At 44.6% G+C, this 67,541-nt stretch overlaps 2 protein-coding genes across 2 annotated transcripts; both read right to left on the reverse strand.

Annotated features, from left to right (window-relative positions):
• Positions 1 to 3,714: 3,714 nt before the first annotated feature.
• CAPN1 (calpain 1) lies at positions 3,715 to 39,981 on the reverse strand. Its single transcript, XM_075281429.1, has 22 exons — positions 39,848 to 39,981; positions 36,871 to 37,167; positions 30,595 to 30,664; positions 23,072 to 23,190; positions 19,271 to 19,404; positions 18,659 to 18,827; positions 17,692 to 17,775; positions 17,030 to 17,115; positions 16,864 to 16,938; positions 14,301 to 14,461; positions 13,745 to 13,917; positions 13,076 to 13,087; positions 12,103 to 12,314; positions 11,163 to 11,202; positions 9,896 to 9,961; positions 8,489 to 8,546; positions 8,247 to 8,311; positions 6,344 to 6,412; positions 6,173 to 6,251; positions 5,970 to 6,086; positions 5,112 to 5,170; positions 3,715 to 4,336 (listed from the first exon to the last, which is right to left on the reverse strand). The coding sequence occupies exons 2-22, from the start codon at positions 37,135 to 37,137 to the stop codon at positions 4,310 to 4,312; spliced, it is 2,142 nt and encodes a 713-aa protein (XP_075137530.1). The 5' UTR covers positions 37,138 to 37,167; positions 39,848 to 39,981; the 3' UTR covers positions 3,715 to 4,309.
• An 8,944-nt stretch (positions 39,982 to 48,925) lies between these two features.
• On the reverse strand, positions 48,926 to 53,407 carry SPDYC (speedy/RINGO cell cycle regulator family member C). Its single transcript, XM_075280509.1, has 6 exons — positions 53,200 to 53,407; positions 52,369 to 52,427; positions 50,733 to 50,818; positions 49,946 to 50,117; positions 49,574 to 49,874; positions 48,926 to 49,021 (listed from the first exon to the last, which is right to left on the reverse strand). Exons 1-6 carry the CDS (start codon positions 53,405 to 53,407, stop codon positions 48,960 to 48,962), a joined length of 888 nt encoding a protein of 295 aa, XP_075136610.1. The 3' UTR covers positions 48,926 to 48,959.
• Positions 53,408 to 67,541: the final 14,134 nt, after the last annotated feature.

The raw sequence follows: 67,541 nt of genomic DNA on the forward strand, positions 1-67,541 counted from the left end.
AGAGGATTGTCCCAGGCCGTTTTAAGAACACTGGCCCACTCTAGAGCGGACTCAACCAATCGTAGTTACCAGAGGATCGCCCAAGTATTTAACGATTGGGGAGCCAGGAGGCAGTGCGATACAACATCCATCGAATCAGTCCTGGAGTTTTTACAAGAAGGGTTGGACAAGGGATTGTCCCCAGCCACCTTGAGAGTACATGTCTCGGCGTTATCCGCTCTATTGGGGACTAGACTGTCTCAGAATCCTCTTATAAGGCAATTCCAGAAAGGGGCCTCCAGGCTCCGACCCCCGGTTCGGCCCCCGGCTCCCCAATGGGACTTAGCTGCGGTCCTGCAAGGGCTATGTGGCCCTCCATTTGAACCTTTAGCTGAAGTGGACTTCAAGTACCTCTCTTGGAAGGTGACCTTTTTGCTGGCAATCACATCTGCCAAGCGAGTGGGTGAGCTCCAGGCCTTGGCGGCATCAGAGCCATACACAGTCTTTTTTCCAGACAGAGTCCAGCTTAGGTTTGTTCAAGGTTTTCTGCCCAAGGTTCCGTCAGTGGAAAATATAAACCAGACTATAACCTTGCCCACCTTTTTCCCCTCTCCTTCCTCGGAGTGGGAGGAGAAGATGCACAGTCTGGATCTTGTGCGAACATTGCAAATATACCTGGACCGAACAGGCCCATTCCGTAAGTCAGAAAACCTGCTCATCAATTTTTTTGGTCACAACAGAGGGGTTAAGGCGTCCAAACCTACTCTGTCAAGGTGGATCAGAGAAGCCATCTCAGTGGCCTTGCAGACACAAGGGCTGCAGGTTCCGGAATTTTTGCGAGCCCACGCTACCAGGTCGGTGGCTGCATCATGGGCAGAGAGGCAGTCCCTCTCAGTAGACCAAATCTGTGCGGCTGCATCTTGGTCTTCCCACTTGACGTTCGCCAGACACTATAGGTTAGACTGGCATGTTTCCAAGGCAAAATCTTTTGGTTATTCTATCCTGACCTCTGCTTGTCAGGATCGCCCTCCCTAGAAGGGGTATTACTTGTTAAATCCCCATCTTGTGCTGCTGTTTGGGCGTAGGGGGAATGGAAGATTATGTAGATAATCTGTTTTCCCTTAGCCCAAACAGCAGCACAAAGCTCCCTCCCTTTCTTGTTAAAGGATAAATTATTATAGTCGGTATGGTACTTGGAGACTAACACAGGGAGGGGGAGGTCTCCTGGGCCTTTTATGGGAGGGTAACTAGTTAGTTTATTAAAAGTTCCACCTGTCCTAACAGTACACAGGGGCAGGAATACCCCATCTTGTGCTGCTGTTTGGGCTAAGGGAAAACAGATTATCTACATAATCTTCCATTCTGGATTTGTTTTCTCATTTTGTCTCTCGTAGTTGAGGTCTACCAATGATGTAAATTACAGACGCCTCTCATCTTTTTAAGTGGTGGAACTTGCACTATTGGTGACTGACTAAATACTTTTTTGCCCCACTGTATCTTCTCCTTTAAGCAGTATAATAAGAAAAATATTTCACTTTAGATTTCTTTCCCATGCTGCAGATATGAGTAAGTTGACAAATATTATGTAGATTTCCCACATAGAAACTCAAGTGCAGAACTCCATCTATTTACATCCTTAAATAGACGCCTCTCCCCTGATTCTGGCACAGCTGGAAATTTTTCAACTAGCCCCCACCGTTCCTGAGCAATCAAGCAATATAGGTTTGTCAAATCCTTCTGTCTCTTCACGTCATCCCAGACAGACTGTACGATGGTATGATCAGGGCGGTGTGTGGGCTGTATCATCACTTCCAGGACTCTTCCTCTAAAGGGCAAAGGTCACATCAAATACAGTAGTTATGGGATTTACATGCGCCCCATCTTCTATGTATATTAGACCTGTCTCATCCTCTATAGAACAGTCTGATATGACTCTGCCCCAGAAACTACTAGTTGTTCTTGCTAGCACCACCTACCATATTATGGGGTGTAGACAGGCGTCTTTAGTACCCCTCATACCACCGTCATGTTATTGGTCCGCTGTTGCAGGGTGATGTGATGCAAAGCTTTTGCAGCATCCCAGAGAGCTACTGCCTTAAGTGTTTGTCCATTGTGCCTCTGGGTTAGGTCGGTATGTTCCGTCCTTTATGTTATATGTCATTGTCTGCAGCTGTTCTCTTGTTGTTTGCCCTTTCACTGTTCAAACCAACTGGAAGTGCCCTGGGGGGAATACTACTACTACTACTATATACCAACCTTAGGTAGAACTGCAGGACCCCCTTCAATTGTGTCTGGCCCTGGAGTGAGAATGAGGTGCATGTGGAGTGTGCTCGGCCTAGCAGGTGGCACAGCATCTGCCACTACAACTCCCATCCTCCGGTCTCCTCCTCTGGGTTGCGGTACGTCGGCTACAGAAGAACATAGAAACCTGTTTCAAGTTAAGACCCCACGTAGCGAGCCACAGCGGAAAAAGCACTGGGGAAAAAACACCATAGAAACACATTGTGGTTTTTCCCACAGGGCTTATTGCAGAAAGTCCGCAGAGTTTGATACCTACGCGGAAAACGCTCACGTTTCTACAGGTGTAATTGACACTGCGATTAACAAAATTGCTACGGAGGCCTCATTGTGAATCTGTCAACAATTATCAGGCTCAGACTGGCCATAGGTGAAAGGGTGAATATCCCAATGGACCCCTGAGCCACATGGGTCCTTAGCTTACCCTGGCACAGTACACTCATTGTACTTCATACAGATAAAGATATCTCAACCAGGTTGTGTGTCTGTATCATATACTAGGTAGATTATTAAAGAGTCTACCCAGTATTATATACTGTAATATATGACATCTAGGTGTAGACGCATGCCGGTAGTCAGCATCTTTCCTCACTGGGCCCCTTCTTCTCAATGACACTGCAAGGGCCCCAATCACTAGCCATCTTGCTCCTGTCTGAGGTCGGCTGCTGTGTGGACATATCCCAGGCTCTCATAGCTAAGAGGGCCCAAGTTCAAGGCAAAAGCCAGGCAGCAGCTACTGATCGCACCCCTAGACCAAAATATCAGAGACGAGGACTACTGTAGAGCTAATTAGTATTAGGTAATATTTGCATGTAGCTATATAGTGGACCCCCAGAATGAATAGTACTGGTGGCCCTAGACATCCTAGTCTCACACTGACGATTCTACCAATGTGAACAAGGAACCAGCAATGGCTGTGTGCATTTGTATTTGGTCATGTGTATCCAGAACAAGCTCTTGATTTTCAGTTATAAGAGCTGATGATCCATTGGAAGTTCCTGGGCACCAAAGTAAAATCTGAAACAGCTTCCTTCCCAATATTATAATATATATATATATATATATATATATATATATATATATATCCACTGTTACACTGGTCTCCTTATTTGGGGCAGAGAACTTTTTAGGCCAGGATCCAGGGTCTGAGAGTGACCACAGAAGTTCCTCCAATACTGGGGGTTTTCATGGCCCTATCTATATCAGGGGTCAGCAGCCTTCAGCACTACAACTCCCAATATGCTTCATTCACTTCCATGGGAGTTCCAGGAACAGCAGATCAAGTATGCATCCTGGGAGTTGTAGTATTGCAACAGTTGGAGTGCCGAAGGTTGCCTATCATTGATCTATATAATGACTACCTATAGTGATATTTGTGCGGTTATATCACAGTCATCGTAATGTTAGATAAAAACTTCTGAGGCCTTGTATTTGGTGATATAAAAGTCTGTATTGTATAAGCAATGCCATATTCTATATACAGTTCATGAGTATTGCTATCTTCTTACAGAATTGTCATCTTTATTTTGGCTTTTAAAACCAGTACAAAACAAGAGAGGGCAAATAGTGTAACATAAGACGTCTGAACGCAGGCAAGACCCACAGATATTCCCCCGACATCCCCACACACATGCACCCTCGGCCTAACCAGTCAGGTTCAATGTGTGTGGTCAGCGTAAGACCGTGGCCCTTGCCCCACATCTCTCCAGCTATTCTAAAACTACAACTCCCAGCATGCCCTGACAGTAATATGCCGAGAGTTGGGATTTTGAAACATCTGGAGAGCCAGGGCCGGAGACCACCACTCTTATAGATCTCTCGTAAACTGAAGGAAGAGGATGTAGGAGATATACGGAGAATGGATGCATAGGATAGGAGAGAACACGCAGGGACATATGCAGGAGGGAGACGGCAGAGAGGCATTGTCTTCACTGTATTACTTTGGCACAGGGGCAGCGAGTGAAAAGGCACTTCAGCGCGGATACAGGACAGGGGCGTTCAGGGATCCGGCCCATGCAGGAGGAGGATTTCATTAGGCGAACATAGTCATCTGGAGCCACTGCAATGATGGAATACATACCAGTCAGTATAAATAGACATATCACCTGGGCCCAATGCAAAATATGTAATAGGGCCCCCACTTACAATGTACTATCTATAATACTGGTGTCCTATATTTTGTACAGAGGCCTTTGGGCCCTGTAGTGAATGCTAACTCTGCACCCCCTATAGCTATACCCCTGACTATACATGTAGATATCAAGACACAGACGGCCTCCGTCAGATCAATATCAAGATAGGTGGTCACAGTTGCCCACGTATACGTAAGTGGTTTGCTAGAACAGATATACTTCTCATGTTAAATGGCTTTGTCCCACCATAAACACTTATTCCCTATCCTGGGGATACGGGGTAAGTGTCTGAATGCTAAGGAACCGGTGATCACAAGAATGAGGACCCTTAAGTTGCCATGAGTGCTCAATGTGGATGGAGCGGTGGTGTGTGTATACATCGCCACCACTATAGTAAAGGGTTAAAAAGATTGGCGGACTGGGGATAGCTCATTAATACCAGATTGGAGGTGGTCCTCCACCTCTATCAATCAGCAGTAGATACAAAGAGAATGGAGCAGGAAGCAGACAGCGCCTTCCCTTTGTAGTGGTCGAACTGAGTTACTGCAGATTAGGTCCCATTGAAGTAAATGGGGAATGATTTGCAGTACCTGGTCTGGCCACTACACCAAAGGAGATGGGGCTTTGGTACAAGGGGGTTTGGCTATTTGAAAATACTCATGGCGGGTTCTCGCAGAGGCCTTGTTGACTGGTATAGCTTACCGTGAGGAGATTGAAGTTGACGACACCATCTTTATCTGTGTCCATTCCCTGGAAGAATCCTAAGAGAGAAGAAATGAGTATTAAGATGTGAGAAAATGAAGACGGAATACATATAGCAAGTATGGGTCAGATCCAGATACATATAAATCTGTATAGTCTCCATAGATGCTCTGCTCATAAGGTGGATACAGAAGTCAATGGAGTAATGTTAGTGTATTGGTCATGTAGGGTATTTACTTTGTCATTTTCCCACTGGCCTGATATGGGGTTTAATTTAGATAACCCAAGAACGTAATGATCTAGGCTCAGTTTGCTAGAACCATGGGATACCATGGGATGGGGTAAGGTGCTATTAAAAAAAATACCGCCATATTACACCACTGTCAAGTCAGCTACGAATGGATCTAGACAAACCAGAAAGTGCAGAGGAACACAACAGTAGACCTAATGTTACAACTGTAAATATACAATACTGGAGACCCGGTTAGCGCCGGCTGTGATGTTAATGATCTGTGATTATGTAAGGAACTTTTATTTAGCTTTTCCTTCTGCCATCCAAGCAGTGAAACAATGCAAGAAGTAGGATATGTGTTTCTGTATGATGTGTCTCTGTAGGATATGTGTTTCTGTAGGATGTGTTTCTGTAGGATGTGTCTCTGTAGGATATGTGTTTCCGCCATATTCACTGGAGGAAGGTTCAGTCCCAATATGATGAAAGTGTAAACTAAGATCCAGATTTAATATCCGCACCATTAACCCAGTAATATTTTTTTTCTATGAGATTTAGTAAAATTCCACAGCGGAAAATCCACAGTGTATCTGCCATGTGAACATATCCTATCTCCGGATGCCACTTACTAAACATGGTCTCCAGCCGGATTAGACAACACACAAAGCTATCGAAATCCACGGCCAGATCGGGCTCGGAATATCGGGTGATGATGAGCTGGTGCAGGGTATTGCTGAGCTTGAAACCTATAGGATAAGGGGTAGATGGTTATAGGACAGCAGTGTATTTAATGCATCATAGTGGGAATTGCGAGTGCCGACATGACACCAACCTGCAAACTCCACCGCCAGGCGCATCTCGTGGGCGTTCATGCTCCCGGACTTATCCATGTCATACTTTCTGAAGACAGTCTAATACACAAAGCAAAAGAAAAGCTGAGTAGTATCTACAGTCCGCCATACCGGCTCTACCATCATGCAACCTCTAACCCCTGAGATCTTACCAAATAATGCTTGATCTTATTCCACAGGACATTGAACTCCACCATTCCTAGTTTTCCATTTCCGTCTTTCTGTGACATTCGAGTTAAGAACAATGTCTACAATTCTTCATATACCTTATTAATGGGGACCGAAGACTGAAAGTCAACACGTCGCTAATGGTGGATCTAATCTAGGTATTCTGAAATACTACGTGTTTAGGCTACTTTTTCCATCTGCGATATGAGAATCTGGATTTATACTGTACTGTAAGGCATTATTCACACATCAGTGAAAAAAGGCTTTGCGACAGCCATTTTTGGAATGGTCACACAGCCATTTGTACATCCATGACTTTCTATGGGCCTATTCACATGCCATGGCCATCAAAAACATTGACATGCTCTATCTTTGGCCATTTTGGTAGACGTAGATAGAGCCATGTGAATAGACCCCTAGACAGTCATGGATGTGTGAAAGAAAAAAATTCTGCGAAAAACACTTCTGTTATGTATATAGGGAAAGGATGTGCGTTAAAAAATGTAAGAACATTAAAAATAGAATGATAATGTGAACAAAGCCTAACCTGAAACCAAACTCAACGTACAATACATGGCTGGAGGTTACAATACATAACCATGATCATTTCACTGGTAAATTTCCCTGTATTAGTGAGGTTCATGCCCTGACTGGCTGACTAGTAGCGCCTCTCTGTATCATAGTGCAGTACTACATGTTCTGTATTTCTCTGTGCCAAGTGTCTCTATGTAACTTTTTGGATACGTAGTGTACACTTTTCAGGACCTTATTATGTTATGTGTTTATTTCATTGGCATAACTCAAGTCTTGTGGGCCCCGGTGCAAACTTTTGTCCAGGGCCCCCTACCCCCTCCCTACAGCAAATTTTTGATAGTGACGAGGCCCCACACAGTATAATATGCTCGACAGTGGCCCCCACACTGTATTATATGCTCCACAGTGGCCCCCACACTGTATTATATGCTCCACAGTGGCCCCCACACTGTATTATATGCTCCACAGTGGCCCCCACACAACATTATATGCTCCACAGTGGATCCCACACAGCATTATATGCTCCATAGTGGCCCCCATACAGTATTATATGCTCCACAGTGGCCCCCACACAGCATTACATGCTCCACAGTGACCTCCATACAGCATTATATGATCCACTGTGCTCCTCCCCCACACAGTATAATATGCTACACAGTGGCAGCGCACGCTATATAATATGCTCCCCACAGTGGGCCTCACCCATTATTATATGCTCTACAGTGGCCCCCACACAGTATAATATGCTCCACAGTGGCCCCCACACATTATTATATACTCCCAAAAGCACCCCTCCACTTTGGTGCTATATAGTATAATCATCGGAGGCCCTGTGACTGGGCCTCAGCGGTTACATGGGGCGCATTGACATCATTACACTACTGCGCCCCATTTGACCAATGGGCCTAATCACAGGCCTCAGTCACATCATGGAAGAGCACTATAGAAGACACTGGGCTCAGGAGAGGTGAGTATATGTTTATTATTATTTTCAGTCACCTCCCCTAGGTTTCCATCTATTGGACAGGGGCTTGGCGATATGCCAGAGCCCCTTTCCAATAACCATATGTATAGCGGTCAGGGAACCAGGCTTTCCTTGACCACTGTCATAGTGGTCCGGTGTCCCGGTCATATCCAGCTGGCTGCAGGCCCCGTACCCCGCAGGCCCAGACACGGTTGTACCCCCTGAAACCATGATCGTTACGCCACTGGTTTATTTTTCCTTAATTGTAATTTTTTTGTATTTTTGTCACATTTTGGGGTCTTCGGAGCCAATTATTATTTTTCAATAGATGTATGACAGGTAATAAGTAATATTAGAACTATCATCAACAGAATCACAGTAAAAGATACGTCCATAAGGTTCACCATACTGCGACAAGACTCCAGGCTGAACCCTTTAGTGCGAAGGTCTTTATCTGCAATTGAACAAGATAAAAGTAAAATGAGCACATTTGGTGCAAGGACATGAGGACGTGTCTAGCAGCAAATATGCGTCATATTATATTAACGCCATATTAAACTGGCGTAAATGTGTTTATGAATTCCCCCAACTATTTGTTCCCCTATTTTTATGCACCGGAGCTTATACTTACGTTTGCCCATGATTTTGTTTAGTATGGACTGTAGCTCCTGTACACTTATTTCCATATCCTGTATATAACAGAGAAATATGTATCAGTAATACCCCCAATAAATATTACAGGATATATAGTCCTCAATGTACGACTGCATAATAACATGGAGGAGACACAAAGACAGATTATGTAACTACAAGAGGTCGTGGTGTGAGATGGTCCTGGCGCTGAAATGAGTCTCCTGCCATCTAACACATGGTAGGAGTCTTTGCCTGCAGCCACCTCTAGGGGGAGCTCACCGATGAGAGATTTTTGCAGCAGACATTGAGTTCATGGTAGTGGTTTATAGCTGCTTCTATATATATATATCCATATACTAAGGGAAAAATTACTTGTAAGGGGGCGTTCACACTTGCGCCTGGTGCCCGCCCTGTGCCTCTCCGCTGGGTTTCCGTCCTCTGCCCCGAGAAACTGAACAGGGGACGGATTCTTGGTGGTCACCTTTTGAGAAGCCGTCCCCTGTCCATTTTCTCTTGGCTGAGGACAGAGACCCGGCAGAGAGGCACAGGGTAGACATCGGGGGCAAGTGTGAATGCCCCCCTACTTGTTTCATGGTCACAAAAAATACAGTTATTAGACATGACTTGTCTGTAGATGTAGTCTATATACATAGACACTTAGCTCCCCCTAGTGGTGGCTTCAGCAAGCTAGAATTTTATCCTTTACTGTGTCAGGGGAAGCGGGGGATTCGTTTCGCGGTTCATATTCCCTATAAAGTTGTGTTACAAAGTAAACATTAACATAATGGTGCTGTTCACATATTGGAAAGTGAAGAGGGATCTGAAGAAGTCTTCTGCCTCAGGTTCTTTACAACTTTCCAGCCCTGAGCATCCCACACCGAAAAATTGAAGCTTTCCAACCCGAATTTCCTCTCTGATTGGTCTCAGAAACAGCAGGGGCTAACCAACTGTAGTCTCATAAGGCTGAATCAATTGAGGAATCTGTGGCGGGATCAGGCAGAACGCTTCATCTATCAGTGTCCTGAGAAATGAAGCGTCCACCACTGCCTCCCACTGAAAACAAGAGGATTTAGAATACACCTCAAAATCAGTTCCAAATTCCTCTGTGTGAACATACCCTTATTTTATCCAAACTTTCAGTCCTGCTGTGGTTTTCTTTCAATGCTGTGTACACTCCATATACCTACAGTGTCAGACTGAGGTTCCTTGGGCTTACCAGATGAAGTCATTCTGGGCCCACCCTTCAGCATCCCCTAGGAAATGGAGTATAGTACCTTTCAAATTTGGGAACCTTTTGCAGAGTCATTACTTTGTTAGAATCGGGGCCCACCGGGGGATTCTCTAGTACTCGGGTGGGCCCGCCTGACACTGCCTATAGATGGTATATAAATCATTATGGTCATACCGCTCCAGCAAGCTGTCGGAATAGGTTCTTGAATCCATCATCGAGCTGATCTTCAGATAAGGCTTCCTTTAAGACAGAATAGTCAAGAAACATTTGAACTAGGAAAATACACCAATGATAATATTCACATTTAAGTAATGCAGACCCTCCATGTGCTCATTAAAGGGGAGGCTTATGGGGGGGGGGGGATACAAAATACAACGATTGACCCTGCATTTTTTTAGGATTCGTAACATATAATGAAATCTCTATAAAAGATCACTCATTTGGGCTTATCCAGCTTGTAGCATCCTTAATAAAATATTTAACCCTTCATTGCGCGATCATGAAAAAATTGTAAAGAAGATTTCAATGTTCATACCGATATGTGTTTCGCTGTCTTTTATTATATCGGACTGTGTGATTTACTAATCATGGAGAAAGTCTGCCCCCTTGTGTCCAATGCAAGAAAATAACAACTAAACCAGTTTTGCCTAGTGTACGACCTCAGGATAGTAAACCTGCACTAGGCATAAGGGTACACGGGACTTCAGAGGCAGCGTAGAGGTGACCATTGAGGCATCGTGTGTGCTCACCCTAGAGGTTTATGGTTTTGCCTGCAACGTTTCCCTTAAAGGGATATGGTCACAATGAAAATGCAGTCTAATCTGCCAGCACCAAGTAAAAGCAAGAGATGCTGGAATAGATTTTGCTGCGGACTTCACCCTCTGCATGGTAAAGGAAGAGAACGGTGTTGAAAAGCCGCAGACATTTCAATTTCTTCTCATCATGTGGATGAGATTTGGAAAATCTACCTACAAGTCTGGATTGAATATCCGCAGTATATATGATACGTGTGAACCCCTGGTTCACATCTGCGTTTGGTAATCCGATTAGGGAGTCCGCATGGGGACCCCCTGAACGGACTACCAAATGCACTGGAAAGTGGTTTGCAGTGAAAGCACATGGACCCCATAGACTATAATGGGGTCCATGAGCTTTCTGTGTGCTGCTCGTATGAATCATGCGGACATGAAAGTAGATTACGTATGTTCCGTGCGGATACCGTGCAGAAAGCACATGGACCCAATTACAGTCTATGGGGTCCGTGTGCTTTCACTGCACACTGCTTGGCAATGTGTTTTGTATTCCATTCGGGGGGACTCCCCGAATGGAATACCGAACGCAGATGTGAACGAGGGTTTAGGATGACATTTAAGAAGCAACACTATAAAACCTAGGATCGGGCATATCAGGGTTAGAGGTATATTCAGCACTTATTACTCACCTCAGTAGGTAAATTGGCAGTGATTGGATCATCCATTTCCCTAAAAAAGAAAAAATATTTCCAAACATGAGGCAAGTTGATAAATCAGGCGCTATGTGTTACGGTGGCGATTTAGGTGTGTCACAACCCCCTAGGCAGCTGCGGTACCCAAAATATCGGACCCTTTATCTTTACCTACGTGACCCACTTGCCACCCACCTGTTGGATGAGCCTTCAGTGTTAACGTGGCTTGTTTTTGCCACATTAACACTGGGTCGAACAATTTACAAAAGGTTTTCAGTTAATAAAGGGGTCCTCCAGCCCAGGATCTTGACCTCTTGACAGCGGTTAGAAAGATTTGGCCTTGAGGACCTGTCCTGTCCTTTACTATACAGATAACCTATTGATTTGAATGGACACTGTGTAATGCTTCACTTGCCCAGTGGGGGCACTACAGGGAATTTTAACACCTACTACAGATTCCTGCTGAACATTGGGGGCCAAGAAAGAGGGCACTGAGTGATCAAGTCATAGAGAATCGTAGTTCATAGAGTAGAGGTCGTACATAGAGAACCTTTTTTCAAACAGGACCTTGCAGATCAGCGGTATTATATATTTGCCCGTTTGCATCCTGACGCCAGATATATTAATGCCATTAGTTTCAGCACAGATATCCCTCTACTGTCAGAAGGACGGGCCTTACAGATCAGTGCCATCGAAAGGCTTTGAGGAACACCCCCTTGACTATACTCTCTCATACCCTTGTATGTCGGGGGGGGGCATTCCTTACCACCTGCTTTCTAACAATATCTAATACCTCTAATGGTCCTCAGCATCTCAATCCTACAAAGTCTTAGCTATACAAAGCTATATGAAGTTCTTGACGCCATCTTTGTAGTATTATGTCTCTTTTAGCCAAGTTTACATCAAGAAATTGCTCATTTTGCTCACTAAGACTTACACTGTTCCATGGCGATTTTCTGAAAAGAATCTCAATACAAAATCTCCTTCAGTATTGGGCTCGAAGGTAGAAGGCACCACTATGTATTCTCCTGGCGGGAGCTTGTGTCGAGTGCTGACCTCTCGAAGGTTAATGAACTGCTCGGAGCGCGCACGTGATGAGTTTGTTAGGAAAAAGTCACGTTTAAGGTGCACGGCCGACTGTCCCACAAACTGGTGAAGTATAAGGAATACGTTACTATCAAGATGTCAAAAAGAACAGATATACACAAATACAATACGAGATATGGACTGCAATAAAACAAACAGGGGAAAGAGAGGAGGCCTTATAATACACACAAGAATTGGGACCGTAAGTGAGCGTAGTAAACAGCGCATGCGCATGTCTATTAACTTCCATGTGCGTCTGCGAGTAGACCCACATTCTCAAATTAAAGGATGGGACTCTCATCTTTTGAAATTTATGGAATATCTAGTTTATATACCATAAATGTCCCAGAGGGGAAGCTGGCCCTACAAATTAGAAAAAAGGTTTACCAAACCCACTAGCCATCTAGTTTAAGTGGACCTCACAATTCTTCCCCTATGGCAGATGTCAGAGATGATAAAGATTAACAGGTTCGACATTAAAGAAGGCTTCCAACCTGTACGTGTGCTGCAAACCCTTCAAGAGTTCTGGGAGTCGGATCCCCTCCGATCTCTCATTGATGACCTACCCTGAGGATAGGACATCAATAAAAAGGAGTTGGGAAATCCTTGTAGTCACAGGGAGATAAGTCACTGCCAATGGAGTCTGCTAGCTCCCCTCTTCCTACTGAGAACACATGTATGCTTGATCGAGCCAAGCAAGGAAGTGTATGGAGAATGGGGGGTCAGGAGAAATATTACTAGAAACGTAGAATAGATTAACTCCGTTAATCTGAACAATAGCAAGTTAAATGTCAAGACAGACATACAAATATAATACTACATACCTCCCGGGGAACCTGCCGAAAAAGAGGAAAAAAAGAAAATCAGTTTATTCACAGATTTATACATGTACCCTAATCTGAAATAAAAGGGTGGATGATACAATACATTTTTTTTTCTTTTGGGGGGGATTGTTAATTGGATGCGGTTATACCTATTAGGGTAAGCTCACACAGGTTTTTTGGTCAGGATTTTGAGGCCATATTCACTTCAAAATCCTAACCAAAAACACGGCTCCCATTGAAATCAATGGGAACCGTTCAGGTGTTTTTTCCGAAAGTAACGAGATGCTCATTCTTCAGGCCGTTTCGCCTCGCGATTCGGCCTGAAGACACTCCCTCCTCCTGACTAGGTCCATTCATTGGGCCTTATCTGGAGTGGAGCGCGCAATCGGATGCTGGTGTAGTGCACTGGTATTCAGTCGCGGCTACCCGTATTTTGGATCGGAACCTAAGGCAGCCTCCGCCTCAGGTTCCGATCCCAAAAACCGGTGTGAACTTACCCTTATTCTTCTATAGACCAAGTAAGGATTTTTATGTTATCACACAAGACGTTTGTCCTGATTATTACAGAGAAATTTTTATAATCTGATGTTTGTTAATCTAGAAATAATGTCTAATAATCCAGCAAAAATAACATGTACCATCCAAGCGATTGCTTAACAAGTGACGCACCTCATAAACAGCAAAGCCAATGGTCTCCATGTCCTTCCCGAATCGCCTCTCCTTCCTCCGGTTCTTCTGCATCAGGGCTAGTAGGAAGGTGCACCCTCTTTCTGAGCCGTAGTCATCATTGTCGTCTTCTTCTTCCAGCTTGATTTTGAACTGAGGATTGATCCAGAAGGTCGCTGACAAGAAAAAGTGGATGGAATTATCCCAGTAATCCGCCATGGTGCTGGTTCTGGGATTTTTACGTGGCATAGTCTGAGGCAGGATCAGTCTTATCATTCAGTACATATGACTCCATGCACAATAACATGGTAAGTAAGGCCTTCAAAGCAGCATTTCTTGTAATCTTATTAAAAAGCTAATTCCCGTTTACATAATTGCCTAAAATATAGTTTAGATCAATTCCAAAAATTTTCATGGACTGCAAAGAAATCTGTCTGGCAACAAAAGAGGTTTGGATAAATTGCAAAATCAGAATAATAATGTATCTTCCCATTTATAATAGCTAGGACATATATACATACAAATGATAGTATATCCCAGAATAGAAGATCATATTTACCAGGGTAGTTCCTGCACCCGCCAGCAGTGCTCCCTTTCCGCCAGTTTCCACTGTAAACGGTTGTGTTCCACTTGCGGAATCTGCGCGCAGTTAAGGCATCGGGGGTGAGGTTACAGATTTCAAGGCGAGAATATTCACGAAGGAAATCTTGGAAAGACATCCTACAGGGAAGACATCCAGAAATAAGTTCAGAATTCAACATAATTGAGTTTATGAGCTCCCATGACAGCAGAGGGAAGAGCTAAAGACTGGGCTGTCATAGGAGGTCACTGACACATTTCGCTGAGAATGGCACCGAGCAGCCTGCAATGTAGGAAAAATACGAAAGCAGCAGACAAGTGGCTAAAAATCTTTCATTAAAACCTGTGTTTTGCCCAAACTGTGAACATTGCAATAAAATGGTCTGTATCCTAACTAATGTGTATGTTACCGCTTCGATATCTATGTACATTTTTGGTGGACGACGGACGAGAGGAGGAGGCCCAGGACTGCGGGGTGGGGGTGGGTTGACGCGGGGTTGGAGATTGTTCCTCACGCCCACCCCCTCAGGCTGGGGCCCAGGAGTTATGGGAGGAGGCGGTTACCACCCCCCCCCCATGTGGAGCAGTGAGTGATAGGTGCCACCGCTATATACTGTATAAGTAGCGGTGGCTCCTACTCTTGGCCTCTCTCCGGCGCCTTCACAGATGGCTCCCTTATGTTTCTATCACTGTTTATATTGATTTTTTTTTTTAAAAAAAGGGAAAAGGTGGTGATGTGGTGATGATCCTGGTTGATATTTTGTGCATTTTTCGGCTAACATGGAATCTGTTTTCTTTCACTGCATCCTCGTGTTATGTCGGCAAGTCACAGCTAGAGGGCGGTGCTGCACAGGAGATAGGGTGGACGCGGCGCTGTCTGGCCCTCGAGATGACGGTGCAGGGCCATCTGCTCCCCATACAGGGTATAAAGTTGTTTCTGCTATTGGGAGCCATGGCAATGCGGTTACCTTGGCAGCAAATTTATCAGACTACCGTTTTCAAGGATTTACAAATAAAGCTGTGGCCGACCTCTGCCCAGACAAACGGAAATCACGATGTCTGCCATCATTTCAGCCTTGACGGGGGGGGGGGGGGGAGAGAATCAAAGGGATTACAGTAATGCATCCAGGCAGTCGTAGCAAACCTAGGATGCAAAATCATTGCCACTAGGTTTTACATTACAACGGCCATCTTACTGGTATATGGGAAATCAATATCGATTTTGTAGTCTTTGTGCCAGCTAGAAAAAACCTTTATATGCTGACTACTCCGAATAGAAGAGATGCAGCAAAATTGTCAACTAGTCATGAATAAATGAGCGGCCTTCTTCTCTGCGGCTTCCAAATGCTGATAGAAACTATTATTGGATCCTTTATTTGCCATAAGCCATTTCCTTGGAAGACAGAATTTGTAAAGCAAACCGCTGTGCCCGTACGCAGCCTCTCCATGAGGAAACCATTTTTTTTTTAGACGGATACAAAGTCCTGCATGTCCGACTTTGTGTCCATGCAATATAAAAAACGGTTTCCCTGCGGAGAGGCTGCATACAGACACTGGCGTTTTGCTTTAAAAAACCCCTTCAAATGAATGGGTTTTAAAACTGGCTGCACGCAAGCCGTCCCTTATACAGTTTCTCCGGGGATTAGGATGGAAACCCCTGGGCGGACAGCAGGCACTAGTGTGAACGCCCCCTCATTCAACCTCTGGTTGCCATATGTCAGACAGAGGAGATATAGGAGATGGTTTGGTAGGTATGGCGTGTCTGTTTGATGATGACAAAAGTGTGTAAGGGGGCGTTCACACTTGCGCTTGGTGTCTGCCCTGTGCCATTCCGCCGGGTTTTCATCCTCAGCCCCAAGAAAATGCATAGGGGACGGAAACCCAGCGGCCAGCTTTACAACCCATTCATATAAATAGGTTTTTAAAGGTGTTTGCTGGTGACCACCTGCGGCCTTTCTGCAGGGAAACAGTTTTTTCAGCCAGACACAAAGTCCTGCATGTCCACAGGCAGACACCGGCGGTCAGCTTTAAAAACCATTCAACCGAATGGGTTTTAAAACAGACCGCCGAGTTGCCGACCCCGGTCCAGTTTCTTGGGGCTGAGGACAGAAACCCAGTGGAATGGCTCAGAGTGGACACCAGACGCAAGTGTGAACGCCCCCTTAGAGACTTGATACACTTGGAGAGGTTTGTAATGTGGAAATAGATCTAACTTTACTGAAGAAGCAGATGGCTCCGTACATTGTATAGTAGCCAAGACATGCGACTACAGCCAAACAGAGCTACAATAATGCTGCATGACCACTATACAATATATGGAGGCATCATCTTCCTGCTCCGTACACTGTATAGTATTGTTCAAGGTCACAGTCCCAAACAGTTGTTTGGTGAAGTGGGGAGGCTATCAGCACCCCCACCGATCAGACATTGATGGGCTATCCCAACAGATTCCAGGAAACCCCTATAGCAGTAACACTATGTCAGGATCAGTCACTTCAGATGGAGTTATTCCTGTAGACCAAAATGTTTCTTTCCTTACTCACCAAAATTCCCCATCCTCCATTTTATTTCTCAGTTGATCTCTCTCTGAAGGATCCACATAATTCCACTCATTAGAGCTAGAAGAAGAAGAAAAGATATTTGCTGTGATGTAGCTTGTTAAAAAGCTATTTTATTATCTGTAATATACAGATGTATGGTGTTTCTTACTTGTCACTCCATGCTCCAGTCCATTCCACCTCTCCCCATGGGTTCCTCATCCGAATCAGCTTTGTGTTCTGTCCTCTATAGTTGACCTAAATCATAAGGAAAGGGTAGACTTATCTTATCGATTATTATCTTACCATACCCAAAGAGAAAAGTTCTCTGAACCTTCAGTTTTTGTAGGGCCCTCTATCATGTGTATACAGGGCCCTCCTGCCTTTCCCCAAACAAAGATGTCAACGCACGAAAAGTCCTACATGCTACATTTTGTCAAGTTCAATTCTTTGTTTCCCTAGAAAATGAGCAACCACCCGCAGCTTCTCCAAACCGAGCATGCATGTATGTGGGGTAGTCAGCTTCCTAGTATTCAGTGCAGGACCTCAAGGACCCAGCAGCTCATACAAGTTCCCAGGAATCACTTGACCACCAAACTTACGATCTCTTGCAGCTGGTAACGCAAGGCAAGGATGTATAGGATTTATTGCCGACGTCCAGGACATATATCATCAATGGGTCAGCAAGTTGTTAATGGGGATATTTCCTTGAATAGACATGTCATGACCCTCTTTAACAAAACCTAAAGCAAGGTATGAAATATTCGAAACGCCTTCACAGCCATTACTATGCTAAACATACATTTTCTGTACATTACTTATATACGTATTTACCTCTTTGGCTCCTGTAACAGAATAGGCATGGCCTTTGACCAGTTTCTTGAATGTTATGGCCTCCATATCAGTTGCACTAGTGATCTATGAAGAAGTAAAATCAGTACAATTCCAATGAGATGTAACTTAAGAAAATGGTAATAAGGAAGAAAGGTCACGTCAGGCGGCGCTCGGCAGATACACAGCAAGCCTGAAGACCGGCAAGTGTTATCCCCAAGGACAGTAGACAACCGCTCATGTATGAACATCATCCTTCTCTATCCTATCCATAGATACATTAGGCTTAAGGTAGCTTCACAGTGAGTGGAGGGAGGAAGGTCTGATTTCTCTTCACACAGTCCATGGAGAGGGAAGGGCTGATTTTCCTCACTGCCTCTACATTCTGCAAACAGCTGTATTCTGTATTCTTACAGTATTATGTACTTGTATCTAGTTCTAGCGACTTGTGTTATTGCTGATGGGATGTTAGTAGCGAAAACAGTTTTCCTGTGTCAGGGATCTTTTTTGCTGCATTATACCCTGTGTTTGCAGTCCCTGGATCTCCCTATATCATGTTCCCTTGGTTTTTTTTTTAGCCGTTTGTCTTATGTTTAACAGTTACTCCTGGCAGAAATACATGTAAGGAAGTTAATAGTACTAATAATGGATGGCAGATTGCTACTTATTGTACTCCTTATGTGCTTCAGCCATAACGGCAGCCTGAGGGTCAGGGGGAGGCAGGGGCACAGCTACCCTACTAAATGCACAAGACTCAAAGTTATGTTGAAATACTGCAACGTTCACTGAAATGGAAAACATCTAAGGCTCTAGACTAAGTGATAGGGTAGTATTAGTCTTACAGAGTATATATCCCCACAGGGAAACAGTACAGTCAAATGACTTCACAGGGCAGGTGAGTATAGCATCTCAGACATTATGAGGCAGGTGTGGTAAAAAAAAATTAAAAAAAATCTTGATGTTCACTTACATCAATAGAGCATCCCATAAGGGAACCCCTCTCTATAGCCTTTACGATAATTCCATAAAGATCCGCAGGAGGCTTCTTCAGTTCATACCACTCAGTAACTCCCCCTGTAAAGTCTTCAAAGCCTTCAGAAGTGCTGCCGCCAGACAGAGCTTCATAACAGCCATTAACCCTGTAAGAAATGCAATAGGTTATATGTACACGATATTTCTATTACAGAATGACTACAAGAATAATCCATGTCATATACCAATTATCAATGGGCACCTTCAGGCCAGCAGCACATGGAGATTCACAATCCAGAAAATATGGTCCTTATATCAGTAGTATTACCTGGACCGCTCTCTGTATGGGGACTCGGACTCTAGGATGCTATGAAACTATGAACTTGGGTCTGGAAAATATGCCAATATACATACCACAGGGGCGTAACATGAGGCTCCTTGGTCCCACTGCAAAATTTGTACCATCTGCTTATTGGAAAAGATGCTTTATGGGCCCCCCTAAGGTACCTGGGCCCAGGTCCACCTGCACCTCCTCATGTTACACCCCTGTGTGAAAGCCTGTATACTGCTGGCCTTGTATGCATTACATTACATTAGTAGGCACTCATACTTAGCATAGGCCTTCTCCAGCAGCGCGCTCCAGAATTCATTCCCTTCAGCTGAGTGTACGAAGACAAGTTTTCCGTCCTTAACCGGGAGATAGTCATCCACCACGACATCGACCCATTCACCAAACTGCCATAGCTGTGAGTTCACAAGGAGATTGTCACTGTATATGTACCAGTTTGTATACGCACCAGTTTGTATACGCATGGTGCATTTCTTAATTTAATAGTGAGATTTTGCAGATTTTGGTTTAGTGCCATGAGGAATAATAGAGAGTTTTGGCGTGAAAAGTAAGTCAGGAACACAACAGCCACCTAGGATAAGTCTTGTTTTACGACTGCTGTAAAGAACCAAATGCCATCAGCACTAAAAGTGCACTTGTCCAGCTATTCCCATCTTGGCCATGGTTTGCCAAAATGAGAACACCCCTCTTTATAAGGCCGATATACAGATAAAACATGTCCACTGATCTCATATTTAACCAGCTGCAAACCTTCCCTCCAGGACAATGCTCTGGTCTCTGCTTGACTTGGCTTCTAAACGTCACTTGAGCCTTTTATTATTCCCATTAATCCCTTCCTCATTGCTGAAATCTTAAGGCTATAATAGCAGTGGTAGTTAAAGTGCAATTCCCTTTTTTTGCTATTATGTTGGGAGGTATTTAGTGAACAATTTTGTAGTATACTTTATTGGCCTATCTAACTTCCTTTTAATAGAAAACAGGTTATAAAGCTCACACTAGTAATGCTCTAACTAAGCACTGCAAAGGGAGAGCCCGGCATGGAAACACACGGGACGGACCCCATTATAGGCAACAGGTAGCCACTATTTTAGCAGGCCGACTCTCCATCGTACGGGTCCCCCAACGGACCCGAACAACGCAGATGTGAAGCAAGCCAGCTATAAAAACCCCCCAAAAAACTAGGGGGTATCACTGGTTAAAAACACAGTTATGAATGTGATATGAATGAAAATTTCTCGGTGATATAAAGCTGGACATTTAAACAGGCCATTCCCCCTTCGGCGAATACTACAGCTTTACATACTGGGAATACAGAGGTGTTCAGATTATCCCTGGCAATGGCTCAGTTAGATGATTACTAGGTATTTTTTTAGCCTGTTTTCTACTGAAAGGAAGTTAGAAAGGTTACAAAAGTACATTACAAAAATGTACGGTAAACGACCCCTGACATAATAGCAAATAAAATAAAAAATTCACGGGGTTACGCTTAAAGCATTTACATTTTCTGATAATCCACTGTTAGTCGCCTATCCAACAGAATCAGGCTGGGTTCACAACAGCCCTTCGTCCCCGAATCCACTTGAAAAATGCTAATTTTTCAGGCAGAAACCAAGTGGAAACTCGTCGGATCCCATTTTTAAGCAGAATGGGTGTCTTTTCTTCACGTCCCCATAAACGGAAACACCAAAGCAGATGTGAACCTATGGTCAGTTCACATTCATGCTCAACATTGCTGTTAGTCGTGGACAGGTGTACAGCTCCTTCATGTTTGACATGTGTGCGACCTTTTTTGCACTTCTCTATCCATTCATGCATTCTTCTTCTTTGGTGCGAATCACAAGTGGGGCAGCCATTTTTCCATTGTACATATTTGTGAGGATAGGAAGTGTATAAAGTCTATACAGTATACATCTATATACAGAAACACAAGGAATAAACTGCACTGACAATAGGCAAAAACACAACACCATGGAGTTAAATCACACCGACAGTCAGAGAGTTCCCTCCCGCTGTCAGGAAAGTGATTCATCCAAGTGTACACGCCATCATGTGAAAGGGAGGACGGCGGCCATACCAGCCCTTCCTGTGCTGACAGCAAAGTTTGTATCAGGCTCTGGGACTTTACTACTGTGTGATTACTTGCTTATGCATTTATTCAGTAGGCCATCTTATATAGACATATAACATCAGTTCCTTTAGCAAAGTTACATGAAGACGAGACTAAGTATACGAAGAAGGATTTGCTGTCACATAAGTCTCCCTCCCCCAGGCCTCAAACAAACAAAGCCAAAGGAGCACATAACATCAAACATACCAGTTCCCATTTCCAGCCTACACTGGTGTATTACCAGAATAGTATACATGTTATTAGTAGAACGTAACATGAATCATTTGCTTTGTTCTATTTACATGTCAACTATGACTTACATATGGCTACTCAGGCGTTTAGTGACTAGTCGGAGATTCCGACCCCCATTCTGCTTGAAAAATGCGAATAAAAAAGTCCTGCAAGCAGTTGATAGGAGAAGACCTTCCACCAACTGCAGTCCTTAGCATCCTTTAATAGGTACTGTAACGCCAATTCCAGCACAGTTGGATTTTTTTCTCTAGCCCCCACCATCCCTGATCAATCAATGACATTAGTTACAGCACCAAATATGCTGAATAGGCTCTGTAATATAAATTGGTCAGTCCCTGTCTATCTGCTCTAGTCCAATGACCGCTCACTTGACAGTAGAGAGCATAACGGCATATCGGGTGCTGAAACCCACAGAGGTTATTGCTCAGGAACAGTTGGGGCTAGAGAAGAAATTCCAACTGTGCTGGAATCAGTGGGGCAGAGACTATGAACAGATGCAAAAAGTTGTTAAACCACTCCATTCTAGTCTCAAGCGAGCGCCGGGACGCCGTGGTATAATAGTTTCAGTTCTGGTTCTATCTGAATAAGTTTGGACGGAACTGAACTGGGGAAATCACTTCATCAGGACACATGACCAAACAAATCTCCAGAGATTCGCCTATCTAGTACCAAGGACTTACAATGTAGCACATACTGAATTTTTATTTTTTTACTTTTGTTTGAAATTCCATACTAAGGTGGAGTTAAAGGGATTGAAAAGACTGCGATACTAACAATAATGGGTGTGACCCTAAAGTATAACCCTCAGCACTTCTCAGGAGTTCTCGTGTCCTCTATATACAGGCTGTATACAGAATTGTATATTAGAGAACAATCATTCGGACAAGTATTATCCATTGCTCACAACCTACTGAAAAATATACAAGGGAGTGGTATATATTACACCCCTGCTGACCTTATTGCTGACAGGTGCACTGGAAACATACAGTGCTGTGCAAAGGCTTTAGGCAGGTATGAAACACATGCTGCAAAATAAGAATAGCTTATAAGTTAATAGTTTATTTTTGTCAACGAAATGAAGTGAAAAAGAAATGTTAATCCCATCAATACTTGGTGGGACCTTTGCCCTTTGGAGGAGGAGCTTGGAAGTGATGATACGGCCCCCGCAGAGCTCAACATCATCCAGTCTGTCTGGGATGACATAAAGAGATAGAAGGATTGGAGCAAGCCTAGATCTGGGCTTAGTTCTCCAAGATCCAAAAACTGTCTGCAAGTACCGAGAATGGAATGAATGGGATGAAAGGCAGAGGGCAAAGGTCACACCAAATATTATTAATACGGGATTAAGAGTTTCTCTTCTGCTCATGCTCTTCATTTCGTTACGCTAGGCTCACCTCTCCGTTGTTCTGGCCTTACTTCACAGTATATCCCCACACCTGCCAAAAGCTTTTGCACAACACTATATAAGACCGTCTTCTTCATTCTGATCTTGCTCAAACATCATAACTAAGTCACACAATGCCTCCATCTTTCTCTCTGTTGTTTGTAATGTAGAAATAGAGAGTATGCCAGTACAGGACACACTTACCTTTGGGAAGGTAACACTATGGAACAAGGGACCGGGCCCACCTACATGTCAGTACCCCGATTCCAGAATATTTCTTTAGCAATGAAATACTTCTAAAATGAACACCCCTCCTTACCTGGAAATGGAAGGCTCCGGAATAATTCTGCTGAAAGCTCTGACCATGAGGAACCACGCGGTGGAGGAGAGTGTCGTTTAATGTCAAGGACGCAATGGCGGCGAGAAGCCAGCAGTCACCTGGGGAGAAGGAGAAAAATTATTCCTATTCATTTAGCAAAATCCCAAGGAAAATTAGCATTACATTCCTATTATCTGGCAGCACAGAAACCCAAGAGATGCCAAATTATCCTATAGTCATGGATGATCCTACAGAAATAAAATTGGAGAACCCTAAGCAAGCCGGCCCAAAATAAAATATCAAAATACGCGACTACATGAATCGTTTTCTGCGGTTTTAGGCCGCACATGGATTAAGAGTGCGTTCACGCTGCTTTGTCAAGCTGCAAAAAACAGTCTATGGCTTAGGCAGGGTTCACACTACCATTGGATTCCATTCTGAAGGTGTCTGTTTAAAAACAAAAAACAAAACAAAAAAAACAACAACAAAAAATGGACACCTATTATCATAATGGACACAAACGGATAGTAACTGATGGGTATCATAGACCTCAATGTTAAAAAAAAAAAAAAAAATAAAAAAAATGGACACATGCTGTCCTTTTTTTTCAAACGGACAGAAAAGTCGTGCATGTGGGATTTTTTTGTCCGCTTGTAAAAACGGACATGGTTGTAAACGGATACGGATAACAGATAAAATCCCATTGAAAAGAATGGAAATTGTAAATGGGCCAGGTAGTGTCGGTTGCTAAAATTTTGTACGGGCAATAGCCATGGACACCAATGGTAGTGTGAACACCCCCTAAGGCCCCACATTGAGTCCCGTGGCAAAAAAGTACTAGAGGAAAAACTACGCCAGCAACTCAACACGGTTCTTCCCACAGGGCTTTAGACAGAAAGTTTGCAGAGGTTTCTGCTGCAGATTTTCTGTTTCTATTATAGCTATGGGGAAACCACCGGCGTTTCCGTAGATATAATTGACATGCTGCAATTTCCAAAACTGCGCTGGTTTTCGAAATCGTGCCGTGTCCGCACCATGGTTTTTACCGCAAAGTGGGCTAGAATCCTGTCCACTGTGCCCTGACTGTAACACACCGTGGGCAAATCGTGGCGTTTATGCCACATGGGGCTGAGGCCCCACGTTACAAAAACGCAGCATTTTTTTGGTTGCAGTTTTTTTTTAGCCAAAGCCAAGAGTGGCTACAAAAGGAATGGGAAATATATAGGAAGTTCTTCTATGTCTCCCTTTAACTTAATCCAATCCTGGTTTTGGCTCAAAAAACTGCAGCAAAATCTGCAACAACAAAAAAAAGCTGCATTTCTGCAACATGGGGGCTTCAGCCTTAAGAAACAGTTCTGTTTTTATTAAGCATTTTTTTTTCATTCAAAGCATTTTTGGCATATTTTTGAGACATGTCATTGATTTCAATAGGATTTGGAGCGTTTTTTTCTTCCTGAAGATAGGATAGGACGCTTCTTTTTCAGCAGATTTCCAGTGAAATGGGAGATTTCTGGTGATTTTGGTGCTATAGATGAGGCAGAAAAGCCTAAAAAAACATCATCTCCAAAAGAAGCAGTGTGAACACACTAACTTTGGGTGCATTCACATGATGTAACGTTGCGCATGACCTGGCACGTATACACGTGCAGGCAGATGACGTGCTCAAAATGCTCCCATTCATTTCAATGGGAATTAGGAGCGTATACGCCGCGTTATTTTGCGCCCGTGATTTTGCAGCCGCCAAATCGGGTGCCAGATCACGCTCAACGTTACATTGTGTGAATGCACCCGTATGGAGAATAGAACTGGATTAAAGGTCTGTGTACTGGAGCATAGGACTTTTCCAGTATAGGTCTATCTTCTTAACAAGATATGTCGGCTCATGAATACAGTATATACCCCAAACCATTAACAATACCCAGTAAACCCATTCATGGTGCACAAAGACAGAACTGTATTTACACATGACGTAGTAAGAGCCCTGTGGCAAGATGTGGGCATCATCAAAGAAGCAGCTACATCAGGATGAGGAGATGGGACTGTGATCATATACACGCAGGCATATGGCGGTCATTGGGCACATCACATGACCCCGGATATCAATGTCTTAGCGGCCAATGTGGTTATTAACTCCTTAGTGCCCTGATTCAACATACTTTACAGAGGCAGAAGCCTGAAATACAGGCCCGGGAGGTAGGGAGGAAGAATGTAGTAGTCATGAAACTGGAGACGACTGCAGAGGGATATTAGCAAACAGTCAGATACGGAAAAAATGTGACTCAGCAACGACAACGAGGTGAAAACATGGAGCTAAAAAAAATGGAGAAAGAACAGATTGTTGATCCAAATGTGCATCAATAAAACAGCAAACTATGATATAAGCACCCACTTACATATATGTATAATGTTACAAGGGGGCACAGCACACACAATATGCAGTACATGGTTACACGGCATTGTGTAAATGCATATCCACAAATACAGACACGCCTGAGCCAAAGAGCCGTGACTCACAGAAGAGAAATGTCAGGCAGGAGGGGGGGATGATGCCTGAGGGAATCCCTGTGTCACACGCCCAAAATAAAACCACAACCTACACGCCCTCCAACGCCCACACACCATACCCTGCAGCGCCCCCATCTAGGTACAGCACTCCGCTCCAAACATCTGATGTTACTAGAAAACACCATTCTCTAAGCAGAGGATCTAGACTACAGAATATGTGGAAATAACTGGAGACCAGCACATATGTGAAGTATATAAATGTATTGTGCAAGGCGGTCATTACCGTAGGGGAACCCTAAAAAATGTTTAACTCCAGGGAACCTGTACTTCCACGTTACATAGGAGAAGATAAAGCATTATATAATACACTAGAGAAAGTACCCGGAGTAAAAATCTTGAAGACTGCGCCAGTCTTCCAAGATTTTCTACTGGTATAATACAGGCCATGTTTGTGACAATATTATGGCTACAAATCCGGTGGTTTAATGACCTGAAGTAATTATATTTGGATATATATCCTCTAGATATAATCCTCAGATAAAGACTGATAACAGAGAACAACAGTGAGTAAGTGCTGCAGTCCTCCTATAAAGGTGCATGTCAGTGATGCTATTAAGACTAAAGGACCTGAAAACTTATATTGGCTAATATAGGTTACATGAGTACTGTCCTCTAATAAAGACTGATAACAGAGAAAAATAGTGAGTAAGTGCTGCAGTCCTTCTATAAAGGTGTATGTCAGTGATGCTATTAAGACTCAAGGACCTGCAAGCTTATATTGGTTAAGATAAGTTACGTGAGTACTGTCCTTTAAAAAAGACTGATAACAGAGAATAATAGTGAGTAAGTTCTGCAGTTCTTTAGTAAAGGTGTATGTCAGTGATGCTATTAAGACTAAAGTACCTGCAAGCTTATGTTGGCTAATATAGGTTACATGAGTACTGTCCTCTGATAATGGCTGATAACATAGAACAATAGCGAGCAAGTGGTGCAGTGGCGATAATGATGTATGTCAGCGAGGCTATTAAGAATCAAGGACCTGCAAAGTTCTATTAGCGAATACAGGTCATGTGATGTGATACAGAGGAAGGTACTTGATGCAGAAGGTAATGGTCTTATTCACGCCAATGGAGATATTCATGCTAATATGGAAGTCAATGACCTGGTCGCCCTGGTAGAGAATCACTGCTCTAAAGCATTATCTGTCTACATAGTTTTTAAGCACATTTTGGGTTAGGTTGCAATCTCTGTATATCGGTCAGGTATCTCTCTGACATCTTTCTCAAGTCCTTATGATATAACTTACAATAGTCATTTCAGGAGTTCTGCTATAATTTTGTCACATATTCCCCCAGACTACATAGAATTACACAGCCTCTCCCTATACTCTCTGGCTCCCCAGGGCTTATGTGGAATTATATGGAACTACAGCAGATCTTGCTAGATGAAGGAGCTTTCACTAAGTCTAATCCTTTATTTCCACAGCAGATACCTGGTATTATTTCTCGATCCTCATAAACACTTGGTTGACTGTCTCAGTGGGACGTTGCATAGTAGCATGAATAGCGTCCAAGTGTCCAGTCAATCGCACCTCATGTTATGTGGTGACTCAGTAGGTTTTTGGATACCAATGTGGTCATAAAACTCTTGGCAGTTTTTATCAATGCCATATATTTATAACAGGGACTTGCACAGGTTGTACACCAGCCTATGTATTACTTGCCTGTAGAATTTTTAACCAAAAATCCATGTACATGGCCATAGGGATTTAGAGGTAGATGGGCAGCCCCGTTATAGAGATACTGCAGGTTACACCTCTCCAAGAAGTAACAGAATCCTCCCAGACACATGAGATAGTTGGTCGGTCCTACTGAAATTGGAGAATTTTTGGCTTTTGTAGATGGAGGACTCAAAGTGGTTCTTAATATACATCTCCCCACTTTTTACACCTTCCATGAACTGATTCCAAAACCTTTTTCAGGTTTTGAAAGCCCCCACGATTCCCCGGCTCTCCCGCCCTACACAGATCTGGTTATAGCCCGCAAAGAACTTTTGGCACAAACACTGAACTCCATCTCTCGTGAATCCTTGCATTGGCTCAGTACGGGCTCATGGTACATGGCAGATGGGCACCCAGTTATACATTTTTAGGGCCCAGGAACTGAAGGTAATACCTATGGTGTTTCCTATTCTCCTAGACGTAACAGAAAAATCCTCCCAGACTCTGGTAAGTGTCGGCTATTCTCCCGCATAGAGGCAGCGAGCCTAGGAGGTCAGCGCTACACATTTTGCAGCGCCTATGTATGCCTATGACTATTCTCTAGGGTATGGAACAGTCTTGGTGCTGTGATGTTGTGTCTTAGGCTTTGTGCCATAAAGACATAACTTTTGAAGGAGTTGGTGCACTACCAGAGGCGTCACTATTGGGACTGCAGTAATAGTACATGCACCCAGTCCCTGTTGACACCATTGCAAAGGGTCAATATCGGGACACTGATCACTATGGTTTGGTACATTGCCCAGCATTGCACTCATCTGTTTATAGGAAGTATCACATAGTGCCCAGATTTTGTTACTGCCTTGCCATACATGCAAGAGTTCAGCTTAAAGTTGAAATGCCAGGCATACCGCATAAGTCTGAATTTTCCTGGCTGGAAGCCTCACAGTCTAACATGTAAAAGCTGAATGTAGAGTGAACATAGAACAGGTTTTCTGCTTCATATTGTTGCTCATAATACTATTAGCTCATTGGTTCCTATGGTTTGGTCATACTGGAGAATTGCACGTCCATGCACATTACTCTAGGCTCACACTATCGTCGCCTCTCCATCGGAGCACCAGAACAATCCAGAGGCAGACCGCTAAAACACATTCAGTATTTGAGAGACCCATTGACTATGATGGCGTCCATTGGGTGTCCATTATTTTAAAACTGAATGTGGCAGATACTCCAGCGTAGATGTGAATGTAGACTTAGACATGGAAGTACTAAAACAATCGACTTGTACAGTCCCATTTTTGTACTGTGAAATGATAGTCTGCAGGTTCTTCCAGCACCCATACACATTGGGGCAGATTTACGATAGTTTGTTCTCACGTTTACGAAGGAACGGGCCAAAGGTGTTCAAAATTCAGGACTTAAGATGTGACAAAGTGCACCAGAATTGCACCAAAATTCTCTTTTACAAATTTCATCCATTACATTTTTGACATGTTTTAAAAGGGAGTCTACCAACACTAAAATCTCTTCTAAACCACTTACATGCGGTTGTGGGGCCGGTTAGCAACATAGTACACATTCCTTTTATTGTGTGCGAAAGTGCAATGCTGCTGGCAAGAAAATCAACTTTTAATCCGTATGCAAAGATGATGTTTGGTGCACCCGGGGTGAGGGTGCGTCTGCCGGAGCAACCATTTATGCCTGTAGTAACTACACAAAGGAACCTGTCAACCTTTATATCTGTATAGACTGACAAAACCGGTGCCCTGTGTACATATGGTTGTGTCTACCGTATCAGATCACCCAATATTCCATTCTCATATGGATTTATAGTTCATTTTCCCAGCCACAAGCTTGCATTTTGACGCAGCCATCTTTTCAGTGACATGTAAGCAGTTTAGAAGAGAGATTTTGTTGGTGGTAGACTCCCTTTAACCCTGTCTAGCCTAGGTTTACACAATCTAAAAATTATACAGAATTAGTAAATCCCATTAGACCTACCACCTTGTTGGCTCTAGCAGAACATCATAGACTTAAAGAGGAGCTTTCATGTCCTTGGGCACATGCGGTTTTATATACCGCTAGAAAGGCGTCAATGCACCGAATTCAGCACACTGTGCCCTGGGGAAGAGATATCTGTGCAATTACCTATATCTCTTCACCGTCAGAAGGAAGTCTCTGACAGTCTAGCTGGGAACGCCCCTCCTGACAGTACTGTCCATAGCGCTATACTGTGAGGGGGCGTTCCTTACTGTCCAGCCATGATGCTGAGCGGTGAGGAACGCCTCCCCTACTCCTGATGCCTGGGGGAGCTTCTCAAGGTGCCACGCCGGGGTTATGGGTGGTCCCGGCTACTATCCAGAGTCCTGGGGTAGCTTCTCAAGTTGCCACGCTGGGGTTATGGGTGGTCCCGGCTACTATCCAGAGTCCTGGGAGAGCATCTCAAGGTGCCACCCCGGGGTTATGGGTGGTCCCGGCTACTATCCAGAGTATATTTATGTCTTTGTTTTAAGATTTATCAACACTTGAGAAAGGGCATTCAGGCCCGGAACGCGTCGTGCTTAATAAAGTCTATTATTGTGTATGGGCGAGCGCTGGTCCTTGGCTATTCCTTTGAAGGCTGGTCCTTTTCTTCCATCCCCTACTCCTGATGGTACTCGTCCATAGACTAGTATTGGGGAGCATTCCTCACCGCTTAGCATCATCACTGAGTGGTAAGGAACGCCTCTCATAATATAGTGCTATGGACAGTACTGTCAGGAGGGGCATTCCCAGCTAGACTGTCAGGAACGCCCTTCTAACAGTGCAGAGCTGTCGGTAACGGCACTGATAGCTCTTCCTCCGGGGCACATAACAGGAAAGTCGACAGTGCGCTGAATTTAGAGCACTGTTGGCTCTCTACGGTATATAAAACTATTATATAGTATATGTTACTATGGACACAGCCAACAAACACCACGGTATCCAACCAATAAAACAGCATAAATCTGTAAAAATGATCAAAACACAAAATTATGGGAAATAATGATTAACCCAGTCATAACGGAGAACAAAGTCTAACGTAACATCAGGCCTGACTGCAATTTACTTTCTATCCTTCTGATAGTAAGAGATATTGAGTCTTCCTCTAGTCTTATCTGAGCTTATGACTATCTAAGGCCACTGATCTATGTGTCGATTAGTTAAGGCGTGGGAAAGCTGGGTGTAACAGATATAACACGAGATGCTGAGATGGGCCATACACTTGGTTTGGTTTGCGAATCTTGTCCCCCTCCCAACAACCCTTACTCTGACTTACCAAGTGCTCCTTGGCAGATGTCTGTTCTTGTGGCACCGTCCACGATAAACTGGGGGTTTGAGGTAAGTTGCTGAATATCAGGAAAACAATGAGAGAACAAAAAAAGAGTTAGGAGACATATGATACATTATATTCCTACAATCACAATATATGACCTATACACAGAATAGGTGACTATAGGGGCCCCACCAATCATAAGAACAAGGGTGCTCTGTCCATTTTTAATGGAAGTAAGGTCACCCATATATGCTGCGAGATCCCCAGCCATAAGGGGATCTACCGGTGGACAAACTACATTTCCCATGATTCATCTGCCTCCTCTCACTCTCTGTGTTGGCTGCTCACGGGGGAGTGAGCTTGAAACAAAACATCACAGCACAATGTGACCTCAGATGGGGAGAGATTTATTACCTGTGATTTTATAGAAGGATTGGATAAGGGAAGGGGTTCACAGAGAGTGAGAGCAGGCAGATGAATCATGGGAAATGTAGTTTGTCCACAGGCAGTATAAAAAGAGGAAAATGGCTAACATTTCTCACAGGATGCACCAGATCCATCACCGAATTACTATAATGTCATATTTTCTGTCTTGTATAATGTAAATTTAAAGCTGGTCATATACATTAGATGTGTATTGGCGGAATCTGTGATTTTCAGTGGGAACAGCTGACCATCTATGTGTATGGGGCCTCTTGATTCTAATGCCCTGGCCGATGTCGGGGGAGATAAGAATGGGGTAGTCAGGTTTCAACTGCCCGATCCTCTTGTTCTTACGGAGCTAAGCTTATAGACAAGTCTGCAGCAGAATAGTATGTGGGGTAGAGGGGCATAATCTGAGGTGTATGGCCCGCTTAAGACAGTAAGACATCTGCCCCAATGTTGTTCGTGTGAAAATAAATCCATGACAGAACAGGTTTATCAGATCTCAACACAGTCATTATCTACAACTGGCTTTTACTGGAAATGAAAATTTACAGGAAAAACAAGCCCTAGATACAGCTGTAGTGTGCTCCGGTAACACGGACATATTGCAAAAGTGACATGTCAACATATGTTTACACGCCTAGTCTTATATGTATAAAGAAGTTTTCCCACTACTAAGACTTATCACAGGATAGTCAATAAGTATCAATAAGCAACAAGTATCTGATCCCTTGGGGTCCGACTACTCATGACAATGGGGTCCCCGAGTTCCCTATATAAATGTGGTGGGCAGTAGTGACCGAAGCTCCATTCACTTCTATGGAGATGACAGAAATGACCATTTAGGGCCCCCGCACATGACGGAGTCGGGGCCGATTTTATCACAGAATTCAGAGTCATTACTCCTCTGAGTGACATCCGAGTGCACTTCATGATGCATTCACATCTATGGGGCTTACAGATTCATTCCATTTAATAACATGGACCAGTCAAAACGGAATGGATCTGTAAGGCCCATAGACCTGAATGCCTCATGGAATGTACTGAGATAGGACTCCAAGTATCTGACTATGTTCCATGATAAACCCGGTCCCGAATCAGATTCACACTTTTTCGTGTGCATATGGGACCTTAGGAACTCCCACAGTAGTGAATGACATGGGCACAACTGCTCCATTGAGATTAATTTATTGGGTTTTCTAGGTTATTCATCAATTAGATTTGCTGTAAGGTACTGATCTTGTTTATTTCTAGTTATTATGGGAGTATTTCCTTTTGGATCCATTAGATTTGTAGCTGATTTCTTGGTTTTATACTCATATTATACTTATTTATTTGTGATCATTTTTTATTCTTATATAAGACTGTTTTACGAATTTAGAACACCGCATCCAGGACCACTTTAACTATATAGCAAATGGAGCATCCGGGGCGGACCCTTTTGTAGTGGAATGAGTGGGACAGTCCAGTATTTCGGGTATTGTCCCGCTGTTCTGGATGGCATGTGGCAATTTCAACTCTATCAGTGTCCTGATTGAAGTCTATGAGAGTCCATTGGTGCACTGCCTTATAGTCCTGCATTTTGAGAGCACAAATAGCCCTGCATGCTGTGCTATTCTTGCCGTCAGGTGCCAGAGAAGGCTCCGACATCATTGTACATGGATATGAATAATAAGTGTAATACAACTCCATCGGTCATATGAAGGCGCCACATACAAGCACAGAGGTCAAAGTAGATATACAGGGGCAGATATATTAAGAATGGTGTTTCACATGTCAATCTAAAACTGAAGATGTGCACGCCTGCTAATAAATGTCAGACTTGACCTATTTATGAGAAAAAGCTGGCATAAAATGGACTCCGTGGTATCTTGAAGCTAAGAGGCTTTCTCTGTATGAGAAGACCTTGGTTAGGTGGGTCCCTAGTACTAGAGTAGAATGCCACAGATCCTGTTTTTCATCATGGCGCTTGCTGTGACTTGCTTGGAACTTCTACCTCAACAAGATTGTCATACATTTCACGGTGTATACTGTCAATCCTGTGAGTCACTTTGACACGTTCTAGATGGCCTCGGGGTAAAAGTTTGGTAGAATACCTTTCATTGTATAAGACCGAGATTGACCAGGGGATATATAGAGGTATATATAGAGAGATCAAGTAGGGATATACCTGTAACCACCTAGGACAGGAGGACTTTCCATTACCCTAGGGTCAGTGGCGTAACTATGAATGGCGGGGCCCCGTGGTGAACTTTTGACATGGCCGCCCCCCCACCCCCCGACCGATGCCACGCCGAAGACCCCAACACCCTGACTGACGAACCCTCCCCCCACATTCCTGCGCACTCTATTAAGCCCCTCAGCGGCTCCTGCACACAGTATTATGTCCCATAGCGGTCCCTTCACCAAGTATTATGCCCCATAGTGGCCCCTGCACATACTATTATGCCCCACAGTGGCCCCTGCACATACTATTATGCCCCACAGTGGCCCCTGCACATACTATTATGCCCCATAGTGGCCCCTGTACATACTACTAGACCTCAGAGTATAATAATTTGAGACCCAGGGGGGATACCAAAATAAAAAAACACTGTTACTTACCTTTCTGGGCTCCAGAAAGGCTTCGGACCTACTTCTGTGACGTCCCGGGTCGTGTGACATCATTGAAGATGGCCGAGACCACCAAGGAGTGCAGCGGAGCCAGGGTAGGTAAGTAACAGTGTTTTTTATGTTCTCTTACCTCTCCCGGGCTTCCGATCATTATATTCGGGGGTCTGAAAAGACCCCTGAGTATAATGATAGTGTGTGTGGGGCCCGCAGCGTCACTTACCTATCTCGGCCCCTGCCAGGATCGGTAAGTAAATAGAGCCCGTTACTGGCCTGAGTAACTCCAGTCGGTAACTGCCTATTAAGAAAAAAAAATGACTCGGCGGTAGCGGCTGTCCTGGGCCCTGTGGCAGCCACTACCGCTACTACCCTGGTAGTTATGCCCCTGCCTAGGATTAATGTTTGTACATGGGGCTGAATGCAGACGGGTACTAGACGGTGGGGGCTACAACTGTTTAATGTCATTGCTCTCATCTTGTGACGGATAAGAGCAACGGCCATTAAATAACAGTAGCGTGAACCTAACCTAAGTATATGCATTCATACAAATATTCTACTACCATGTCGTTCACAAGGCTATCACTAGCCCCCGCCCTATATATGAATGCAGCCGTCTTCATTATTTAACCTGTCTTTCAACCATTCAATTCATATCAATTGTCCTCTGTTTTGACAACGTAATATACAAAGAAAAAATTCTAAATCAGCCTCCTGCGGGTCACATTAGTCATAATCTCCCTCCTCTGGGAATTGTAGCACTGCTGTATTTTACTGCCTGACGATACACATTACAATGAACCACTGAAAACAATGCAACATATTTTCCGCCATTGCTCTGTGTCTGTCTGTATGGAGAACAGCAGTTTGCTTGTATAACATGGAGTTACGGGTGCGGTTCGATGGCTCCTATCTATATCTCTTCAGTTCCTGTCACTCTGCCAGAGGAAAATACTTTCGGATCACTTGATATTCTGCAATATTAAATCGAAACTCAGAACTACATTAATGGTTTATTGGTAGAAAGTTATCACCTTATGGATTTAGTCCAAGATGGGTTGGACTGGCTCACCAGAGTCCCTGGGGATCCCCCGGTGGGCCCCCAATGCAACAGGGCCGCCGAGAGTCTATTTACCATGGCTTACTTCACACATGATAATGTATAAGTCCTCACTGATGATATGTGTGCCATGATAACAACAAAGATTATGATCCACAATTGTATGTTAGGCCCCAAAGCCTCTGGTAGGCCCAAGTAGGCCCAATCCAACACTGAAGATAGTCTCAACTAGTCTTCAGGGTCTTTGACAGTCCCAGATAATCCATTTCCATGGCTCTCCATTCATCCATAATGGAGCCTACTGGAACCCATTGACTATAATGGAGTTCGTCGGGTGTCCGTCATTTGTAAACAGAGTGTAAAAGGAGAAAATCCTCCATGCACGACATGTTCCTCTGCTGATTTTTGGCAGACACTGTGAGGAGTCCCCAATGGAGATGTTAACCAAACCTTACCAATTCCTTCAATGGAATTTCACAGAAGAACCTCAGGAAACATAAACAAATGATCCATTCATTCCCTACATGTTACTTCAGAAGAGCACCCAGATCCCCTAGTATATGAAGTTGTTTGACGAACACATTACTGACCCCAAACTACAGATGTAGCAGAGTTAACCCGAACTTCTGCAATTGGTTAAACTGCTGCAGCGAGATATCTTATCATAGAAGACAACAAAAGCCAATGACAAGCCTTCTGTGATAAGATATGATGCTGCAGTAGTTTAACCAATTGCAGAAGTTTGGGTTAACTCTGCTACATCTGTAGGTCTATGGAAAGGTTTTAATATTTTACTACAGTACTGCGCTCCGTGCTCATGGCCCCATATAAAGGCGGCCAAGAGCCCCAAGAAGCCGAAGGCTGCTCCTAAACCCAAGAAGGTGACGAAGAGCCTGGCTAAGAAGGCAGCCAAGCCCAAGAATCCGTCTAAGAAGGCTGCTAAAGCCAAGAAGCCCACGGCTAAGAAATTAGCTAGAGCTGCCCTATACTTTTCCCTCCAAGGCTCTTCTCAGAGCCACCACATTCTCCCCAGCAAAGCTGTATGATCACTATCTCCCCAGCCAGAAGGGGGTGCCATACCAACGGGAGCCTATGACCAGGGCTCCATTCCCGTACCTGGACCGACATATGAGCGGTGCGGTCACTATAGGGTAAAATCCCCGAAAGTTTCTCCAGGTGACCAGTTCAGCAGGGGGGAATAATGAGGACTGAAGGATCGGAGTTTAGAGATCAGGGGAGAGAGGGGGTGAGGGTTTATACAGGAAGTAATCCAGTAGATTACAGGCGGTGACCTCTGTAAACCGCGTCCGGATGAAGGGCGCAGGTTTATGGAGTAAGGGGGGGATAGAGGAGGAATTGTCAATATGTCTGAGCTACACGATCCCTGCAGTCCTGAATGTAGCCTGATGCCTGAGGGGCGCTGCGTTGTACAGCGGCTGTGCACGTGCTTGTGGGGGATACGATACATAATCCTAGGTCTGTATCAGATCAGCGGGGAATGAGCCTGAACGCACAGGAGGTTGCATTGGGGGAAAAAGGGGATTAGCGGGGATTCCGCCCATCTGTAGAGAGCACAGCACAGGCTGAGGAGGGGGCTCCTGTGTAAGAACACGTAGTCAGGTGGGGCGCTCGCACTCTGGGTATTGCTCCGGGGTTTCCCTTGAGAGTGCACACCATTATTTTGGGGTCACTTCTAGGATCTTTGATGACCCCTGCTCAGCAGACCCATGATAAAACGTGGCCATGGAAAATTGGGTCAGTGTGCTAGCCGTGAAACACATGGTTAGCGAACTGAGAAAGTACACATGGAGCCTTAGGGCAGTTTTTGTGATCCCCCCCCCTCTTACACTCATTATTATTAATTTCATTATAGGAAAAAAAATCTGAAAAAATACAGTAAAAATGCTGTGTGAACAAAAATTTACCAACAACACCATGATATTTTTTTCCTATATTTATGTTCATTTTTATGGAATTTCTTTTTATTCACAAAGTATTTTTTAAAAATGCCATACCCAGAAAAAAAAGCCATAAAGGCATAAAATGCTGCAAATGCTACGTGGACTTGTCTGTAGACTGACATGACATCTAGCTGTGCAGTTATGAAAAAAAAACCACAAAAAATACAAGCAAAATTAGAAAAACAGCAAATAGAGGAAAGAATGAACGCCATTGCGGTTTCTTACCGTAGGCCGGACCCATTTAACTCCATAGGTCTTAGATGAGTTTGGACCAAGCTCCTTAAACCCCAGTGAGTACGCAGAAGGAGGAAAGGTGTCATCCTTAAAGAGAGTTCCACTTTGTAAACACTCGTGCTGAATCCGATCAAAATCCTGCCCCAAAAACTTCACAGCGTTTTCATGTTTTCCTATGCCCAGCTCGTGGTCCCGTTCCTTCTGCAGCTGGGCAGAGATCCCTGTAGCGTACACTGGAACAATTTCTTCCTCAGACATCTTGGCTCGCCAGCAGTTCTGAGTCTACTTCTGAAACACATGCGTCATTCATTTTATATGCATGAAAAAAACTTGCTCAGTAAAAAACAATCAATTATAACCAGATTTTTCTTCCCAATTTACACATCATCATAAAGAGACAAGGTCACCAATTCCAGTTCTTAGCATCTGTTAATAGTCGCCACTCCACTGATTCCAGCACAGTTGGAGTTTTCTCTCTAGCCCCCACCGTTCCTGAGCACCAAGTGCAGTTAGTTTTGGTGCCTGATGCACTGTTTAAGCTCTGTAACGTAAGAAAGGCGGCGTCAGACAGGGGGTCGTGATACTGAGCTCCAATCAGAGGCAGCCAGTGTCAGAAATCAGAAACACAACCCTTGTCTGCTCCTGCCTCACACCACCCACCAGAAATAGCAGATCAGGCACCAAAACTAACAGCATAGATTGCTCAGGAATGGTGGGGGCTAGAGAAAAAAAATCCAACTGCGCCAGAATCAGTGGAGCAGCGACTATTAAATGATAGAAAGAGCTGGACTTGGAGGTGGTGAAAGGTCCTCTTTAAAAGTGGTATCTGCTTCTTTAAAACTGATGGACTACCATTAGGATAGGGGTCCAACTCTTGTTTAAAGAGGCTTTCGCTGCTGCACTTATAGTATAGGTCTCAGGAACATGTAAATAAAGAAATCTGGATTAACTCTGCTCTATCTATTTATCTACACACTCATATATAATTAATGTATTCATGCCTAACAATTGTCGCTATGTAACTAAGAAGACATTAGTGTTATTTCCATTACTACCCTTGTATGAACCTACCACAAATTGGAAGACATTAAAGTAATTATCCCAATTACTGTGGAATAAAAGGCCTGATCTGAGGACTAGTTCTCTATATACTGGATTACGTATAATACAAGATGAGTCAATTACAGATACCAATAGCAACCGGATTGTAGGCTACATTTATCATGCAGGTTGCAGAATAAAAGGAGTGATCCGACTGGTTTTATATCAGGCCAAAATTCAGATTTTGGAAATAGCGGTGAAGGGTCAGACTTTGGCCTACACCTTAGGTGGTATTGCCATGCTTCACTAAGGAGATGGTGACACCATGGCTGTGAGGTTTACCCCTAGTAAGTGAAGTGTCTATGTAAGGCTCCAAGTGTCCATCTGCCACAGACGGACATGGATCCATTTTGCCTTTTTTTCCGTCCTTCTTGTACTCCAGCAGATCTGAACATGAAGTAACCTCACACTGAAGTGAAAGTCAGCCTCTAGAACAGGTTTTATCTCATCATCTTCCCATTCTAGTTGCAAAATATCTTCTATTAAATTCCACAACCAACCTGTGTCAATATCATTTGCATGTGATTTAGTTTACACAAATAAGTCCTTTGGAGGTTTCAGGAGGAATAATTTTTTGGGGTGAGGCACAGGCTGGCAGGTTCTGCTTGTGAACTTAGTGCACTTACTCTGGCAGAAAACATGGGTATTTTTTTGCATTACATAGTTTAAAGGGATTTTCCAGGAACAAGACATCAAAGGCCTAATCTTAGGGTTGGGCATCTATAGTAGGTCGCTGGGGTCTAACTCTTTGCACCCCTGCTGTCTAGCTGTTTGACAGGTTTCTGCACCCGACTCATTGTCTACCTGCACCCCATACACTTAGTAGCAGTGATACAGCGTATGGCGGCTTTATCCTATTTCTCCGCACCATTGCTACTATGCAAACAGGGGCAGGTAACAAAACACACAGACAAAGCTGTAGTGCTTATCCGTGTGTTTTGGCCCTTGCAAATAGCAGAAAGGCAAGGGACCAGAGGGTCGGACCCCAGTGATCTAATATTGATGCCCTATCCTAAGGAAAGGCCATCAATATCCTAATTCTGGAAACCCCTTTTAGGCAAGGGTCACACGGACGAATACACAGCAGAACGGTGTTCCTCTACAAATTGCTACAGTAAAAAGCACCAGAAATCTGGTGATTTTTTGCTTTGTTCACCGCAGCAAGGACGGACATGATATCAGTTTCAAAATCTGCAGGGCAAGTTGCTTTTATGGCTTTTAGTCCCAGCGTGTGTATGAGATTCGCTTAGATCTCATCGCTTGTACGGCTACTGGAGGTCGCACTGGCTAGTTGGCGGTGATTTCGCAGTAGCAAACAGGCTCCTTAGACCCTGCGAAGATGATTATGGTTCACACATGGCACAGTACTTTAATACCAAGCGACTAGCCGGACGACCTATTCTTTTGTATTGGGCAGTATAGATATCTAGCTCTAGTACATCATCCTCCTCTATGGGGCGTGGAAGTCTGTATTATGCATAATTTAGTGGTTTTTGTTATTCAGATTTTTAGCATTTGCGTCCATTGTGATTTTTCCTGCAGAAAGAACTATTGCAACCATCACAATGCAGTCCTAAAGAGTTAACCACAATTTCAGCTCTGCTAGATGTATACGTCGATAAAAGCACGGTATACATATACACGTCAATAAAAGCACGGTATACATCTACACGTGTGCATCTATTTTGCCTGTATTTTTTTGTTGCAAAATGCCCATTTACGTAACTTCTGGGGACCCACAACACAATCTTGTTACTTTCCTAAATGTCCTCCCCCTGAATACGCCTCCACGTCTAAAAAGAGAGGGTCCTTATAACAAAGAGAGGGTCCTTCATACACCATCTCGGGGGTGTTTTCTGCCACCTACCTGTGCTGAAGACCCTGGAGGCTGCTAGTGAGGGTCTCTCGGTGTGAAATAGACTGCAGCTTTCGCAGTCTCACCCTTCCTGGTACTTCTTTTGGCTGTGTTTCCCTTGCTGCAGTCTCCTCCCTGTTCTGCCAGTCTATCAGACACTCCCTGGGGCTGTCTCATAGCAGACACTCCCTAGCCTGGCTCTCCCAGCAGCTGTCTCTCCTGTCATACCCTCCCTTCTGTCAGTGCAGGGTGTTGTTTGATGTCTCTCTTGTATCTGGCGCTGTCTTGTCCCCTCCTCCCCTGTCTAATAACAATGTGCTGTCCTATAGACTATATACTGCAGGCAATGATGGCTGTCACAATATTCACCATATCCTGCAGTAGATACCTGATTCTCGTCCGGCTTGTCTCTAACTTTTCTGTAGTGTCCTGTGCGCCTTACTCTCTGCTGGGTGACGCCTCTAGCTGCAGAGACTCAGCCCTAAATATTTGGGCCTGAAGCGACTCTTAAAGCTATAGGTGGCAGAGAAGGAAATATGAGGACAGGAATACAGAGGCCGCAGGATTTTTGCAAGGTTTTAGAGGATTTAAAGAAATAGGAATACAAGGTTACGACTCAGGCTCTGTTCACATTGCCATCAGTATTTTTCTGTTCTGTTGGGGGGACAGAAATATAGAAATTGGGTTGGGTTTATCATGTGATCGATCCTGATCCGTTACGATTTCTGTCATATTGTAGACAAATAAACCTGGAAACAGAATATTTATGTCCCTGACTTTTGAAGCTCCGATACAGATGAGAACCCGGCCTACAACATTCACTACTTGTCCACCCACCAAAATGACGGCCATTATAAATATATAGTCACATGACTGAGTGACGGCCATTATAAATATATAGTCACATGACTGAGTGACGGCCATTATAAATATATAGTCACATGCAGGGTCGGACTGGGATGTCTAGGGCCCACCAGTGGAATTGTTTCTAGGGGCCCACCGCCAGGACCCTGCAGATCAGCGGTACCGAGACAGGGCGGTTAAAGGTAATAACATGTTGGGAGCCATGCTACTCACGCACTATACCATGCGCACTACATATACCTACTGCTACAGCCTGTATGGCAAGTGAACAGCATGGCTCCTAGCAATGTTACCATTACCCGTAGCTGAAGTGTCCTGGAAAAGCTGATCTGCAGAGGTCCTGGCTGTTGTATCATCGCAGATGTAATATTGATGGCCTATCCTAAGGACAGACCATCAATATTAGAAAGATGGATAAATCCTTTAAAGGGGCTCTATCAGCAAAATCATGCTGATAGAGCCCCACATATACGTGCATAGCCTTTAAAAAGGCTATTCAGGCACTGTAAAAGTTAAATTAAACTACCCCCCCGTTTTAAAATAATAACTTAAAAAAGAATGTTCTCTACTTACGGAACGTGCACCCTGGGCGGGCATTCAGGGTGCGCCGTCTTCTTCTTCTCCGCCTCTTCTTCCTCTGACGTCTTCGGGTCCCGTCCTCCTCCGGCGCTTGCTCACGGACACTGATAAAAAAAATAGCCCGGGCGCATGCGCAGTAGCACGCGGCTTCTACTACGGCTACTGCGCATGCGCCCGGGCTATTTTTTTTTTTATCAGTGTCCGGTAGCAAGCGCCGGAGGAGGACGGGACCGGAGGACGTCAGATGAAGAAGAGGCGTGGAAGAAGATGAAGACACACCCTGAATGCCCGCCCAGCGTGCACGTTCCGTAAGTAGAGAACATTCTTTTTTAAGTTATTATTTTAAAACGGGGGGGTAGTTTAATTTAACATTTACGGTGCCTGAATAGCCTTTTTAAAGGCTATGCACGCATATGTGGGGCTCTATCAGCATGATTTTGCTGATAGAGCCCCTTTAAAGTGGTTGTCCAGGAATTGGAGCAACTCATGTGGTGGGAGAGAGGTGTAAAATAAAAAAAACAAATAAATAAAAAAAGAATACTCATCTGTCCTTAGCGGTTAAACGGTTTTGCGGCGGAGAGCATAAAACACACACCGCCGCACCCGGTCTGACAGCTTTCTGTCTTCTACATGCAGAAGACGGAAAGCTGAGAACGGACTGCCGAACGCTAGTGTGAACCTAGCGTCAGCCTAAAGCCCCATGAAGCAAGACAAAGCAAAAAGCGCTGCGGGAAAAACCCCGGCGGTAACACATCAGTTTTTCCTGCAGCGCTTATTGCAGAAACTCCGCAGAGGTTTCCTCTGAGGACTTTGTTTCCTTTAGGGTAAGTTCACGCGGGGATTTTTGGTCAGGATTTTGAGGCCGTATCTGCCTCAAAATCCTGACCAAAAAGATGGCTCCCATTGAAATCAATGGGAGCCGGTCAGTTCTTTTTTTTCCGGGAGCCGGTTTGTTCCAGCTCCCAGAAAAAGAAGCGTGGTGCTCATTCTTCAGGTCGTTTCGCCTCGCGATTCAGCCTGAAGACACTCCCTCCTCCCATCTAGGCCCATTTATTGGGCCTAATCTAGAGCAGAGTGCGTGACTGGATGCCGGTGCATCCAGTCGCGGCTACCCGATTTTTGGTCCGGAACCTGAGGCGGCCTCTGCCTCAGGTTCCGGACCAAAAAACCCCGTGTGAACTTAGCCTTATACCTATAGTGAAACTGCAGGTGTTTCTGTAGATATAAGTGACATGCTGCAATTTCCAAAACCGCAACAGTTTTGGAAATTGCAGTGTGTCCGCCGTGTGTGCTTTTCTGCAATGTGTGGATGGGATTGCACTCACTATATACCTACACACTCAGGCCTGGTTCACATCTGCGTTCAGTAATGTATTCGGGGAGTCCGCATGGGGACCCTCCCAAACAGACTACCGAACGCATTAGCAAGTGGTATGCAGTGAAAGCACACATAGACTATAATGGGGTCCATGTGCTTTCCGTGCGGTGTCTGCATACAACATGCGGACAGAAAAGTACTTTACAATCTACTTTCCTGTCCACATGACTCATGCGGACACCGCGTGGAAAGCACACGGACCCCATTATAGTCTATGGGGTCCGCGTACTTTCACTGCACACCGCTTGCTAATGCGTTTGGTAATCCGTTCGGGGGGAAGGGGGAGGGGGTTCCCATGCAGACTCCCCAAACAGATCACCGAACGCAGATGTGAACCAGGCCTTAAACATATACCATATATACAATACAATATACAATATACACATACAATACTATAGCACATATACATTTATATACATTCATATACCATATAAGTCATATATATACTTGTATGAATACTATATATACACACACACACACATATATACATACACATTATTATAGCATACAGTATATACTCACACATACCTGTATACAAACATACAGTACTCACACAGTATACAAGACACATACTTTACACAAATGTACATACATACATATTAAACATACAGATTTTACAAAGAGTTTACTCACCTATTCCAGCAGCAGTCGGCTCCCTGTCCTCCCCACACGCTGCGATGTAACAGGACTCAGTGTGAGGAGGAGGGGGAGGAAGTGCGTGCAGCAGGGGAGATCTCACAGGACAGCAGCTGCAGGTAAGTGAAGGGAGAAGCCATTAGCTGATGCTGAAGAAAGACACGTTGTCCTCCGATGTGTACTTCTTCAGCATCAGCTAATGGGGGCCCCTGTGTGTGGAGGCAGATGCATTGGCCAGGTGCCCGGTTGGGGCCCCTGGCCATCCCGATCGGGCCCCGACCAATGCATCTGCATTGGTAAAAATCAAAACTTTAAGTCAGGGCTCGGGGGCCGAGCCTGGTCACATGACTGAGTGACGGCCATTATAAATATATAGTCACATGACTGAGTGACGGCCATTATAAATATATAGTCACATGACTGAGTGACGGCCATTATAAATATATAGTCACATGACTGAGTGACGGCCCTTCAATTCACTGTGACTGCGGGCTATTCACATGACCGTCCAAAAGTATGTCATGTCCTATTTTTTGCTAGGTTCACACTAGGGTTCAGGTTTCTGTCCTTTGGGTCAGCATGGGGACCTGAAAGGCAAAGACCCTGACCTCTTAAATGCACTGCATCGGCATCCTGTCACAGCTAGGCCCGCAAAAAAGCCGGCGGTGGAAAGTGAAGAGGAATTGTTTGAACAGGGCCTAAGACTACCGGGAACTATCATGCCAAGGACTGCACTGAAAACTACCTTGTAGTGTGTGTATATAATGTACATATATATGGGCTCTATTCAGAAATTGCGTAAGCAAGGAAGCAGACAGCGCTGTTCTCTGTGTACTGACCAAGCCAGGTTACTGCAGTAACTTGGTGTGACCACATCATAGAGAACAGCACTGTCTGTTTCCTGCTCCATTCTCTGTGTATCAGCTGCCAACAACAACTAAGCAGTGGTGGTCCTGAGTGATAGATGGCAGCCAGCGAATGGCTCTCCTTATTACCCCATCCACATGAACGTTCGGCTTGGCACATGCAGTGCATGGTGCCTGAACAGGAAAAGGAGATGATACTGCTGACATAGTTCATGAAGGAGATTTATTATGCTTTGTAAGTCACTCATTTTTTCAAGCAAAAATTTCAGAATTTTTTCACTTTTTGCACTGTTCTGGAAGAGGGCGTGCTGAAGACAGGGCCAGACCCATGCGATTTATGATAAATTACTGGCATACAAGGTGGTATAGATGTAAGTGCAGGTGCTCAGCCTGGCAGGGGGTGCACCTGATTTATAAGGAGGCATTGGCTTCCTCATAAATTGAAGCATATCCTCGCCAATGCAGGGGGTATGACGACTGGTCAGTCTTCATAAATCTGTCGCCTTATCACTCAAGAACAAAAGGGATGAGCTGTTGATATCCAAGTGCTCTATTCTTATCTCCCCCATCTGCCATTGTGGGTCCTTGGAGAAGCCTCATGCGCATTAGATGGCTGGACAGTTCTACCGACATTGACAGGTCCATCCAACAGTTATCTAATGTGTATGGGCAGCTGTAGACTTCAGTTTAGAGATTCTGCCATCTTGGTCCATTATGTAGCAATATCAGGCCATGGGACCCCCAGCACTATTTACCTTTGTACCATATCGGGCAATATGGTGGCTCAGTTATACACACTGTTGCCTTACATCACTGGGGATCAAATCCAACCATAGACAATATCTACATGGAGTTTGTATGTTCTCCCCGTTTGTGTGGATTTCCTCCCATACTACAAAGACATACTGATAGGGGATTTAGATTGTGAGCCCCACTTGGGACATCGGGTGCTGACAATATCTGTAAAGCGCTGCTGAATATGTTGGTTCTGTATAAGTAAGATAAATAATTATTCACTACCAATCATTTCCGAAGCCAAATCTTCAGTCCTGCCGCTTTCATATATGCTGAAGGTATATGAGATCCCTGGAGGTGTCATTACTTTGTATAGCCTTACCCTCAAAAATGGGGTCGAGTGTAAATCCATGTCACATTTCCCTGTATCCCTTGACAAGCTATTCCATTCATTCTTTGCATTAGCCAGTCAGTCTCTGCTTTGTCTCTTCTGGCCCCAGTCCAATACTACAAATATTTTTACTGGGTCACTGGTGAGAATTTATGGAGACTCATTTGCATACAGAGAAAACTGGGAATATCACTGGAACGGCGGCGCTGAGAAGAATTCTAAAGGAAGGCTATTTCAATTTACTGAAAAAAGGGATTCTAATGACAGAATCCCTTTACCACTTATTTACTGAAACTGGACTTCCCCTTTAAGTGGTTAAGGACCTACTTTCAATCACAGTTTATGCCAGTGATTTGGCCTCATACCAGAAAAAACACCATCACAGGAGTAAATCACATCTAACAATTATTCTCAGGGAACTCCCAAATCAATATAATCCTCCAAGTGAGTGAGCCTGAAGCTACTGGCACTCGTGTGAAAGATGATTTACATAATATGCACGCTGTAGTCATTTACATATTCCAAGCAGAATCTGTTCACCCAGATGTCTGTCCTAATAATTCATTATTGCAGCTACTTATATATTAAAACACTGGAACAATGTGATTTTTTTTTTTTGGTCTAGTTGTAACGGGTGGAGGAGCACCCTCCCACTTCAAAATGGACACCGTCCTGGGTGCCTGGGTCTGGATACGATCACTTGATGGTATCAAAATATGGACGAATACAGTAGATGTGCTGTAAATTGGGACTGAAGCACTACTTTTAGTACTGTAGAAAGCAGGAGCCCATCCATTGACCAGCGTTGCCCACTTAGTTCAGTTTCAAAGATGGTTCCTAAGACCGGACAGGTGTGAGAAGGAGTCTGCCCACCTTCAATATCAGGACCTGTGTAAACCGAGTGCAACCTACAGTAGGCATGCAGGAAAATCTGTGCGGTCTTGGGCTAGAAACTCAACACACTGTCCGAGAAGTTTGTTGGCTGTGACCTGTGGCGAAGACTACTTGTGACCTGAAACTACTTTACCAAGGTGAAAACTATGACCTGCGAGTGATGTGCGCTTGTTTGGCCCGATTCCTACAAACATAAGAGAAGCCCTCGGGTGAACTAGCGTAAAGTGATTGCCATGCTATAGTGGCTTGTTACAAACATTTCCTGTTTGTGTGTATATATATATATATTATATACACACACGCACCAAGTTTGGCCCCATATACATTTTTGGGCAAACTTTACAAACCTATGACACTAGGAGTCCCTACTTTCCCCCTCAGATCTACCGCTCTGTGTTGTAAACCCATTTTCTTTAGGGGGGCAGTAGAGCTGCAGGAAAGCAGGGACTCTCAGCAACAGTGATCTATGATGCTGAGTCTGAATAGTATCAAACATAACATACAAAAAGACTCCACGATTACACAAATTGGAGTTTTAATCATTCACAATATTACTGCCCTCCGTAAGTGTCTTGGTGCTGACACCACTCTCGCATGTTGCAGCTGCACCCTGACGAAGGGCGCAGCTAAAATATGCATTGGGAGTGGTGTCAGCCCCCTTCCTTCCATAAGGTTACCTGCTTATGATACTAAGAGGCAAGTCTTAGCTTTTGCTGAAATACTATATGAATGATTTGCCACCTTCTGGTTTCCACAAGGACTATACTCCCATGTATATGCTTATGGATGGACCATTGTCCTGACAACATGTATGGCAGTTTCTTTACAGTACCCCATTTACTATCCTTTAGTACTGATAAAGTCCTTTGCTATAGGTATTTTTATTCTATACTTTTACATGCACGCCTTGAACATGCGTAACTTGTGAGCTATTCATTTTGCGGGGTTGGTCTAATACCCATGTTTGTCTTGCCCTAAGGCTAACCACACTCTGTGCTGGCCATTATTGAATGGCATGGCCGGTCCACAGATTTAATCCATTCAATGAATAGGAGCTGCGGAAGCACAGACGCAAAGTTAGATCTGTCCCGAGTTCAGTGGCCAAACAGATTCATATAATACTTTGTCACAGACCAACAGAAACGAATTGGTCAGTGTGCTAGCCAGGAAAAACCCAAATGGCACACTGTCCTCGCCCTCATTCATCTTCAAGGGGCTTAACATAAAACCAAGCAGCTTATGCTAAGAGATTGATTTGGTGACTTGCTAGATAAGTTAAGCAGAGTATAGTAACATCTTAAAATTTTGCACTTAAATGATACAGTTTCTCATCCAAACCAAAACTGATGCAAAGGGTCAAATTCAAGGCATGTACATCAGTTTTGCAGAAATTCTCCACTATCCCTAGTATGGTTTCATTGGAGCTCTAGACAGATTTCCATGGAGTCTTGCTGCCAACTAAACCCATTGTGGTTTATAATCTGAAACACAAGTCACTTCGCGCTGCATCTTTTATTTATTTTTTATTTATTTTTTTAATATCGGCTCCTTGAGGTCTCCTAAGACTGATGTGAAAGGAAACTGCTTTGTCTATCAATATGAAATGGTTACAGCAAAAAAAAAAAAAAAAAAAAAAAAAAAGTCACAGACTATGCTGCCCACTAGTGGTGAACATTGTAATAATTCAGCTGAACTGGCTTAACCTCTATGTGCTATGACATTACAGAAATCCCAGGAACTAGTCTATATTAAATACTAGCCTCTGCCCGCGACTTTGTCTGCAGGTTGTTGGCATCGATGATCCACCTAGAATTAGCAAATCGCTGCTGTTGATGGTTTGCCTGCTCCAGCATTTTGGCAGCTCTTAAGCTGTCCTGCTGCTGACCTTGTTCCTCACACCGTGCCTGTTCTGGCATCGGCAGCTCGCTGGGACACCATATTAATGAGCATGTCCTTGGCGTTTATGATCCACATGCTCTGGCATTTCGGCAGCACACATCACAACCTGATGCCAAGTTCACAGTGCTTTAGAATAAGGCTGCTGCCACCAAGCGTACCATAGCCATATTCAGTGCTTGCTGGTTTCAGCCATGTCTAGTCACTGGCAGTGAGATTTTGCCATGTGTGCTAGTCACTGGCTATTAAGAGCTTTATTCATGCATGGGATATCCTGAGCTATCCATCATGGACAGCACACGACCTCCTGCCTCAATATAAGAACAAGCCATTTATAAAGGGGTAGTGGGTGCACCAACATCACACAAGTTTACACATAATTAGATTGAATTTTATTATTTACAAGTGATTTAAGTAGAGGCCATACTCATGGCACCTCTGCAGACTCAGTTACAGTTTTCTCTAGAAGACAGCAGCGTTTACAGTGGACTAGACGCCTGGCATCAGATAAAGCCCTTAAAGGCCGGTGACTGGAGCAAACAGGTGAATGAGTGAAATAAAGTAATGACAAAAGTGTAAGTAATACAGAAAGCCCTCCGATATACGGGCCGCCGAGTGCTCACCTTACCATGTTCAAAGAAACAAATGATACAGCCATACTTGGTGACCTTTATTAGTGACCACCCCAGATACATACATTTACAACTTATTTACATAGACATATCACAGCCTGCTTATTAAGAGCCAACACATTAAGTAGCTTTATATAGACACTTCCAATTTACACCAACCCCTCAGATGGAGGAAAACCAAGTGCTAAGTGCTTGCAGCCGTTGTATTAAGATTCCAGTGTACTTCAGGAAAGAAAACTGTAGACCTAAGGTGCTATAGATGCCAGTCCAGAGTTGCGCCACCAGGCTCCAGTCCAACCAATGGCTCCTGAAACACTGAAGGAGATAGGTCAAGTCATTTTTAATAGAGCAGTGTCACCTTTAAGGGATTGTCTGGCCCTCAAGAAGGTCGTGAGCGTTCTGTGCAGCGTCTGGAGTAAGACAATTACACATCAGCTGATCCAGCAGCATCGGGGCACCAAATGTTATAGAAGGGGAGCATATGTAGGCCTCCCTATTCTGGTAATAGTAGGGGTGTAGCACTTCTCTGAACCAATGCTGTACAGTGGATGGGCTGCTGCACCACTTCTATTACTTGAATAGGACAGCCTGAATGTTCTTCCCATCCACTACTGCAGCTTTCTGGAAAAGCTGATCTCTGCTGGCTCTAGTGTCAGACCCTCACAGACCACATACTGTAACCCTAACCTGTGGTACGGTGCGTCAATACTGGATGTGGAAGGCTAGTACCAGCAGGTGCCCTCTCCTACTCCCCATTATGGTTTTCCTGAGAAGTGGTTCCTCTCCTTCACCAAGCTACAAAACCTTCTAACATTATACACTAGGTTCAGAGATCTAAACCAGAAGCCCATCCTAGTCTGAACTTACTGTTGATCTCATAACTGGACTCTGGATCCATCAACAGCTCTGGAGGTACGATGAGAAGGTCTTGGGGCCACTGTCCACTAGAAAAAGAAAGCAGGTCTTGCTCTGGTGAGGAGCAGCTGTCCGTTTCAGAGTCAGATCCACTTTTTCTGGTCCTGCAGCAAAGTGCACAGCTGGCAGGAGTGAAGCCTGGCCCACGCGGAAACAGATCGTCCTCATTTCTGAGGTAACTCCTTAGCGCCCCACTATGGTGGATCGGACGGTCACGGGACCAGGCCCAGTGAGTGGAATCCTTAGACATCACCTAAAGAGACCGACAACATCAAGACAGTTTCTAAGATGCAGACATTAAGATTCCAATGTTCAGGAATTTACCTCATCGCAGAGTCTCCGACTCACAACCGCTCTGTAGTTCATTTTTGCCCAGAAGCTGTCCCGTAGCCGCAGAAACTGAGGATATAATTCCCGCCAAGAGTCTCCCAGAGCCCATGGAAAGATTTCATATTTATAGTCCTCCTCATCCTCTTCCATGTCATTGGCCAAGTAACTGAACAGAAGAAAAATAAATAAAATTGCACCAACATAGCACATACAGTTATCATACAGGTTTCCACTCAGACCAAGGAGAGAGGGAAGATTTCTACAGAGGCCAACCTGCATATAAAGGGTTGTCCAGGATCAATGGGGGGGGGGGGGGGTTGGCAAGGAGGTCAGGGAAGTTTTTTTTTCTTTTTTTAAAGGAAAAGTCTCCCTTCACAGTCGAGTCCTGCTGTTCCCAGTGGAAGTTCTTGCCGAATGTGACCACATAAGTCAGTCTCCCCAGGAAAGGACATGGGGCCTCTAAGGTGATCCATGCAAGTGACAACCTGAATCCTTTCACCACTCGTTGGCCTCAGTGGTCGTGACCAGCAAGGGCTTCTGGGAGACACGGTAGCACTGGGACAGGTGAATATGGTCCTTTCCAACTTCCCCGGCCTCCTTGCCAAAAACCATCCCCCTCCCTTTAATGGATACATGTATACAGTCTAGTTCTGCATGTAAATCTACACTGAAAGCTGTGTATACATGCACCAAGTTGTGAGCATTTTCAGGTGTACATTGTCTTCAATGTGTGGATTTTGAAGTCTTTGCTTGGTGTGTGCAGAGATACTGTAAGACTTACAGAGCAACAAAGAAGTTCATGGTGGAATATTCACTGGTGTAGAGGCCGGCACGTTTAAAATACACCAAGACCATTGCAAGAAGATACTGCGGATTAGAAAAGTAAAGCTTTACTTTGAGATTCTGGAGCAGATGCAAGAGTATCAGGTATACAGACCTCAAAATGACAAGATACAAACCTAAATCCCCCCACCCTCACTAGGGTGGTCCCCACCAGTATTTATCAGATTTCCTGCAATGGTGATGTGCTTTATACCCATGATGCAATTGCTGCCATTAAACTGATATTAATGGCTGCTTTCACATGCATTTTATGAAGTTTGTATTTTTCCCTTGTATCCATTAAATGCCTCTTTTCTTGTGCTTGGTTCACATTTGCATTGGTACCCCCCCCCCAAACAGAATACCAAACACAACTGCAAGTGGTGTGCCAGTGAAAGCACATGGACCCTATAGACTATAATGGGGTCCGTGTGCTTGTTGCACGAATCATGGAGGGCAGGAATGTAGATTGTGAACTACTTTCCTGCTCACTGCAGAGATCTGGCAGCAAGCACACGAACCCCATTATAGTCTATGGGGTCCGTGTGCCTTCTCTGGCACCACCCTTGCAGTTGCATTTGGTATTCTCTTCCGGGGTCCTCATGCGGACTCCCCCAAACGGAATACAAATGCTGATGTGAATGAGGCCTTACGAAGTCCCTGCTTGAAAGCAGCCTTAGGTCTATTCACACAGCTGAGCCTTGTCTAATGGAACCATTCAACTCAAAGGGTGATTGGGGTCTATGAAGATAGACCCAATAGCCTAATCCATGTGTGAACAGAACAGAAGCCATTTTCTTCATGGATGGCCTCATGTAAATAGGTCTCTATACTGTGCAAGGTAGCATCAGCACAAGAACGCCAGTGACTGGCTGTAATGGTTACATGGGTGTAGCATGCATGTTACGGAAAAAGCAGACAAGCAGGGACCCTTGAAGAGGCAGAAGGAATAATGGTCATTTTGTTAAGATTTCCTCCTTTAGGTTGGGTTTACAACTTTTTACTGAAGAGATGCAATTGTAGTCATGACTAGTAGATGTTACTATGCCTTTAAAGGAGTTATGCAGGATATTTTAGTATTGGAGCAGGCGAATATATATATATATATATATATATATATATATATATATATATATATATATATATATATATATATATATAGTTATATGGAGCTCATACAGGTTCAATTCAGCATCATACCAACTCTATGACGCCAAAGCTAACAACCGAGCAAGCCACATAGCAACTACTACTTCTGAGAAGTGTCAGGGGATGGTGCAAACAACTAAGCCCCTCATACAGTGCTAAGAGTTCAAGGGATTATCAGGCCCACTCAAGTCAGCAGGAGCACAGCTGCAAAACCAGTGCCCAGCCACTATACAAGGAACATGCTATTAGATTCCAGATATATACACTGGGGTGCAGACCAGACACCACTGAATAGCTGATCCATGCAGGAGATGCCTGTTGAGACCCCACCAAATAGGTCATAAATAAAGTCACGGACAGCCGCCATCACGTATGGCCAGCTACTATTGATCTCACACTTTACATACTGTCACAGTACGTCGTGACACTGCAGCATCCAGGCTTACCTTGTCTGAGATTCTTAAACAGGCATCCATAGACAGGAACTGCTGAATCAGCTCATCTTCTGTTAAATAAAATAGAAATGATAAAACCCATTACCAGGTTTAGGAGTATTTGTCACAAGAGTGAATTATGTGTGTCTAACCAGACAGCCTAAGGACGTGCCAAGAAGGCACAACATGGGTAATCCTCTACACCGAGGTCAGGTGCAGCTTTGTATACTATGTGTAAGGCCTGGTTCACATCTGTGTTCTCTATTCCGTTCGGGGAGCCCCTGAACAGAATACTGGACGCATTAAAAAGGAGTTAGCAAAGAAACCACGTGGACCCCATAGACTAGAATGACAAGTCATTCAGATCAAGTAGCACTTGGGGTCCCCCCAAACAGAATACCAAATACAGATGTGAATCAGGCCTAACATACACCAAGAAGAGATCCTGGTGGACATGAAACATTAGCCACATTTTCAAACTCCCTGTCTAGGTTTACATAACTATTAGCAAGTCTGACCCCATGTTAAAACAAGGGACCTTAGAGCTGATGGACTCCACTTCATGGCCTCTGTTGGACCCAAAACCTCCAGTGGAGTCCAGAAACCCATTTGGATAGATTGAGGTCAGAGCATACATCGTGCCATGTGCACAGCCAGTGCTATAATGCATTTTACATGAAAGTTCTTCATCCCCCAGAGCTTATGCCACTACTAAAGTGTCAGAACAGCAGGAGCTCAACCAATGAGAGCCACTGATCTCCATGACATGGGACCTGTAGCTCTCTGTAGAGACAGATGCACGTGTCGTATTCGGTGCCATAGTCTCAGAGTGCATGTTCTTACCTAGGAGCCTGTAAAAGGCCTGGCGCTCCTGAGGCTGGAAATTAAGAGCACTTGCCACCTTGGTTCTGGTTACTGGACCCTCTCTCTCAGGGATTCGCGTCTTGCGCGCTCCAACAACCCTGGCTTGTTGATATCCCCTCACAATGCCTTGCTTCACCATGCTGCCAGCAGTTGCTGTGGCCCGAGGGGAAATCTGCACGTGTCTCATTGTGTGAGGGAAAGAGGGACAAGCTTAAGGGTTGATCTGAAACCGGGAAAGTTTAGTGTTATCCTTTGCACATAATACAAGACCAAGTATTGTAAAGGAGACAAACTGACTATTTTTAAGATCATCACTTGAACCTCTTTGGGGAACCAACATAGATCAGGCTGGGTTCATATCTGCTCTGGAGTCTCCATTGCAGAAACTGGCGAGTGCCTGCACAGAGGAGTTTTCTCGCTACCACTGTTTTGAAACACTGGATCCCATTACCGTCAAGAGGGGTCACCCAGTCCCATGTAACTACTGTTTAAGCAGTTCCCCTCCATCGCTTGTGTCCCTCAACAGACCTGAATTTCAGAGACCACGGTGCTAGTGTGAACCTAGATCATGTTATTTGAAGCAGCAGCACTTGTGCTCCCCCTATGTGCAGCTTCTGGTTCACACACCATGCATGTTCACATTTATTGGTCACATGGCCTGATGCCACCCAGTCCAATTCAAGTGAATGGGCCAAATGTCAGTCATTGTACAAGTGTATGGCACAGTGCTTGGTAATACTGAAGTGACTGCAATCTCTTCAGACAGCTGATCAGCTGGAGCCCTGGGGTCTGATCCCTGCCAGTCTAACTGATTACCTATACTAAGAATAGTTCAGTTACAGAGCCTAGAAACCACTTTAAGACAAGACAATTAGGATTTCACTTTAACCTAAGTCTGAGGCACATGTGGAGGGGTTTCCTCATGTCTGGATGCCCTCTAAGCAGTTTAAAAAAAAAAAAAAGTATCCAGTTAAAGACTAGTTCTGCCACTAGGGGGCAGGAGAGACTGCATATGAATTACTGAGATACATTCCTAGTGACTGTGCCAAGGTATACAGTTTTATATGTGTTACCCATGGGATTTGAGGTTTAGTATTAGGGCTAGTTCACACGGGGACATGGAGGAGGATTTTGACAGCAGAATCCATGTCATAATCCTCCTCCATACAATGTTAGGGATTGTATCACACGGGGGGGCAGATTTTGACCATATTTTGACTCGGGGAGCCAAGTCAAAATATGGTCAAAACCCGCCTGCCACGATGCCGTGGCATCCCCCACCCCGGAGTCGACTCAAATGAATGGGCCGACGCCAGAGGTTGCGGCTGCCAGGCGGAAGCTGAGCCACCAAATCCACCTGAAGAAAGGGCAGCTCGCTTCTTTTTCTATTGGCAGGTGCCGACAGTGGAAAAAAGAACGCTATTGGTCTCCATAGACCACCATGGTAAAGGGGCGGATTATGACGTGGATTCCACTGTCAAAAACGCACATTTTTTTGCAAAAAAATGACGTGGTTTTTTCAGCCCATTCACTTTACAGGAGGGGAAAACAGCCTGGCTTTTTTTTTAAGCTGTTACAAAAAAAACAAAACTTAATATAAAAAAAAACTTGTCAAGGTCCAAAAATAAAAAAGCTTCCTAATTAGGAAGCTTTTTTTCCGGTGCCAAAATAAGCGACATGTTATTTACATGTAAACTAACCCTTTTTAAAGAGCACAGGATTAAATTCTTAATATGTTAGTTATAGGTCCACTTTCCTGTCCAAGGACACCCCCCGCACCATCCCAAACTGAAAGTCTACAGTTATGGTTATACGTTTACCAATTGAGCATCAAGGATATTAACCCCTTAGCGACCTTTGACGTACTATTACGTCATGGACGCGAGGTACTTCGCGCACCATGAAGTAATATTATGTCATGGTGATTCCGCCCGCTCACTAGCTGAGCGGGCGGAATCGGAACTGAGTGATAGCTGTTACTGACAGCTATCACCCTTTTCCATAACCTCCGGTCGGTACTTTTACCGATCGGAGGTTTTAACCCTTTGATTGCGATGGTCAAACATGACCACCGCAAACAAAGCACCCTTTGTTTGCGGTGGTCATGTTTGACCATCGCAATCAAAGGGTTAAAACCTCCGATCGGTAAAAGTACCGACGATCTCTCCCCCCCCGCCGGCACCCCCCGGACCGAGATCGGGGGGTGCCGGTATCTGTAGTACGTAGTCTGGGGTCTGGTTAGTGACCCCAGACAGCCCTGAGCACTCACTTACTTACCTGGTGCTCCCGGCGTCTTCTGGAAGTGAGCTGTCCCGTCCGCACAGCTCACTTCCTGTGTCTAGAGTGAGACACGTGCAGGCTGTCACTGCAGCCTGTGTCTCAGTCTAGAGTAGAGAATCAGTGATGCAATCTTCACTGATCCATGTGTCCCATAGACACAAGAACAAGTAAAAAAAAAAAGTGTAAAAAAAAAAAAGGATTTGAAAACAATTAATAAAGTTATAAAGTCCCAAAAATCCCTTTTTTCTATAAAAAATGAATGTAAAAAACCCAAAAAATTAATAAAAACAATACATATTTGGTATTGTCGCGTCCGTAACAACCTGTACAACAAAACTGAAACAATATTTAATGTACACAGTGAACGGCGGTAAAAAATAACGGAAAAACCCGCCGGAAGTAGTGATTTTTCGCCATCTCACCTTACAAAATGTGCTATAAAAAGTGATCAAAAAGTCATATGCACCCCAAAATAGTACCAATAAAATGCACAGGTTGTCCCGCAAAAAATAAGCCCTCAACCAACACTGTCAAGCGAAAAATAAAAATGTTACGCCTCTCAGAAGATGGCGATGCAAAAATCACTGATTTATGTCCCCAAATGTGTTTTTGTTCTGCAGACTTAGTATCGCATAAAAAAAATAACATAAATGAGGTATCGTCGTAACCGTACCGACCCACAGAATAAAGGTCACATGTTACTTATACTGTACGCTGCATGGCGAAAAATGTAAAAGGTAAAACTCAATACCAGAATTGATTTTTTCTCTTTTAATAAAATGTAATCAGTAAGTTTTAGGCACCCCAAGATGGTGTCATTACAAAATACATCGTATCCTGCAAACAAGCCCTTATATGGCTGCGTCACCAGAAGAATAAAGAAAATATAGCCTCTACCAATGTGAAGACAAAATCACGCAAAATCGCCAAATCATTAGAACACAACTGGGTGCGGCAGGCAGGGAATGTATAAGCTGTGCAAGCGAATATCAGGGGACACCCTATATTTACAGCTTATGAGGGAAAATATACCAGAAGTGACCCCCAAAGTGACCCCAGTGTGACTCCCCCAATCATAGGAGCTACTAGGGGTACAGTAGGGAATTTAGTGTCTGCAATGTCCTCCGCACCGCTTATATATTCCCTCTTTGCCATCCGCTGTGCAGTCACGTCCGGGATACTAATACTCACTACACCCCCTGATAAATTCTTTGAGGGGTGCAGTTTTCAAACTGGGGTCACTCCTTTGGGGAATCCACTTTTCTGGTACCTTACAGGCTCTACAAACATGACATGGTGTCTAGATACCAAACATCTGAATCTGTGCTCCAAAAGCCGCATCGCGCTCCTTCCCTTCTGCCCCCTGCTGTGTGCCCAAACTGCAGTTTATGCCACATGTATGACACTGGTGTAACCGGGGTAATGTCATATGTGAGTATAAACTGATATTAGGGCACATGTATGACACTGGTGTACCCCGGATAACGTACGTAATGTCATATGTGGGTATAAACTGATATTAGGGCCCAGCCAGACACAGAAAGGAAGAAGGTTATTTGGTTTTTGGAGCAGACACTTAGACGGTTTGGTTTTTGGATGCCATGGCACTTTTGCAGAGACTCTAAAATTTCCCCTACAAAATGGGGTCACTTCTTGGGGAATTCCAGTTTACTGGCACCTCCAGGGCTCTGCAAAAACAACATGGCACCCAGGAAGTCCCTCTAAATCTGCACCCCAAAAGCTATAAAGCGCAGTGCTCCTTCCCTTCTGAGCCCTGCTGTGCACCCAAGCAGCAGTTTATACCCACATATATAATTTTTTTGCCCCTCGGGATCGCCCACTTAATAGTTTTAGGAGTGCAGGTCTCTGACAATACAAAGTGGGTGCAATGCGTTGGATACCAAAATGGCATATTTCTTTAAAAATTTCAAATTTTGGGAAGCATTTTTAGTCTCAAAATCATAATACCACTTGATACATTCCTTGATGGGTGTAGTTTCTAAATTGGGGTCACTTTTGAGGGGTTTCTATTGTATTGATACTTTAGGGGCTCAGCAAATCCGACATGGCACCTCAAAACTATTCCAGCAATATATGCCCTCCAAAATCCAAATAGCGCTCTTTCCATTCTGAGCCCCAACATGTACCCATACAGCAGATTATGATCCCATATGGGGTATTGCCGTGTTCAGGGGAAATTGTGTAACAAACTGTGGGGGGCTCTTAATTCTCTAAGTACTTGCAAAAATTAAAAATATGGCGCTAAATGGACGATTTATTGGAAAAAAAGTAATTTTTCATTTTCACATCTCAATGGTAAAAAAAATCTGTGAAACACCTGTAGGTTCCAAGTGCTCACTAAACCCCTTGATAAATTCCTTGAGGGGTCTAGTTTTCAAAATGGGGTCGTTTTTTTTTTTTTTTTTTTTGGGGGGGGGGGTTTCCACTGTTCTAGCACTTCAGGGGCTCTCCAAATGCAACATGGTGCCTGAAACAGATTTCAGCTAAATTTGCCCACCAAAATCCCAATAGCGATCCTTCAGCTCTGGACTTTACAGTGTGCCCATACATCACTTTACATCCACATGTGGGGCATTTCTGTAGTTGGGGCAAAGTGCTTGACAATTTGTGGGGTGCATTTTCTTTTTTAACCCGTTGTGGAAATGCATAATTTGGGGTTAAAGCTACATTTTATAGCAAAAAATGTCACTTTTCCTTTTGTTGGGCCAATTCTGTTACACTCCTGTATGGTCAAAGGGCTCACTAAACCCCTTGGTAAATTCCTTGAGGGGTATAGTTTCCAAAATGGGGTGACATTTTGGGGGTTTCCACTGTTTTGACACATTGGGGGCTCTGCAAAAGGGACATGGTGCCTGAAAAGTATTCTAGTAAAATCTGGCCTACAAAATCCAATTAGCACTCTATCCGTTCTGAGAGCGACCGTGTGCCCGTACATTAGGGTACCAGCACATATGGGGTATTGTCGTGTTCGGGAGAAATTGTGCAACAAAATGTGGGGTGCAGTTTCTCCTTTAACCCTTTGTGAAGATGAAAAATTTGGGGCTACAGTGACATTTTATTATAAAAAAAGTAATTTTTCATTTTCACATCTCAATGGTAAAAAAATCTGTGAAACACCTGTAGGGTCCAAGTGCTCACTATACCCCTTGATAAATTCCTTGACGGGTCTAGTTTCCAAAATGGGGTGACATTTTGGGGTTTTCCACTGTTTTGGCACCTTGGGGGCTTTGCAATCGGGGCATGGCGCCTGAAAAATATTCTAGCAAAATCTGGCCTACAAAATCCAATTAGTGCTCCATCCGTTCTGAGAGCAACCGTGTGCCCATACATTAGGGTACCAGCACATATGGGGTATTATCGTGTTCGGGAGAAATTGTGTAACAAAATGTGGGGTGCAGTTTCTCCTTTAAACCTTAGTAAATGTGTAAATTCTAGGGCTAAATGAATATATTAGTGACAGAAATTGAAAAATGTAAATTTGACCTCCATTTTGTTTTAATTGTTGTGAAATGCTGAAAGGGTTAAGAAACTTTCTAACTGCTGTTTTAGATTCTTTCAGGAGTGCAGTTTTTAGAATGGGGTGACTTTTGGGGGGTTTTATTAGAGAGGCCTTTCAAGTTCCCTTCAGAACTGAACTGGTCCCTTGAAAAATGTGTTTTGGAAATTTTCTTGAAAATTTGGAAAATTACTGCTTGACTTGTAAGCCTTATAATATCTGAAAAAAATGAAAGGGTGCTTAAAATTTGATTGCTACATAAATCAGAGACATGGTTAATTATATTTATGAAAAAATTCGGGTAGTATGACTTTCTATTTCAAAGGCTTGCAATTTCAAAGTTTGAAAACTGCATTTTTTTTCAAAATTTTCACCAAATTTCCTATTTTTTCATAATTAAAGACAAAACATATCAACGAAAATTTACTACTGACATGAAGTACAATGTGTTACGAAAAAACAATCTCAGAATCACTTGTGTAAGTTAAAGCGTCTCAAAGTTATCGCCATTTAAAGTGACACATGTCAGATTTGAAAAAAGAGGCCCGGTCCTTAAGTCACTTTTGGGCTGTGTCTCTAAGGGGTTAAGGAATAATTTCTATTAATGGCATATACATATATACCATAGAATAGAACTACACCTTTGTCTAGTGTAGCACCAACAAATCCCACAGTGCATTGCAAATAAGGTTACTGTCCTAGGGCTAGTACACACAGGGATTCCGCATGTGCACATTCCGTCGCAATGGGGTGGCGATGCAGTACACGGAATCCCATCACGGCTTTTCGCTCCGGATTAGGCCCAAATGAATGGGCTTAGTCCGGAGGGTGCTGTTGCAAAGCAGACACCGTGGCTGAATCGGCCACAGAAGCCGCCTGAAGAAAAGGCTTCTTTTTTCAGCTAGCGGTGGGTTCTACATAGTCCTCTATTGTGAGGGGGCGGATTTTGATGAGAATCCCACGACAAAATCTGCCCCCTCTTGCCCTGTGTGAACTAGCCCTTATAAAGCTCATAATCTAAAGTCCCTACCAGGGCTCGTTCATATCTGCACCCATACTCCGTTCTGCAGGTTTCCATTACCTGCACAAAACAGGGGCAGAAGACGGAAACCTGAAAACGGAGATGGAACGCTGGTGTGAACCCAACGCTAGTATGTGTTGTGTAGAAGGAAACCCACACAAACACAGGGAGAACAGAGACGCCATGCAGAGGTCATCCTTGGAGGGATTTGACCCTACTAGAATAGCCCAATATATTGTAGGGTTCTATACCAACAACCCCACAGGATCGGTCATCAGTATGTGATCTGTAGGGTCCAACACTAAGACCCCATACAGATCAGCTGTTCAAGCAGATGGTGCATTGTAGAGGGACCATATGCAATCTGCTCCTATACAAGACAAAGCTGTATTGCTGCTGCTGCTAGTAGATCGTATCAGACTACTATAGACCACATACTAGTTGCCTATTGACCCAAAATAAACCTTTAACCCAAACAGATGTAAGAAGCCACATACAGCACCGTAGATCTCATCTCTAGAGGCCTTACAATCCCATTGGGTGTCACACAGATTTCTGCAAGCGCACTAATACACAAAAAAAAACCCCAAAAACCTTCAGACGGCCATTAAAGTGAAAGGGAGGTTTCTTTGAGGCAGATTCTGCCACATGACCTATGAGCAAAGTGAACTTACCCTCAGAGACCTGCACTAAGTGGCTTAGATACCTGCACTAGGGGCTTAGATACAGGCAGGTCTGGCAGTGACCCAATATTACCTCACTACCCTATAAAGTGAGGCAGCAGCTGGTAGGGCACACAGATCACCCACCCCAGAACTAGAGCCATGCAGGGCACCTCTTATAGGGGACTGGTGGGTGACCACACATCCTCTTCACCCACATCCGACCACACCGAGAAGCGAGTGACAGAAAGTGAGGCGAGCGGCTCACTTATATAGACACAGCGTGTGGGCGGGGCCAACACACCCCGAGTGCCTATCCCTGCCCGCGCTGTACTAATGGAGGCGGAGTCATGTGCTGAAGACCTGGTATCGTCCGACTACACACGGCAAGGAAATCACAACTCCTAGCGGGTCACACTGAAGGATACAAGAGCCCCGACCCCAGGTAGTGAGGCCACAATTCACCGAACATACTAGAGCCCGTACACTGTGCTGCAGCGCACCCACCGACCTGAGCAAAGGGAGTAACCAGCGAAGGATGGCTTTGTGACCCACCCGGCCTCCTGTACGCAGGCTAAAGCCAGGAGCGGTGAGAGATCCGCCTCCTCCACGTGATGCCGCTCTTATACCCCGCCCAGTAACAGCCAATCAGCTAGCGCACAGCTGGAGCGTGGGGGCGTGGCCTGTGGGTTGATCAGTCCTCAGTGGTCCTGATTACAGCTGTGCCCACCTGGGGGTGCCGGTCACTGAGGGGTGCTCTTGGATTGGGCCTTGTGGCCTTAGTTACCCTTCCCATTGTAGGCTATCTACCTATCTATGTACACACCAAAAAGAAGCAAATAGAATGGATGAAACAGGATTTGTAGATCTTTATTTTATCCACCATAGAATATAAAAACAATCCTGAGTACAATGGTATATAGATACTATATACAGTATACAGATATGTCCAATGCCATGTCCCACACATGGTACTGAGGTGTAACAATCACAGCTATTCTTATAAGAGGAGATATTCAGTCTCTATATAAAAGATGTATACTGCCCATAGGAAAAAAAGATGGCTCCCCGATACACGTTTCGCCTATAGCTTCACATGGGCGCCACCTTTTTTCTTGTGGTCGGTACGCATCTCTTATATTTTCCCACAATGTGGGGCCTCAGCGTTAGGCTACGGCCCCACATTGTGGAAACGCAGCTTTTTTTTGTTGCGGTTTTTTGAGCCAAAGTCAGGAGTCGATTCAGCAGAAGCAAGAAGTATAAGAACTTTTTATAGAGTACCCATTCCTTTTGTAGGCATTCTTGGCTTTGGCTCAAAAAAACGCAACAAAATCTGCAACAAAAAAAGCTGCGTTTCTGCAACGTGGAGCCTCAGCCTTTTAGGCCCTACGTTGCGGAAATGCGGCTTTTTTTTGCTGCAGATTTTGCTGAGGTTTTTTGAGCCAAAGCCTGGAATGTATTGAGCAGTATGTAGAGGTATAAGGGTATGTTCGCATGGCGGAACATGCATTTTCACCGCAGTTTGACCACGATGGGATATCAATGCAGTGCATCAGCATTTTGTCGCAACATCCGCGGCAAGATGGAGAAGGATGCTTCTTTTTTCCTTGTCTTACTGTGATCTCTTGTTATCAATGGGAGGCGGATTCTGGGGCAAAATCCGCCCCCAGATCCGCGGCAAATTCTTCCGTGTGGTGTGAACACAGTCTAAGGCTAAGGCCCCACTTTGCGGAAACGCAACTTTTTTGTTGCAGATATTGCTGTGTTTTTTTAAGCCTAACCTAGAAGTGGCTAAAAAAGGAATAAGAAATATATAGGAAGTTCTTATACTTCTCCCTCCTGCTCAATCCACTCCTGACTTTGGCTCAAAAAACTGCAGCAAAATCTGCAACAAAAAAAGCTGCGTTTTCGCAACATGGGTCTTCAGCCTAAGGGCTAGTACACATGGGGGCAAGGAGGCAGATTTTGACAGCGGATTTCGCCTCAAAATCTGCCTCCATACAATGGTGGTCTATTGAGACCACTAGCATTCTTTTTTCCACTATCGGCTTGTTGCCGCTAGCGGAAAAAAGAAGAGAGCTGCCCTTTCTTCAGGCAGAAGCCGCAACCGCGACGGTCGTGGCAGGCGGGTTTTGACATAAGAGTGATGCGGCTCCCCGTGTCACTCCCGATGCCAAAATCCGCCCCACCTGCCCCCGTGTGAACTACCCCTTAGGGTTTTCAATATATTTCCCATTCCTTTTGTAGTCATTCTGCAACAAAAAAGCTGCGTTTCTGCAACGTGGGGTTTTATCATAGTGAAATGCATAAAAAAAAACCAAAACACTGCAGAAAGAGTCACATTGGAAAAACATTAAGTTTTTTTCCTGCATTCTTTTGCATTTCTATGTAACTATACTGAAAACATCAGCATTTCCATAGATATAACTGACACGCTGCAATTTTGAGATCGCAGCGTAGTGAGCCTGGAAGCGGCCACAGTAAAATGGCCAAACAGACATGCGCAGTCGGCTCTGCCCAAAGTGACGATGACGACATGGAGGACGTGGCGGAGAGGTGCGGTTGAAGAAGATGGAGGCGTCGCTGGAGATTCATTTGCATACGGTGAAAAACCAGGATATCAATGGAACGACAGCATGGAGCAAAAATATAAAGGCAGAAGATGAATAGCCTTTCTGAAGGCTATTCCGAGGTGGTATTATTTCAAATAAGGATTCTAATGATAGAATCCTTCAAAGGCTGGGGCCCCAAGAGTCGGCAACGCCACGATTTGCCAATGGCGGAAATGCCGCGGGAAAAATTGTGGCATTTTACACTAATTGCAAAATGGATGGGATTCTTGCAAATCCCATGCCAACTTTGCGGTAAAAACCACGGCAAGGACATGCCACGATTTCCAAAACCGGCGTGGTTTTGCAAATCTCAGTCTGTCAATTATATCTACGCAAACAGCGGCGGTTTCCCCATAGGTATAATTGAAACAGAAAGTCTGCGGAGGAAAACTTTCTGAACTTTCTGTTTAAAGCGTTGTGAGTCGTAGGGCCTTAGCCTAAGAGGGCACACACTGTGTAAACTGTAATATGGCCAAACATTCAGTACAGCAGTCAGTGCATGCGTTGTGATCTTGCATATCTTGAGCTGAAGTTGACCTCTACTGGTCTCACATGGAATGACAGCTTTTTCACTATAAGGGTAAGTTCACACAGAGTTTTTTGGTCAGGATTGTGTGCCTCAAAATCCTGACCAAAAAGATGGCTCCCCTTGAAATCAACGGGAGCCGCTCAGGAGTTTTTTCCCGGGATTCTCATTCTTCAGGCCTGGTCGCGTCGCGATTCGGCCTGAAGACACTCCCTCCTCCGGACTAGGCCCATTCAGTCGGAGTGGAGTGTGCAGCTGGATGTTGGTGCAGTGCACCCGCTTTCCGTCGCAGCTACCCAGCTTTTGGACCAGAACCTAAGGCGGTCCAAAAAACCCGGTGTGAACTTACCCTTACATGTAAGCATTACTGCTAAAACCAGTGACTGATTGCAGCAGTCACATGAATAGTGTAAGTGACATCACTACTGCAGGACCAGAGGGGACATCGGAGCAGCTGCAGTGTCAGGGAATTAAAGAGGTTGTCTATGATTTTTATTTACGCCCATAAATATCTGACAGCCAACCCCCACGCGGATCAGCTATACAGAGATCCATCCAGTCTGTGTACTATACAGTGTACAGAGTTGGAAGAAGCTAGCTCCATGCCCTGTATAGTGGCCAGGTGCTGGTACTGCAGTGCAGCACACAATGAAATCAATGCCATATCGGGAAAATTTTATCTAATTGGCTAAATTGCCTATTTTTTGTTACTTCACTTTCCACCAAAAATTAAACAGAAAGTGATCAAAACATCATATATTGCCAAAATGGTATAAAAAAAACCCCTACACTTTGCCCTGCAAAAAAAACAAGACCGTTCACACAGCTGTACACAGAAATATGACAAAGTTATAGGTGTCAGAAAATGGTGATGGAAAGAAATTTTAGTATTTTTAAAAAATTTTAAACCCGGGGAAGGCTAAGACTCCTTGTAGCAAAACGCAGCTAAAAGATGCCACTGAAATGAAACATTGAAAATGTGTTTTTGCTGCATTTCCTTCTGCATTTTTTCCCTTATTAGGGTGCATTCACACTGAGTAAACGCTAGCTTATTCTGAACGTAAAACACGTTCAGAATAAGCGGCATCTAAAGCAGCTCCATTCATCTCTATGGGAACCGGCATACGAGCGCTCCCCATAGAAATGAATGGGCTGCTTCTTTCAGTCCGAGCAGTCCCATTGAAGTGAATGGGGAGTGTCGGCGTATACGGCTAGCTCTGCTCATGCCGGAGCGTACACGCCGGCACTCCCCATTCACTTCAATGGGACTGCTCGCAGTGAAAGAAGCAGCCCATTCATTTCTATGGGGAGCGCTCGTATCCCGGCTCCCATAGAGATGAATGGAGCTGCTTTAGATGCCGCTTATTCTAAACGTGTTTTACGTTCAGAATAAGCTAGCGTTTACTCAGTGTGAATGCACCCTTAAATCTATCGGGATATGCTTGCGATTCCACAGCTAAAATTAAAGGGGTTGTCCAGTTTCTAATACTGATGGCCTATGCTAATACTAGATCTGTGGGGATCTAGGCTCTCAGGCCTGCTTTACATCTGCGTTCAGGATTCCGTTTGGGGAGTCCGTATGGGGATCCCCTGAATGGAAACCTATACACATGGAAAAGCAGTTACCTGGGAAATATATATGGGGCCCATTTGGTTTCGGTTTGGTTTCCGCATGAATCAGGCAGAGAGTAAGGGTCCATTCACACAGAGTTTTTTGGCGATGATTCTGGCGCTGAATCTGTGTCAGAATCCACATGGAAAAAACGCCTCCTCTTAGAGTTCTATGGGTTCCGCTAGCTTTTTATTTTCCGCTAGCGGATTTTTTCCACTAGTGGCAAACAAAGCTTCCTTCAGGCGGATTCCATCTGCAAAAACCAACGCAGTCAATGGGAGGCGGAAAATCCACGTGGGATTGGCAAAAACCGCATGGAACAACCACTAGCGGTTTTTTCAAGGTCCATACAATGTGCATACTTCCCAACCGTCCCGATTTCCGCGGGTCATTCACGATTTCGGTGTCCTGTCCCGCCATCCCGGTTGGCGGGAGGTATGTCCCAATTTCAACTCAGATCGGCGTCCGGAGGACGCCGATCTGAGTTGACTACACACGCGACTAAAGCAAGGAGCTGTCACAGCTCAGCTCCTTGCTTTGCCGCGGCGCTCCAACTAGTGGCTGTGTAAGCGCGATGTGATGACGTCACATCACACCTACAACTGTGTGAGTGAAATTGCGGAGAGAGTGGCGGGGGAGCGAGGAAAAGGTGAGTATAAGTGTTTTTTTGTTTTAAAGATTGAGGTGGAACATAATGAAGGGGGCCCATGAAACTGGGGGCAGATGAAGGGGGGGGGGAACGGCATGAATCTGGGGGCAGAGATGGGGAGACATGAATCTGGGGGCAGAGATGGGGGGATATGAAACTGGGGGCAGAGATGGAGGGGACATGAAACTGGGGGCAGAGATGGGGGGGCATGAATCTGGGGGCAGAGATGGGGGGACAAGAAACTGGGGGCAGAGATGGGGGGACATGAATCTGGGGGCAGAGATGGGGGGACATGAATCTGGGGGCAGAGATGGGGGGACATGAATCTGGGGGCAGAGATGGGGGGACATGAATCTAGGGGCAGAGATGGAGGGGACATGAATCTGGGGGCAGAGATGGAGGGGACATGAATCTGGGGGCAGAGATGGGGGGACATGAAACTGGGGGCAGAGATGGGGGGACATGAATCTGGGGGAAGAGATGGGGGGACATGAATCTGGGGGCAGAGATGGGGGGACATGAATCTGGGGGCAGAGATGGAGGGGACATGAATCTGGGGGCAGAGATGGGGGGACATGAAACTGGGGGCAGAGATGGAGGGGACATGAATCTGGGGACAGAGATGGAGGGGACATGAATCTGGGGGCAGAGATGGAGGGGACATGAATCTGAGGGCAGAGATGGGGGGACATGAAACTGGGGGCAGAGATGGGGGGACATGAATCTGGGGCAGAGATGGGGGGACATGAATCTGGGGGCAGAGATGGGGGGACATGAATCTGGGGGCAGAGATGGGGGACATGAATCTGGGGGCAGAGATGGGGGGACATGAATCTGGGGGCAGAGATGGGGAGACATGAATCTGGGGGCAGAGATGGGGGGACATGAATCTGGGGCAGAGATGTGGGGACATGAATCTAGGGCAGAGATGGGGGACATGATTCTGGGGGCAGAGACGGGGGACATGAATCTGGGGGCAGAGATGGGGGGACATGAATCTGGGGGCAGAGATGGAGGGAGGACATATAATTTACAGGTGACTGTAGGAGGATTATACTGTGTGGGGGCACATGAAAAATGAATGAGAATGGGCGGAGTCAACATAAAAGTGGGCGGGGCACACTTTGTCCCTTTTTACGTTCTTGAAAAGTTGGGAGGTACGGTATGAATGTGCTGGAGGAAAAAACATTTCCTAATTCCTAAGGCGTATTCTTTCCTCGCCAAAAAACTCAGTGTGAATGGACCCTAAAGTGGTGCCTGCAGAGCTTTTACTCTCTGCATGTTTTGTGCAGAAACCGAGCCAAAACGACACGGACCGCAATATAGTCTATGGAGTCCACGTGTTTTCCCAGGTAACCACTTTTCTATGCGTACAGGTTTCCGCTCGGAGGGTCCACAAGTGGACTCCCCGAACGCAGATGTGAATTGGGCCTCCATAATGT

Source organism: Leptodactylus fuscus, chromosome 7 (assembly GCF_031893055.1).
Source record: "Leptodactylus fuscus isolate aLepFus1 chromosome 7, aLepFus1.hap2, whole genome shotgun sequence".
NCBI classification, from domain to species: Eukaryota; Metazoa; Chordata; class Amphibia; order Anura; family Leptodactylidae; genus Leptodactylus; species Leptodactylus fuscus.

Bases quoted from the DNA above. Each gene is read 5' to 3' on its own strand.
- CAPN1 (XM_075281429.1), bottom strand. From the start codon at position 37,137: ATGTCTGAGGAAGAAATTGTTCCAGTGTACGCTACAGGGATCTCTGCC. The intron at 6,413-8,246 runs GTATCTTTTACT...CGAATGTCACAG, and splicing joins GTATGGTGAACCTTATGGAC to AAAGACGGAAATGGAAAACT. The intron at 6,252-6,343 runs GTAAGATCTCAG...TTTGTGTATTAG, and splicing joins ATAAGATCAAGCATTATTTG to ACTGTCTTCAGAAAGTATGA.
- SPDYC (XM_075280509.1), bottom strand. From the start codon at position 53,407: ATGAGACACGTGCAGATTTCCCCTCGGGCCACAGCAACTGCTGGCAGC. The intron at 52,428-53,199 runs GTAAGAACATGC...TTTATTTAACAG, and splicing joins GGCCTTTTACAGGCTCCTAG to AAGATGAGCTGATTCAGCAG. The intron at 50,819-52,368 runs GTAAGCCTGGAT...TCTAATCCGCAG, and splicing joins GTTTAAGAATCTCAGACAAG to TATCTTCTTGCAATGGTCTT.